This window comes from Amblyraja radiata, chromosome 6 (genome assembly GCF_010909765.2).
Source record: "Amblyraja radiata isolate CabotCenter1 chromosome 6, sAmbRad1.1.pri, whole genome shotgun sequence".
NCBI lineage: Eukaryota > Metazoa > Chordata > Chondrichthyes > Rajiformes > Rajidae > Amblyraja > Amblyraja radiata.
Window position 1 is genome coordinate 94240191 of NC_045961.1, and position 72089 is coordinate 94312279.

Below are 72089 nucleotides of genomic sequence, written 5' to 3' on the forward strand. Positions count from 1 at the left end.
TGAGCCTTGCGGTACCCCACTAGTCACAGCCTGCCATTGTGAAAAGGACCCGTTTACTCCTACTCTTTGCTTCCTGTTTGCCAGCCAGTTCTCTATCCACATCAATACTGAACCTCCAATGCCGTGTGCTTTAAGTTTGTAAACTAATCTCTTATGTGGGACCTTGTCGAAAGCCTTCTGGAAGTCCAGATACACCACATCCACTGGTTCTCCCCTATCCACGCTACTAGTTACATCCTCGAAGAATTCTATAAGATTCGTCAGACATGATTTACCTTTTGTAAATCCATGCTGACTTTGTCCAATGATTTCACCACTTACCAAATGTGCTGCCATCCCATCTTTAATAACTGACTCTAGCAGTTTCCCCACTACCGATGTTAGACTAACTGGTCTGTAATTCCCCGTTTTCTCTCTCCCTCCCTTCTTAAAAAGTGGGGTTACGTTTGCTACCCGCCAATCCTCAGGAACTACTCCAGAATCTAAAGAGTTTTGAAAGGTTATTACTAATGCATCCACTATTTCTGGAGCTACTTCCTTAAGTACTCTGGGATGCAGCCTATCTGGCCCTGGGGATTTATCGGCCTTTAATCCATTCAATTTACCCAACACCACTTCCCGGCTAACCTGGATTTCACTCAATTCCTCCAACTCCTTTGACCAGCGGTCCCCTGCTATTTCCGGCAGATTATTTATGTCTTCCTTAGTGAAGACGGAACCAAAGTAGTTATTCAATTGGTCCGCCATATCCTTGTTCCCCATGATCAACTCACCTGTTTCTGACTGCAAGGGACCTACATTTGTTTTAACTAATCTCTTTCTTTTCACATATCTATAAAAACATTTGCAGTCAGTTTTTATGTTCCCTACCAGTTTTCTTTCATAATCTATTTTTCCTTTCCTAATTAAGCCCTTTGTCCTCCTCTGCTGGTCTCTGAATTTCTCCCAGTCCTCCGGTATGCTGCTTTTTCTGGCTAATTTGTACGCATCATCCTTCGCTTTGATACTATCCCTGATTTCCCTTGTTATCCACGGATGTACTACCTTCCCTGATTTATTCTTTTGCCAAACTGGGATGAACAATTTTTGTAGTTCATCCATGCAGTCTTTAAATGTCTTCCATTGCATATCCACCGTCAACCCTTTTAGAATTAATTGCCAGTCAATCTTGGCCAATTCACGTCTCATACCCTCAAAGTTACCTTTCTTTAAGTTCAGAACCATTGTTTCTGAATTAACAATGTCACTCTCCATCCTAATGAAAAACTCAACCATATTATGGTCACTCTTGCCCAAGGGGGCACGTACAACAAGACTGCTAACTAACCCTTCCTCATTACTCAATACCCAGTCTAAAATAGCCTGCTCTCTCGTTGGTTCCTCTACATGTTGATTTAGATAACTATCCCGCATACATTCCAAGAAATCCTCTTCCTCAGCACCCCTGCCAATCTGATTCACCCAATCTATATGTAGATTGAAGTCACCCATTATAACGGTTTTGTCTTTGTCGCACGCATTTCTAATTTCCTGTTTGATACCATCTCCAACTTCACTACTACTGTTAGGTGGCCTGTACACAACACCCACCAGCGTTTTCTGCCCCTTAGTGTTTCGCAGCTCTACCTATACCGATTCCACATCCTCCAAACTAATGTCCTTCCTTTCCATTGCGTTAATCTCCTCTCTAACCAGCAACGCTACCCCACCTCCTTTTCCTTTCTCTCTATCCCTCCTGAATATTGAATATCCCTGGATGTTCAGCTCCCAGCCTTGGTCACCCTGGAGCCATGTCTCCGTGATCCCAACTATCTCATAGTCATTAATAGCTATCTGCACATTCAACTCATCCACCTTATTACGAATGCTCCTTGCATTGAGACACAAAGCCTTCAGGCTTGTTTTTACAACACTCTTACCCCTTATACAATTATGTTGAAAAGTGGCCCTTTTTGATTTTTGCCCTGGTTTTGTCTGCCTGCCACTTTTACTTTTCACCTTGCTACCTATTGCTTCTACCCTCATTTTACACCGCTCTGTCTCTACGCTCACACATTTAAGAAACCCTTTCCCTTTAACTCCATCCTCCACTAGCCCATTCGACACCCCACCCCCCTTATTCAGTTTAAAACCACCCGTGTAGCAGCGGCAAACCTGCCTGCCAGAATGCTGGTCCCCCACCTGTTAAGATGCAATCCGTCCCTTTTGTACAGTTCCCCCTTACCCCAAAACAGATCCCAGTGATCTAAGAATCTAAATCCCTGCCCCGTGCACCAGTTCCTCAGCCACACGTTCAGGTCCCGTATATTCCAGTTCCTGCTCTCGCCAGCACGAGGAACTGGAAGCAAACCGGAGATAACAACCCTGGAGGTCCTGCTTTTCAGCATTTTTCCGAGCTCTCTAAAGTCACGCTGCAGAATATTCATCCCCTTCTTTCCGACATCGTTTGTGCCGACATGCACTACCACTTCCGGATGTTCACCTTCGCCCTTGAGGATTTTCTGCACTTTGTCCGTGACATCCTGGATCCTGGCACCAGGAAGGCAGCACACCATCCTCACATCCCGTCTGTTGCCGCAGAAACCCCTGTCCGTACCTCTCACAATGGATTCTTCCACTACAATGGTGTTGCATGCCTTAGGCCTTTTTGGTTTTGGCTCAACAGCCCTATTCGCATCACAAGCCAGTCCGCCGCCCAGTGTAAACACCTCTTCTTTCCCGACAGCTTTTAAGTGGGTGAACCTGTTCACAAAAGGTACAACACCCGGGGATGTTGGCATTCCATGCTTCCCTCCCGTTCTCACTGTCTCCCACCTTCTCTCTTCCAGTACCTTAGGTGTAACAATCGTACTGTAGGACTTGTCGAGGAACGACTCAGTTTCTCGGACGAACCGGAGGTCATCCACTTGCTTCTCAAGTTCCCCAACACGGCCCTTCAGGAGCTCTACCTGGATGCACTTCTCGCATTTGTAGCAGCCAGAGGCACCAGCGGTGTCCTTGACCTCCCACATACTGCAAGCATCGCACTGAATCAGCTTGCCTGACATCTCCTTCTTTCATCTCTACCTCTCAAGCGTATTGCGTGGTCTCCTCTCCTCAGCCTCCTCGCCGAAGACTCTCGAAGACTTTTCTCACAGAGAGCCAAAGACTCACACTTTTCTCACAGGGCACTTCGCTCACTCACTGCCGCTCGCTAGGAGCCGTCTTGCTTAAATTGACTGATAAATTGCCTGATTTACCAATTTACAAACCAAATTCCTCAGTTTTCAACTGTTTTCCCGGCACTGACTCACTTCTCTCCTCCCACTTGGGCTAGAGCCAATCAGTCGTATCTCTTGCTAGCTCCTGCTGCTGTTGCTCCCAAATCTACAGCAGTTCTGAGTAAAGTCTGCCTGTCCTTGGCCTCTACTTTAACTGTTTTCACCCCTCTGACTCACTTCTCTCCTCCCACTTGGACTAGAGCCAATCAGTCGTATCTCTTGCTAAACTCCTGCTGCTGTTGCTCCCAAAGCTACAGCAGTTCTGCATAACATCTACAGCAGTTCTGCATAACATCTAAAAAAAAAGAATTAAATGTACATTGGGATGTTAATAGCATAACATTTAATAGTCCAGAAAAACTAATAACCCAACAACACCAGCTACCAGACTGTGCCATATTATAGGCATTTCATAAGGCATTTGATGGAATTAATCATGAACAATTGTTTGTAAAATTGCTAGATAGAGGTGCCCCTAAATTTTTAGTGAGAATTTTAGTGTTTTGGTATGCCCATCAAACGTTTCAGGTTAAATGGGACAATGTTGTATCTGCTCCATTCTGTGTTAGTAACGGAGTGCGGCAAGGAGGAATTTTGTCTCCTATTTTATTTAATGTTTATATGGATGAATTATCAAATCAGTTAAATAGGTTAAAAACTGGCTGTCTTGTGGGCAACACTATTGTTAATCATCTTATGTATGCCGACGACCTGGTCCTGCTCTGTCCATTTAGTGCTGGGCTGCAGCAGATGTTGAAGGTGTGCTCTCAGTATGGCCTTGATTATGACATAAAGTATAACGCTAAGAAAAGCCGCATAATGATAGTTAGAAGCGCTGAGGACAGAGAATCAACTTTTCCAACCTTTTATTTGTCAGACAGTCCTCTTGCTGTGTGTGAGGAAATTAAATACCTAGGTCATGTCATATCCGATGACTGGACGGATGACAAAGACCTCTACCGACAGCGCTGTAAAATTTATCTTCAAGCTAACATGCTTATAAGGAAGTTTTCTATGTGCTCTGACTCTGTGAAGTGTTCCCTGTTCAGAACCTACATCACACTGTTATATACTGCTCAATTGTGGTCTAACTATAAGGAAAAGAGTATGCAGAGGCTCAAGGTAGCATACAATGATGCAATGAGGTTGCTGCTTCATGTCCCTAGGTGGCATAGTGCCAGTCAATTGTTTGTGTCCACTAGAGTGCCAACCTGTGAGGCACTCTTAAGACAGCTGATGTTTAGTTTTATGTGTCGCCTGGACAAGTCAGAGAACCACATAATTGAAGCCCTAGTCAGCCCTCTGAAAAGCTGCTATAGATTCACTTCTAGGCTAAGACGGCATTGGTGCAATAGCTTGTATATCTTTTAGGCTAATATGCAATTTTTAATGTATTTTTGTATCTCCTTATACTGTATATTGTGTTATATGGACCTATGTCTGACATAAAGCTTTAATAATAATTATGGGACTTTTTAATGTATCGAAGCTAAGCACTGCCACAGATTTCAGGGACGGTGTCTTCCCAGTTGTTATCAGGCAACTGAACCATCCGATCGGGAACTAGAGAGCAATCCTGAACTACTGTCTGCCTCATTGGAGACCCTCGGACTAACTCTGATCGGACTTTACTGGCTTTATCTTGCACAAAACATTATTCAGGTTATTCCCTTTTATCCTGTATCTGTACACTCTGGATGGGTTGATTGTAATCATGTATTGTCTTCCCGCTGACTGGTTAGCACTGTACACGGTCTAAATGACAATAAACTAAACTCAAACACAAACACATCCTCCACACATGTCACTTACATGTTCTGGATAACAATGGAATTCTATTCACTGGAATTTAGAAGGATGAGAGGGTATCTTAGAGAAACATATAAAATTCTTAAGGGATTGGACAGGCTAGATGCAGGAAATATGTTTTCTTTCCCTCCCCCCATTGTTCTCCACCCCCCCCTCCCCCCCACCCCTCACGGCGTCCTCCGACACCAGGTCATCCATTGTCCTTCCCCCTCCGTCATGGTGGTCCTCCACGCTCTTATCGATTGTGGGTTGACCCGCGAGTCTGAAGACGGGTCTCGACCCGAAACGTCACCCATTCCTTCTCTCCAGAGACGCTGCCTGCCCCACTGAGTTACTCCAGACATTTTGCATCTATCTTCGGAAACTATTTCAACGTCCCTTTGTTCATGGCTGCCCGCAAATAAACTATTGCCAAGAGAAAATAGATGCACATTGGTCCAAGCATGCATTTTCTATTGACTGCTGGGTCCAGTCTATATCGTGAATGTTGCAAAATCCTTACATTCCCCATTTGTCATAAGCCTGCTTGCCGATTTATGATTGGACTTTTGCCATGTCAATGCAAGATACCTTGTTGGGGGGCCCAGATGTTTGCTTGAGTATTGGAGTTGGAACTAATTAACGGGAAAGAGCATTTAAAATAAATAAGGACAAAGCTTGCAAGCTTCAGTTGAGTGTGTGGGAAATGATGACAGAAGTTCTTAAATTATAGGAGCAGAATTAGGTCATTTGCCCCATCAAGTCTAACTCTGCCATTCAATCGTGGCTGATCTATCTTTCCCTCTCAACCCCATTCACCTGCATTCTACCCATAACCTCCGAGACCCGTACTAATCAAGAATCTGTCAATCTTCGGCCTATTCAAAATATCCATTGACTTGGCCTCCACAGCCTTCATTGGCAACGAATTCCACAGATTCACCATCCTCCGACTGAAGAAATTCCTCCTCATCTCCTTCTTGAAGCTATGTCCCCTGGTCCTAGATTCTCCCACTAGTGGAAACATCCTCTCCACATCCACTCAATTCAGGACTTTCACTACTTCGGTAAGTATCCAAGCCATTTACTATTCGGTATGTTTGGCAAGTAATATTGATGAGGCAGTACAGCAGACATTGGCTACATGGACTTTAGCTAAGCTTTTGACAAGGTACTACATGATAAGCTGGTCTGAAAGTGGTGAATCTCTGGAATGGTGAATCTCTGGAATTCTCTGCCACAGAAGGTAGTTGAGGCCAGTTCATTGGCTATATTTAAGAGGGAGTTAGATGTGGCCCTTATGGCTAAAGGGATCAGGGGGTATGGAGAGAAGGCAGGTACAGAATACCGAGTTGGATGATCAGCCATGATCATATTGAATGGCGGAGCATGCTCGAAGGGCCGAATGGCCTACTCCTGCACCTCTTTTCTATGTTTCTATGTTTCTATGAAAGGTTATAGAAACATAGAAACATAGAACATAGAAATTAGGTGCAGGAGTAGGCCATTCGGAGAGAGAGCTAGATAGAGCTCTTAAAGATAGCGGAGTCAGGGGATATGAGGAGAAGGCAGGAACGGGGTACTGATTGGAGATGATCAGTCATGATCCCATTGAATGGCGGTACTGGCTCGATGGCCGATTGGCCTACTCCTGCACCTATTCTCCATTGATCGCATGGGATCCAGGATGAGCTGGTCAATTGGTTATAAAATTGGCTTGAAGTTCGGACGGAGGGTGGTAGTAGAGGGTTGTTTTTCAGACTGGTGGCATGCAATTCTCATTTGTTGTAGAGAGTACAGAGGAGATTTACTAGAATGTTGCCTGGGTTTCAGCAACTAAGTTACAGAGAAAGGTTGAACAAGTTAGGGCTTTATTCTTTGGAGCGCAGAAGGTTAAGGGGGGACTTGATAGAGTTCTTTAAAATGATGAGAGGGATAGACAGAGTTGACGTGGATAAGCTTTTCCCACTGAGAGTAGGGAAGATTCAAACAAGGGGACATGACTTGAGAATAAAGGGACAGACGTTTAGGGGTAACATGAGGGGGAACTTCTTTACTCAGGGAGTGGTGGCTGTGTGGAATGAGCTTCCAGTGAAGGTGGTGGAGGCAGGTTCGTTTTTATCATTTAAAAATAAATTGGATAGTTATATGGACGGGAAAGGAATGGAGGGTTACGATCTGAGTGCAGGTATATGGGACTAGGGGAGAATACGTGTTCGGCACGGACTAGAAGGGTCGAGATGGCCTGTTTCCGTGCTGTAATTGTTATATGGTTATATGGTTAATAGTTGTGTGACATAGTGACATAGATTAGGTGAATAACCATTGACTTTTCCAGTTGGTCGGGAACTTTAAAACTAGGTTTGAGGTCAAGGGAAAGCAATTTAAAAGGGACCCGATGGGGCAACTGTTTCACAAGGTGAGAGGTGCGTATAGGGAATAGATAAATACTTTATTAATCCCCTTATTCAGGGGAAATTCTGACGTCCATGCAGCACACTAATAAAAATACAACACAGTATTCATAAAGAAATTCAACACCAAAACATCCCCCACAGTGATTCCCACTGTGGGGGAAGGCACAAAGTCCAGTCCCCATCCTCTTGTCCACCCATAGTTGGGCCTATTGAGGCCTCCACAGTCGCCGCCACGGCGCCCGATGTTCTCGCCGGGTGATGGTACACCGGCGTCGGGAGAACCCCCAGCAGCTTGGGGTGCCAGGAACGGCCGCCTTCCCACCGGAGCCTGCGGCTTCCAAGCCAACAGACCACGCCAGACGGAGCTCCGCACACTGGTGATCTCGGCGAGATGTAAGTTCAACGTCGCAGCTGGCCGCTCCGCAGTAGTACGGCTCCACGATGTTTTCCTCGGTGGTCCCAGCATACCGGCGTTCCAGCGCGGCGACCCAGGAAAGGCATCGCCCGCTCCGCAATAGCGCTCCAGCGCTGCACTGCCGCCAAAGCCGACGTTCTGCGCCGCCGCCAAAGCCAATGTTCTGGCCAGGACCCCTCAGGGAAACGTCGCTCCAGGACCCGCTGGTAGGCCGCGAGGACATGTCGAAGACGCTGCTCGGAGGAAAGCAACCCCTCCGACCAGGTAGGGACTTAGAAAAGCAGTTTCCCCCTTCCCCCCCACCACCCCCCACACATAAAAGATTTAGACCCCCTGACTATACATTTAACGAACTAAAAATAATAAAAAAGAAGGGGAAAAAACGGACAGCTGCAGGACAGGCAGCCGTTCAGGACAGCGCCTCCTCCTCAATAACTGTCATAGGGCGTGGTAGAAGTGTGTTCAGTTGTGGCATTCAAAAGACACTTAAACAGGTGCACAGATGGAGAGAGTCAAGAGTGTTTTATTGTCATTTGACCCCAGATAGAACAATGAAATTCTTACCTGCAACAACACAACAGAATATGTAAACATAGTAGTCTGTAAACAATATAATAAATGAGAAGTAAAAGAAATAAACAGTTCAGTGTGTGTATATAGATGCACACACTCACACACGCATATCTATATTACTAAAAGTCTGTTCTTGACCGGTTTTGGCCATCTGTGCTGCGATTTCCGAGAGAACGCCGCCACCTACGGCCGTCATTTTTGGCCACCTTGCACAGAGCCCCCCTCCGCCACATGTGTGCCGAGGATTTTTCCCGTCGATGAAAGATGACAGAGATATTAATGTTTTTACAAAATTCCCCATTCTCTCTGCTGCCCCCGCTGGAGGCAGGGGAAGGGACTATAAAACCAGGAAGTGGTGTGCCTCAATTAGTCTCTGCAAACTGGAGCTCAGTCAATTAGTCTCTGTCACTCTGAGCTCTGAATGACACTGAACAAATGTCTACAACACTGTGAGTACCCTTAATTTGGTTTGAAAATGAAAATATAGTTAGTTTTAAGTAAAAAAGCACTGCCTGCAAATGGTTGTTTGGGTTGAATTAAAAAGGTACTCTCTCTCTCTCTCTCTCTCTCTCTCTCTCTCTCTCTCTCTCTCTCCCCTCCTCCTCTCTCCCCACCTCTCTCTCTCTCTCTCTCCCTATCCCTCTGTCTTTCTCTCTCTCTCCTCCCTCTCCTCTCTCCCCCCTCTCCTCTCCCCCCCCCCCTCCTCTCCGCCCCTCCTCTCTCCCCCTCTCCTCTCTCCCCCCTCTCCTCTCCCCCCTCCCTCTCCCCCTCCTCCTCCTCTCCCCCCCTCCCTCTCCTCTCCCCCTCCCTCTCCTCCCCCTTCTCCTCTCCCCCTCTCCTCCTCTCCCCCCTCTCCATCCTCTCCTCCCCATCCTCCTCTCCCCCCCTCTCCTCTCCCCCCTCTCCTCTCCCCCCCTCCTCCCCCTCCTCCTCTCCTGCCCTCACCTCTCCCCCCCTCTCCTCTCCCCCTGCTCTCCCCCTCTCCTCACCCCACCCCTCCCCCCTCTCCACTCCACTCCCCCCCTCCTCGCCCCCCCCCTCTCCTCTCCCCCCTCCCCCCCTCTCTCTCTCTCCCCTCTTTTCCTCCCCTCCATCCCCTCCCCCACCATCCCTCCCCTAAATCCCCCTCCCCTCCACAACCCCTACCCCCTTCCCTCCACCCTCCCTCCCACTCCCTGCTCCCCACCTCTCCCCCTCCCCTCATCTCCCCCCCCTCTCAGCACACCCTCTCTCTCCCCCTCTCCCCCCCTCCCCCCTCTCTTATCCCCCTCTCTCCCCCCTCTCCCCCCCCTCTCTCTCTCTCCCCTCCCCCACCCTCCCCTAAACCCCCTCCCCTCCACAGCCCCTACCCTTCCCTCCACCCTCCCCCCTCCCTCCCCATCCCTGCTCCCCACCTCTCCATCTCACCTCCCTCTCAGCACCCCCTCTCTCTCCCACTCACTGTCACCCTCTCTCCTCCCCTCCTCCCCCACCTTTCCCCCATCACCCACCCTCGCTCTTATCCTCCTCTCCACCCCCCTATCCCTCTTGCCCCTCTCTCTGTGTCTGGCTCTCTCTCTCTCTCTCTCTGCCCCTTCTCTCTCTGCCCTCACTCTCTACCACCGCCCCCCCCCCTCTCTAGATGTGACTGCAAGTTGGGGGCTATGCGTCAGTAGATAGGGTGGTTATGGGGTAAAAGGAGCAAATTAATAATATTAATATAATATCAAGGGGGGTAATTAGCGTGAGTACGGGGGGGAGCGGGGGATAATTAGTGTGTGACGCTGCATGCCGCCTCCCCCCCCACAACCACACGTTGGGGGAACAGACCCAACGGGTCTGCACTTGGTCTAGCCTATCTATCTATATTACTAAAAGTCTGTTCTTGACCGGTTTTGGCAATCTGTGCTGCGATTTCCGAGAGAACGCCGCAACCTACGGCCGTCGTTTTTGGCCACCATGCTCAGAGCTCCCCTCCGCCGCATGTGTGCAGAGGATTTTTCCTGTCGATGAAAAATGACAGAGATATTAATGTTTTTACAAGATTCCCCATTCTCTCTGCTGCCCCCGCTGGCAGCAGGGGGGAGGGAGTATAAAACCAGGAAGTGGTGTGCCTCATAGTCTCTTCAAGATGGAGGAAGGCAGAGGGTCACGTTTCTCTGAGCTGTGAATAACACTGAACACATGTCTACTCAAATGTAAGTGCCCTTAGTGGTTCTAAAATGCTTGCAGAATGTGTCTATTGGTTCTAAAGCTTGCAAAAAAAATGTCTATTGGTTCTAAAGCGTGCAAAAAATGTCTATTGGTTCTAAAGCTTGCAAAAAGATGTCTCTATTGGTTCTAAAGCTTGCAAAAAGTGTCTCTATTGGTTCTAAAGCTTGCAAAAAGTGTCTCTATTGGTTCTAAAGCTTGCAAAAAGTGTCTATTGGTTCTAAAGCTTGCAAAAAATGTCTATTGGTTCTAAAGCTTGCAAAAAAAATATCTATTGGTTCTAAAGCTTGCAAAAAATGTCTCTTGGTTCTAAAGCTTGCAAAAAAATGTCTATTGGTTCTAAAGCTTGCAAAAAAAGTCTATTGGTTCTAAAGCTTGCAAAAAGTGTCTCTATTGGTTCTAAAGCTTGCAAAAAATGTCTATTGGTTCTAAAGCTTGCAAAAAAAATGTCTATTGGTTCTAAAGCTTGCAAAAAAAATGTATATTGGTTCTAAAGCTTGCAAAAAATGTCTATTGGTTCTAAAGCTTGCAAAAAAAATGTCTATTGGTTCTAAAGCTTGCTAAAAGTGTCTCTATTGGTTCTAAAGCTTGCAAAAAAAAGACTATTGGTTCTAAAGCTTGCAAAAATATGACTATTGGTTCTAAAACTTGCAAAAAAGTGTCTCTATTGGTTCTAAAGCTTGCAAAAAAATGTATTTTTGGTTCTAAAATGCTTGCAAAAAAATGTCTATTGGTTCTAAAGCTTTCAAAAAAATGACTATTTGTTCTAAAGCTTGCAAAAAAATGACTATTGGTTCTAAAGCTTGCAAAAAAATGACTATTGGTTCTAAAGCTTGCAAAAAGTGTCTCTATTGGTTCTAAAGCTTGCAAAAAAAATGTATTTTTGGTTCTAAAATGCTTGCAAAAATGTCTATTGGTTCTAAAGCTTGCAAAAAAATGTACTATTGGTTCGATAGCTTTGCAAAAAAATGTCTATTGGGTTCTAAAGCTTGCCAAAAAAATGACTATTGCTTCTAAAGGCTTGCAAAAAACGATCTATTGGTTCTAAAGCTTGCAAAAAAACAATGATCTATTGGATTCTAACAGCTGCACAAAAATGTTCTATTGGTTCTAAAGCTTGCAAAAAACTGTCGTTGGTTTCTAAAGCTTGCAAAAAATGTCTAATGGTTCTAAAGCTTGCAAAAAAGGTCTCTATTGGTTCTAAAGCTTGCAATAAAAAAGGGGACTATTGTCTAAAGGCTTGCAAAAAAGTGTTCTATTGGTTCTAAAGCTTGCAAAAAGTGTCTATTGGTCTAAAGCTTGCAAAAAAATGTCTATTTGGTCTAAAAATGGTTCAATCTAGCGCTCCAGGAAAACCACTCCCCCCCCCACTGGTGAGAATATTGGAAGTGTGCAGCGTGAATATTGCGTTGGGGGACCAGCCCTCCCATGTGAAGCTGGGATCCAACGGGTCCCACTTAGTCTAGTATACTCATAAAAAACAAACAAGGATAGTGCAAGAATAAGAAAGATTCAGAGGACTGACCAGAGTTCATAGATTGGAAATTGCTAGCTGCAGAGTTTTGATGAGTTGCCGCAGTGTATCTTGCCGATGGTACATAGAAACCTAGAAACATAGAAAATAGGTGCGGGAGTAGGTCATTCGGCCCTTCGAGCCTGCACCACCATTCAATATGATCATGGCTGATCATCCAACTCAGTATCCTGTACCTGCCTTCTCTCCATACCCCCTGATCCCCTTAGCCACAAGGGCCACATCTAACTCACTCTTAAATATAGGCAATGAACTGGCCTCAACTACCTTCTGTGGCAGAGAATTCCACAGATTCACCACTCTCTGTGTGAAAAATGTTTTTCTCATCTCGGTCCTAAAGGATTTCCCCCTTATCCTTAAACTGTGACCCCTTGTTCTGGACTTCCCCAACATCTGGAACAATCTTCCTGCATCTAGCCTGTCCAACCCCTTAAGAATTTTGTACGTTTCTATAAGATCCCCCCTCAATCTTCTAAATTCTAGCGAGTACAAGCCGAGTCTATCCAGTATTTCTTCATATGAAAGTCCTGACATCCCAGGAATTAGTCTGGTGAACCTTCTCTGTACTCTCTCTATGGCAAGAATGTCTTTGTCCTGCCTGCTACATCTCAAGAATGAGGTGGCTGTTGTAATACAGAAAACACAAGAGAGACATTGCTCACTGCGAGACAATGCGATAATGAGCAACTAATTTTATTTAGTGATTCCGTTTCTCTAGGTTTAGCTTAGAGACAGGGCATGGAAACAGGCCCTGCGGCCCACCGAGTCCTCGCCGAGCGTTCACACTAATTCTCTCCGACACACCAGGGGCCAATTTACAGAAACCAATTAAACTACAAACCTGTACATCGTTGGGATGTGGGATACCCGGTGGAAACCCACACAGTCACAGGGAGAACATAAGCTCAGACAGCACCCAAGGTCAGGATCAACCCGGCTCTCTGGCGGTGTGAGACAGCAACTCTACCGCTGCCACTGTCTCTCTCTCCTCAGGCACTAACATATCCACCGCTTGGTTTAGCAGTCAGTAATGCTGATTTAACGATGAGTGCCGGTCGGACACAGACTACAATCCAATCTAAAGATGAGTCCCGACCCAAAACGCCACCTAATCATGTTTTCCGTGGATGCTGACTGACCCGCTGAATTACTCCAGCATTTGTGTCTTTCCTTGGTAAACCAGCATCTGGAGTTCCTTCTTTTCACAGTCTATATAAAGGACATCCGGTGGCGCTGTTGCTAGCTGCCTCCGCCTTCAGTCCGGTATTTTTTGTTTTTTTTGTTATGTTTGAAGTGTGTTTTTTGTGGGGTTTTTAATGTCTTTTATGGGGGAAGAGGGTACGGTGCGGGGGATACCGTCCTTCAGTCGCTTCCTGGAGAGGACGAGACTATTATTCGATTCGCGTCCTCGCCCCCCCCCCCCAGCGGCCTACCTACTGGATTGGCGCGGCCTTTCCTGCCGGGACCGACCAGAGCTCCAGCAGCGGCGGGGCAGCACTGGAAACATCGCGGGGCGGGCGATGCCTTACCGGGCATCGCTGTTTGGAGCCCCGGATTGCTGGGTCTGCTGCACCGACATCGCGGAGCTGTGGTTCGCGGAGCTCCCAACGCGGGCGGAGCTGATCAACATCGCGGAGTCCTGCGACTCCGCCCTGCTCGGCCTGTGGACTTCGGGAGCCGTGGACTCCGGCGGGAGGTGGCTGATCTGGAGGTCTGGGCCACTGAGGATGTTCTCCGTCGAGGTTTCGACGTCGGCGTTCCATCATCCCGGCGAGAGCATCGGGCCGCCCATGGTGGAGACTGCGGGTGCTCGGGGGCCCCGCCCACGGGTGAACATCTGGGAAGAGTGGCGGGGAGGTTGGCTGGACTATGGTACCTTCCTCAACTTTGGTGCCACTGTGGGGTTGTGTTGTGTCGTGGACTTCTGTGTTTGTGCCTTTTAAAAAAAAAAATGTTTTATTTATTTATTATTTATTTTATGTTACTTGATTGTAAGGAAAATCCATTTCGTTGTCTCTTATGAGATAATGACAATAAATTGAATACAATCAATCAAACAATACAATCAATATATAGTATGGTGACAGCACAGTAGTGCTTACATTGACAGAGACCCAGGTTTGATCCTGACCACGACTGCTGTCTGTACGGATTCTGCACATTCACCCATGACTTCCATGGGTTTTCTCCAGGTGCCCCAGTTTCTACCCACACTCCAAAGGCGTACAGGTTTGTAGGTTGATAGGCATGGTAAAATTGTAAATTGGCCCTAGCGTTTAGGATAGTGTAGGTGCAGACTTGGTGAGCTGAAGGGCCTGTTTCTGCACAGTATTTCTAAACTAAACCAAAACCTCTGCTTTTCTATAATGTTGCCCTTGGGATCTTTTACAATCTCCCAAGAGGGCAAGCCTTGGTTATACAACTCAACTTAAAAGGAACACCTCCGATTGTGAAGAATTCCTTCAATACTGCAATACAGCACTGTGTAGGATAGTGTTAGTGTGCAGGGGTCGCTGGTCGGTGCGGACTTAGTGGGCCGAAGTGCCTTTTTCCACACTGTGTCTCTAAACTAAACTTATCTAAACTGCAACATCATCCGAAGTTCATGTAGCTAAGCCTCATAGTGTGTCCCTGGAGACTTTGACCTGATGTAGGTGACCATAAAGTCTCTGGAAATTGACAAATAAAAGACATTTAAACCTATCTTATTTTCTTCCTACTCATTGAAATTCGAGAAACCTTTCTGGTACCTACTCTAACTCTGGCCTCTGCTTTATTTATCATCTAATGCAGGTTTTATGAGCTTTATCAACAGCCTGGTGATGGTGTTTATAGCTCGACAACGTTAACTACTCAAAAGTTATTAATTTCATTATGCCATTATACTGACACCAACCCGGCTTTGCGGATTGAAGTCAATTATAAAACCATCTGTTCTTACTTTTAATCTTGGAGCATGTCAGGTAAGCAAAATGTCAAAAATGTAATAAGGAACCACATGAGAAATGTGCTGACACACCTATAGTACAGCAGGAGTAGAAAATAGTTGCAGGAGTAGGCCATTCGGCCCTTTGAGCCAGCAATATGTTCATGGCTGATCATGCAAAATCAGTACCCCGTTCTTGCTTTCTCTTGATTCCTTTAGCCCTAAGAGCTATATCCAACTCTCTCTTGAAAACATCCAGTGAATTGGCCTCCACTGCCTTCTTTGGCAGAGAATTCCACAGATTCAAAGCTCTCTGGGTGAAAAAGTCTTTCCTCATCTCAGTACGAAATGGCCTACTCCTTATTCTTAAATTGAGATCTTTGGTTCTAGACTCCCCAAACATCGAGAGCATTATTCCTGCATCTATCCTGTCCAATCCCTTAAGAATTTTATATGTTTCTATAAGATCCCCTCTCATCCGTCTAAATCCCTGTGAATATAAGCCGAATCGATCCATTATTTTACTTCGGAGTCACATGAGTGACTACGTGAAGAACCCCGCTAGGACGCATGCGTGTCATATCGCTTTCACGCTTGCGAAACGACAGGTGGGGTGGAGCGTTCCCCCGCAGCGGTAAGTTTGAAACCGCGACCTGCAGGTAAGAAATTTACTCTGCGGTAGTTTTGTTCCCCGCGCTGTTTTTTCACAGGGGGGAAGCTGGACAAAATAGTGTCCACTAGTGCTGCGAGTGAAGCTGGCTGGGGAGGACCGCGAAGTTGCGGGAGCCAGCAGCAGCTGAAGGCACAAGCCCCGTAAGGGATCAGCTGTGCCGACTTTTGGACCCGCGCCGGCCAGAACATCACGGCCGGGCGGGAGACTATCAGAATGGGGCCGTCGACTTTGACAAGTCGAAAACGGCAGGAGGCGGGGTGGAACGACGTTCCCCCGTAGTGACAGTTTAAACCTGGACCTGCAGGTAAGAGTACTGCGGTATTTTTTGTGTTTTCCCATGCTAATTACAGGAGCATGGAAAAGTCGAATCAAACGAGGGCTGCGACAAAGCTGGTGGGACAACAGCAGCCAGCGGCACTTGAATCACCTATAATGGGATCAGCTGTGCCCAATGTCGCCTCCGCACCGGCCAGATCCACTCCGTGGCCGGGCGGTAAGGCAACACAAAAAACCATCAAAGTCGTGGACTCAGAGGAGTCCGACTTTAAGCAGCCGCAGGCAGCCAGCGACCGTGAGCGCTGGAGCCGGATGGAGCGGTGTGCGGAGCATTTGCTCCAACGTGACAGGCTCTGGGAGATGGAGTCGAGTCACTGGGGGCTCTATGTAAAACCCACAGCAGCACCTCTTGTAGGGCTGCACAGTGCTTTTTCGTCATCCGAGGGGAGTACTGGGGGTCAGTTATGGGCTGATCCTGAAGAGGGGTTTGCAGAACAGAAATCAAGTGTGCGGGGGGTGCAGGAACGTGAAAATCTACTGGACATGGTGTCCAACTTCATACAGCCAGACCAGACTGGCCAAAGCCTGGAGGACACCTGACACAGGGTAACTGTATATCCCTGAATGTTCTTGTAGTAAATAATTGTATATGGAAACATATTGGAGTAGGAGTTAGAGGATGGATATCAAATTCATGGATTTCAATGTCGGATTCATGTCTAAATTATGTTGACACAATTCCTCTTACAGTCACTAAGGCAGTTGTGATGCATGGACTCGTTTCCACGGCATGAAATCACAGAGCTTTGAAATCTTCACGTAGTCACTCACGTGACTCCGAAGTAAAATAGTAAGATTAAACGAGAACTTGCCAATTCGAAGTTTGATCATTATTTTATGAGGAGTACGTTGAGGGAAAACGTGCCCTCCGCTCCCACCCTTGATCATATACTCAACTGGTATTTCTTCTCTAATCTCACTATGTCTAGTCATTACAGTTATCTGTGATTTCACACCGCTGCTTTGAAGAATGACACGCATGCGTCCTAGCGGGGCTCTTCACGTATTCCCTCAACGTTACTCCTCATAAAATAACGATCAAACTTCAAACTGGTAAGTTCTCATTTAATCTTACTATTTTATCATATGTCAGTCCCGCCATCCTGGAAATTATCCCGGTGAACATACGCTGCACTCCCTCAATAGAAAGAATGTGCTTCCTCAAATTAGACCAAAACTGCACACAATACTCCAAGGCGTGGTCTCACCAGGGCCCTGGACATCTGCAGTAGGACCTCTTTGCTCCTATACTCAAATCCTCTCTTTATTTTGCCTGGAGATGTGCCATTATTAATTCATCCCAAGATTTATCTCATTTACCGCCATGACTTCCTTTTCACCTCTTGCCTCCGAATTAGATTTTTCTGGGAGTGATTTTGAAGTCTGATCCATCTGAAAAATGGTTGATATTAACAGAGTGCTGGAGGATGGAAATGTGTTCACCGAGCTTTCTCCAACAGTAAATCGATCTCTGCAGTGCACAGCTTCAGGTCAGGTTTAGTATATGCATAAGTGCAGTGAGGTACAATTGCAATGGGAAAAACCTGCTTGCGGCACAGACACTTGGACAACTCATAAAACATAAGTTAAACATCAATTATGCGTAAGTTCTACCAGGCAGTGAAAATATATTGGGCCAAACACAAGAGATTAATGTAGAACTCCTTTTGAATACAAGATCGTGGTAGAGTGCGAGGATGATCCATTGTGTTCTGTTGCTGAGGTGGGATTACGATTGGTGCAGATCAGTTCGAGTACCTGCTGGTTGCGGGTTAGTAGGTGATCCTGAATCTGTCGGTGTGGGACATTCGGCTTCTATACCTCCTGCCAGGCAGAAGCAGCTTCTGAATGCCACAGAATTACAGTGCAGTGCAATATTACATTAATATAATTTTAGATATACTATTACCATGTGGCTTATAGTTTAGTTTATAGTTTAAAGATATAGCCCGGAAACAGGCCCTTCTGACCACCGAGCCTGCACTGGCCAACAATAGTACTACACACACACACACACACCTACAAACAAACAAACAAACACATATATGTCCCCAGTAGGTGTAGGATGGTATTAATGTGTGGGGATCGCTGGTCGGCACCGACCCAGTGGGCCGAAGGGCCTGTTTCCGCGCTGTATCTCTAAACTCTAAACACTAGAGATAATTTTTCAATTTTACTGACAGTGAATTTTACTGACCTGTTGGTCTGTGGCATGTTGTAAGAAATCGGAGCCCCACATGGTCATGGGGAGAAGCAGACAAGCACCCCTAATTTAACACCATGTTCGGGAGTTTGCAAAGGAATACCCTGGAAAACAGAACAAATAAACTTGTTACGGAAGATAATTAAAGAGTTAAGAGTATTTAATTGTCATATGAGCTGACATTGGAATTATGAAATTCTTACTTGAAGCAGCATAAAAGGCCTGTGAACATAATATACAAAGATAATATGCAATAAACCAAACATCAATAAATTAATAACCATGACACAAGTGCAAAAAAGCCCAAAGTCCTTACTGCGACCAAACTCAGTGCATAGTTGATATTAGTTTTGTGTAGAACTTGAACCTCTTATAGAGGTGTATAAAATCATGAGACGAATAGATGGGGTAGATGCACAGAGTCTCTTGCCCAGAGCAGGTGAATCAAGGACCAGAGGACACAGGTTTAGGGTGAATGGGAAAAGATTTAATAGGAATCTGAGGGGTAACATTTTTACACAAAGGATGGTGGGTGTATGGATCAAGCTGCCAGAGGAGGTAGGTGAGGTACTATGAGGTACATTCGGGACGACAGATGGCACAATGGGCTAAGTGTTCGGCTGGCAACCGGAAGGTAGCCGGTTCGAATCCCGCTTGGAGTGCATACTGTCGTTGTGTCCTTGGGCAAGACACTTCACCCACCTTTGCCTGTGTGTGAATGTGTGTGAGTGATTGGTGGTGGTCGGAGGGGCCGTAGGCGCAGATTGGCAGCCACGCTTCCGTCAGTCTGCCCCAGGGCAGCTGTGGCTACAGAAGTAGCTTACCACCACCGAGTGTGACTGAGGAGTGAATGAATAATGCGATGTAAAGCGCCTTGAGTATTAGAAAGGCGCTATATAAATCCCATCCATTATTATTATTATTATCCAAACATTTAAGAATTGTGACCTTAACTTTAGGTGCTGTCTGTACGGAGTTTGTACGTTCTCCCGGTGACCTGCGTAGGTTTGCTTCGAGATCCTCGGTTTCCTCGCATACTCCAAAGACGTACAGGTTTGCAGGTTAACTGGCTTGTTATAAATGTAAGTTGCCCCTATTGTGTGTAGGAGAGTGTTAATGTGCAGGTCGGTGCGGACTCTGTGGGTCGAAGGGCCTGTTTCTGTGCTGAACCAAACTAAAGAGAGAGTAGTCCAGATAAGGACTATCCCTCGATATGCTCGACATGCTCAGGGTTTATGTAATCATGTTCTGCTAATTTATCAAGAAGATCTTCACACAATTTTTGACATGAATCTCACAGGTACAATCTCACGTTGCAGTCTCATTAAAAAAACCTGGACAGATTGCAATGCAGATGGAGGTTCTAACCCATCTGACCTTCAATGTCTGCGGTACCCAGGAGGCACATTGCATCTGGACACACGCCCCTTATACCGTATGCACGTGTGCACATTAGGTCTATCATTTGGAGTCGTTCCCCATCACCAAAGCACTGACTTGTACTTCTGAAATTCCCCTCTGCGTCCACTCCTGCCTCAGCCCTGCTGCCAGGGAAACATCTACCCGTGCCTTTCATCACCTCAAGATTTAATTAGCACAATTCTCTCCTCTCCATGCGCCTTTCTGTTAGTTGGAGTCACCGAGTCACAGCAGGCAAGCCTCTTGTTCCACCAGCCTGCACCAACCATCATCAGCCTATTTACACCAATCCTTTAGCCAGAGGCTGGTGAACCTGTGGAATTTTTTTTGCCACTGAAGGCCGTGGGGAGGTTTATTTTTTACTCGTAAACCAGCATCTGCAGTTCCTTGTCGCTGCCATTTTTTTTACCCATTGTAAATTTCACTCCTGACCCTGTCTTCGATGATGCCACCATATCACTAATTTCATTCTTATGTCAGGGATCAGATATTATATTTCAAGTTTTATATTGTTAACATTCTGATTTATGGAGCACGTTCTTGTAGACCTTGCCCACCTGTTTCTCCGAGGATCTCCTGTTGTCCACCCCAGCTCTTCTGAAAGCCAGCAAATGTTGCAAAGGGTCAAATAAATGAAATAAATTGACGGACAACAGACACAAAATGCTGGAGTAACTCAGCGGGTTAGGCAGCATCTCTGGAGTGAAGGAATGGGTGATGTTTCGGGTCGTCACCCTTCCTCAGACAGTATGAAGAAGGGTCTCAACATTTCGGGTTGAGTCTGAACAAGGGTCTAGACCCGAAACGTCATCTCTCCAGAGATGTCGCCTGTCCCGCTGATTTACTCCAGCATTTTGTGTCTACCTTCGATTTAAACCAGCATCTGGAGTTCCTTCCGACTATAATAATCCCACCTCAGTGGATGTATCCTGCAGAGTTTCAAACCCATGGGAATTCCAACTCGGGGTTGGTCGAACCTTCCGCGACGTTGGAACTTCCCGACTAGCCTCTCCCGAGGTTACAAGCCCTTGATGACAAGTCCGCAGGTTGGAGCGATCCCAGGCAAGAGATCGGCTCCGATGTTAAGTCCACTTCTCATCAAAACTGCACACCTGGAGTATTGTGTGCAGTTTTGGTCTCCAAATTTGAGGAAGGGCATTCTTGCTATTGAGGGAGTGCAGCATAGGTTCACGAGGTTAATTCCTGGGATGGCGGGACTGTCATATGTTGATAGAATGGAGCGGCTGGGCTTGTATACACAGGAATTTAGAAGGATGAGCGGGTATCTTATTGAAAATTATAAAAAATAGTAAGGGATTGGACATGTTCCCAATATTGGGGGAGTCCAGAACCAGGGGCCACAGTTTAAGAATAAGGGGTAGGCCATTTAGAGCGGAGATGAGGACAAACTTTTTCACCCAGAGAGTTGTGAATCTGTAAAATTCTCTGCCTCAGAAGGCAGTGGAGGCCGATTCTCCAGATGCTTTCAAGAGAGAGTTAGATAGCGGTGTCAGGGGATATGGGGAGAAGTCAGGAACGGGGTACTGAATGTGGATGATCAGCCATGATCACAGTGCATGGCGGTGCTGGCTCGAAGGGCTGAATGGCCTACTCCTGTTGTCTATTGTCTATTGTCTATTGTCTATCTTAAAAGACATTACATCAGTGTACACCATTCCCAACTCTCCCCCTTGGAATTGAAAGAGAATTTATTGCTTAGGAATCTGTAACCATGACACCAATTACCCCATTTAGAAAGATAAACTTGGAAGCAAGACTCCATTCCAGAACCAAAACACAGTGAATCAGTGAGATTCACAAAACACACATTGCTCACCAGTGTTCATGATTTATGAATTGTGCTGGAAATATCCCCACTGTTTTATTTGCAATAAACTTCTGCCAACCGAACCTTTATGTTGTTTCTCGTCCCTGTTTTTTCCTGGAAAGAAAGCTCGTGCCTGCAAGTATACATCCGGAAATTATCCCGCGTGATGTTTCTATTCAAATACTCATTTGAAACTTTCACCCACTGCATGACAATAAACCATGCACGTGAAAATAGTGCCGATATCCTAAGCCTCTATTCCATGTTGCACACTAATATTCACGGGTATTTAATAATTACTAGACTAAGTGGGGCCAGTTGTGTTCCTGTCACTTGGGAGACCTGGTCCCCCAATGCAACCCGTTCCCCAATGTAATATTCCACCACTCACCCATTCCCCAATGCAATGTTCCACCACTCACCCATAGCCCCAAACTGCGCATGGGCGGCTCATTTCCCCTCATTCCCCAGCACCCCTCTTCAACCTCCCTCATCTTTCCTCCTTCCCTCCCTCAATCCCTCCCTCGCCTCTCCCTCCCTATCCTTTCCCCTACCCTCAGTCACACTCGCTCCTTCCATAACTCCTCTGCTTCTATCCCTCTATCCCCCACTCCTCACCTCCCCCTATCCCCCCACTATTCCTCCTGACCTCCCCCACTGCTCTCCTCTCCTTCCATTCCCCACTCCCCCCTCCTCCACTCCCCTCCCCCTCATCTCCCTCTATTCATCCTCCTACCCCACTCTACTCACCTCCCTCACTTTCCCCCTCTCCCTCCCTACCCCTTCCTTTCCCTCAATCTCCTCACCTTCCCAGGATCTTTCCCCACTCCTCATCCCCCCCCCCCTCACCCCTCCCTCCTTCTCCTTTCGCCTACCCTCAGTCACCACCTTCCTCCCACCATCCCTCCCTCCATAAAAAGCAGCATCTGCAGTTCCTTCCTCCACAGGTCATTCATTGTTAACTGTTTAGATCCCGTTGACTTGACGATTGGACCAGTTTGCATCGTGTGTGTGTGTGTGTGTGTGTGAGTTACTGAAACTCCACGCAAACTGCTCAGCTATCCTGCAACCCGAGTCTCCCTCCCTCCCTCTGCCCACTCCGGCTCAGCCACTACTCGGTCCGTCTCCGTCCAGTCTGGCCACCCGCTGCTGCCGCTCGGCCCAAACCGGCCCTGCCCACCCGCCTGCCAGCTCGCTGCCGCCGCCGGGCCACGGGAGGGGATGGAGTCAGTGTTCGTCACAGTGGGCGCCATGAGTTTCGATGAGCTGGTGGAGAAGATCTCCTCCGAGAAGGTCGTGAGGGTGAATTACCGCAATGGCAGCGGAGGAGGAGACAGACCAGGGAGAATGGGAAGATATGACCTCCATTGCCGCAGAGGGCAGGTGGGGAAGAGGGGTGAGTGATGGGGGAGAGAGAGACGGGGCCTGCACTGGGCCTCCACTGGGCCTTCACTGGGCTTTCACTGAACCCCCCCCCCCCCTCCCGCGGCCACCGGAGATGATAGACAAGTTACTGTGAGAAGGGGAGAGAGGAGTTTGCGAATGAGGCGGGACAGACCAGTGGGGCAGGAAGGGGCGTCGCCATCCCGTCCGTGGCATTGGCTGACAGGAGAAAAGACCAATCTGCGTGGCGCTGACTGAAGGAATCTGCACACGCGCGTTTTTAAGATTTTTAAACCTCAATAACTTTTACAATATGCCACCGATCAGAACAAAACTTGTTGCACTTGCTGCACAGGAGAACAGTGAGTAACCTGGCGAAAAATCGTAGTGCTATCGCATACCGTTTTTGTGCAAATAGAAAAACTCCGCAAACCGGAATCAGTGTTTTAGTTTTGTATAGATGTCGGTGGTCGGTTTAAAAAAAAATGTTAATGTTATCCTTAAGTTCATATGTTTGTAAGTGATAGGAGCAGAATTAGGCCATTCAGCCCATCGGGTCTACTCCTTCATTCAATCATGGCTGATCTATATTTTCCTTTCAACCCTATTTACCTGCCTTATCCTCATAACCCCCGACACCTGTACTAATCAACTGATTCTCAGTCTGAAGAAGGGTCTCGACCCGAAACGTCACCTATTCCTTTTCTCCAGAGATGCTGCCTGACCCACCGAGTTACTCCAGCTTTTTGCATCTACCTTCGGTATAAACCAGCATCTGCAGTTCCCTCCTACACAAGAATCTATCAATCTCGGCATTAAACATATTAATTGACTTGGCCTCCACAGCCCTCTGTGGCAATGAATTTCACCGATTCACCACCCTCCGACTAAAGAAATTCCTCCTCACCTTCCAAAAGGTATGTGTCCTTTTATTCTGAGGCTGTGGCCTCTGGTTCTAGACTCTCCCACTGGTGGAAATATCCTCTCCACATCCACGCTATCCACTGTTCACAACCTAGCCTTGGTTGTAATATACACCTGGATTTTATAAGGTAATTAGTAATGGATTGAAACATATTCTCCAAGGAGCATTTCATTAATTAACTCAACTGCTAATGGACAAAACTAACCAAAAATAAGTAAATCAATAATTATGCTACATTCATATGGGTGATACACATGAGGGGATATTGGGGTTAAAGTTTAATGTGTTGCACTATGGTCATATATGTAACATGTAGGGTGGAAATGTGGAATAATAAATAAACAAAGTACAAGTCTTCGCAGTTCATACAATGTCCCTGACAAAGTGTAAAGACCTTCAAGGGAGGCAAGTGGGTGAGTGGGAGTTGGCCAAGCAGTCAAGTAAGAAAATTATCATAATTGATTGAACCATATTATCATTAACTCAAATCTAGTGTGAGCCGAAGGACAAAAATAGTGCTAAATCAATAACAATTCAAACTTCAGGTGCACAAAAATGCTGGGGAAACTCAGCGGGTGCAGCAGCATCTATGGAGCGAAGAAGGTAGGCAACGTTGCCTATTTCCTTCACTCCATAGATGCTGCTGCACCCACTGAGTTTCTCCAGCATTTTTGTGTACCTTCGATTTTCCAGCATCTGCAATTCCTTCTTAAACAACCTTTCTTCAGACGAAAAGTCCCGTCCTGAAATGTAGCCTGTCCATGAGTTCCAGAGATGCTGCCTGAGCCGCTGAGTTACTCCAGCACTTTACGCTTTTTTTTTTTGTAAACCAGCATCTGCAGTTCCTTGCGTCTAGGTCGTATACCGAGTTTGTTGTAAATCGATTAAAGCTGACATACAGCAAAGTACAGTGATATCTTTGAGTTAGGTGTCGGTGGGAACATTGCTCATTCTAGTGATGCTTTGCACAAGCTAATTCAGTGAGTGTTTGCTGTGAAATCTCAGATGCAGGAAAACAATACCACCTCCATGCTGGTAATATTTATTTATTGATTGCCTCCAAATTCCCCTTGAAAGTGGCTCACTCTTCACGATACATGAATAAAGAAAACAGCTGTCAAAACTCAATCACGTGGATGATAACAACATTAGGATGGCTCATAAATATTTCAAACATGAACTGCCATGAAAATACACTGCCAAATTTTTACCTTGATTCAAGCATGGAATCTGCATGCAACCACAGAAGCATTTTAATGACATGCGCTGGCAACTCCTAGATGTTTACTTTGTGTGTGTGTGTGTGTGATTATTCAATTTAATTGAAAACTTGATAGCATCCTCATTGTCCCAAAGAATTGTCCCCTCCGCTTTCAAAACTGCAGCTGTCACACCAATCTTAAAGAAACCTGGTCTTGATCCCTCCTCTCTCATTAACTACCGCCCAATCTCAAACCTCCCCTTTCTTTCAAAAACCCTGGAGCGTATCGTTGCGTTGCAACTTCATTCCCACCTCCTTGCGTATAACCTACTTGAACCCTTCCAATCTGGCTTTCGCCCCCTCCATAGCACAGAAACTGCTCTCCTCAAAGTCCTCAACGACCTCCTCACCTCTGCTGACACTGGTTCCCTCAACATCCTCATCCTCCTCGACCTGAGCGCAGCCTTCGATACAGTGAACCACAACATCCAGCTCACCAGACTCAAAGACCTCGGCATTGAAGGCTCTGCACTCAGCTGGCTCCGTTCCTACCTTTCCAACAGATCCCACTTCATCTCTCTCCACAACCACACCTCTGCTACAGCCACAGTCACTCAAGGCGTTCCCCAAGGCTCCGTACTCGGCCCCCTCCTCTTCATCATCTGCATCCTCCCCCTTGGTCAGATACTCCGCCACGTCAACCTGGACTTCCACTGTTACGCCGATGACACCCAGATCTACCTCGGCACCAAATCCCCCCACAACCCCCCCCCTCTCCCATATCAACTCCTGTTTGTCAGCTATAAAAACCTGGATGCAACATAACTTCCTCAAACTCAACAGCGATAAGACAGAATTCCTCCTCATAGGCTCCAAATCCACACTCAGCAAAATCAATAACCCCACTCTCACCATCGACGGCCCCACTGTCTCCCCATCTCCCTAAGGCCCGCAACCTTGGCGTGATCTTTGATTCCACCCTCTCCCTTGAGCCTCACATCCGCCATGTCATTAAAACCTCCTTCTTTCATCTCCGCAACATCGCCAAACTCAGACCCTCTCTCACACCTCCCGCTGCTGAAAGACTCATCCATGCCTTCATCTCCTCCCGACTGGACTATTGCAACTCACTTCTCCTTGGCATCAGCTCCACCTACATCAACCGACTCCAACTGGTCCAGAACGCAAGCCGCCCGACTCATCACCCACACCAAATCCTGGCATCACATCACTCCAGTCCTCAAACAACTTCACTGGCTTCCCATCTCCCACCGGATCACCTACAAAATCCTGATCCTCACCTACAAAGCTCTCCACCATCTGGCCCCCCCCCCCCCATATCTCACTGACCTCCTCTCCCCCTACCAACCCTCACGGTCCCTCAGATCCACATCAGCCGGTCTCCTCTCCATCCACAAGTCCAACCTCCGCAGTTTTGGGGACAGAGCCTTCTCCAGGGCAGCTCCCAGGCTCTGGAACTCCCTCCCCCAACTGATCCGCAATTCCGTGTCCCTCACCATCTTCCAGTCCCGCCTCAAGACCCATCTCTTCACCTCTGCCTATCCTTAGCCCCACGTCCCCCTCCCTTTTCATCTGCGCATTAATTGCCTCATATTGTGTTTTGAATTGTATTCTGTCTTTACTTTGTGTACTAGTCATGTCTCTACTATTTATTTCATTCCGCTTACATGTTTTTCCTCTACCTGCTAAATTTTTGTAAGGTGTCCTCGAGACTCTTGAAAGGCGCCCATAAATAAAATTTATTATTATTATTATTATCTGCCAATTGGAAAGGAAAGTTGATTCACCTTCCATGAAAAGTAACGATAACAATCTCTGCTATAAGGGAAGAGCTAGGGAGTCATTACATAGAAACATAGAAACATAGAAATTAGGTGCAGGAGTAGGCCATTCGGCCCTTCAAGTCTGCACCGCCATTCAATATGATCATGGCTGATCATCCAACTCAGTATCCTGTACCTGCCTTCTCTCCATACCCCCTGATCCCTTTAGCCACAAGGGCCACATCTAACTCCCTCTTAAATATAGCCAATGAACTGGCCTCAACTACCTTCTGTGGCGGAGAATTCCAGAGATTCACCACTCTCTGTGTGAAAAAAGTTTTTCTCATCTCGGTCCTAAAAGATTTCCCCCTTATCCTTAAACTGTGACCCCTTGTTCTGGACTTCCCCAACATCGGGAACAATCTTCCTGCATCTAGCCTGTCCAACCCCTTAAGAATTTTGTAAGTTTCTATAAGATCCCCCCTCAATCTTCTAAATTCTAGCGAGTACAAGCCGAGTCTATCCAGTCTTTTTTCATATGAAAGTCCTGACATCCCAGGAATCAGTCTGGTGAACCTTCTCTGTACTTCCTCTATGGCAAGAATGTATTTTCTCAGATTAGGAGACCAAAACTGTATGCAATACAATGAATAGGAGTAGAATTAGGCCATTCGGCCCATCAACTCAACCCTGCCATTTAATCATGGCTGATCTATCTCTCCCTCCTAACCCCATTCTCCTGCCTTCTCCCCATAACCTCTAACACCACGCCACACAGTAGGCCCTTTGGCCCATCGAGTCCGCACCTATCATCAAGCAACCACTAAAACTAATCAGCGTAGACAAAAAGATGCAGATAAGCATATAAATTAAAGATTAACCTTGATTTATCAACACTTTTTAACCACCAGAGGAGAACTCCTTCCCCTTCAATATCTCCAGACTTCCTCCCCCTGACTCTCCAAGCATTTCTAGCTGCTCTCAGTCTGAAGAAGGGTCTTGACCCAAAATGTCACCCATTCCTTCTCTCCAGAGATGCTGCCTGTCCCGCTGGGTTCCTCGAACATTTTGTGTCTATCTTCCGTGTCGACCAGCATCTGCTGTTCCTTCCGACACATATTGGCTGCTTCACTGGGTAAGCCTACTTTGAAGAAGCTCTCCTCCTCTCTCCGATGAGAATTCTGCAACACCCTCTCTCACTGCTCGCCCTCTGTGATTCCTCCTGTTCTCCAGCTACAATGAACCATTCTACATTTCCCTAACACCATCTTCTTTGATCTGCTGTTTTCGCACCTTATGCCCCTTTCCCACTTAGGAAACCTGAACGGAAACCTCTGGAGACTTTGCGCCCCACCCAAGGTTTCCGTGCGGTTCCCGGAGGTTGCAGGTGGTTGCCGGAGGTTGCAGGTAGTAGAAGCAGGTAGGGAGACTGACAAAAACCTCCGGGAAAACCTTCCATATCTCGAGACATCGTCTCCTCTGACTCTCAGTCTGAAGAAGGGTCTCGACCCAAAACATCACCCATTCCTTCTCTCCAGAGACGCTGCCTGTCCCACTCAGTTACTCCAGCATTTTGTGGCAATCTTAGGAACAAGAACAGGCTATTGTGCTTCTCAGGCCCATTTCACTCGACAGTTTAAACATGGCTGGCTTGAACTCAGGTCTGTGATGAGGAAGGGAAGACACAAAATGCTGGAGTAACTCAGCGGGTCAGGCAGCATCCCTGGAGAACATGGATAGGTGACGTTTCTGAGTCAGGACCCTTGACGCACTGAGTTACTCCAGCATTTTGTATCTTTCCTTGGTAAACCAGCACCTGCAGTTCCTTGTTTGTACTCTGTGATGAGTAAATTGGGCTCGGCATACCCCGCTGCTTGTAGGACATGGGCGTCAATTTTCCGGGTGAAGTACACACACATTTTGCCATGCAATTTGTACTATCCGCTATATTGGAAGGAGCAGTTGTTGATTTGAGTTTTGTTTTACTTCGGAGTCACGTGAGTGACTACGTGAAGAACCCCGCCAGGACGCATGCGTGCCATATCGCTACACGCATTGCAACGAGTCACAGCAGGGGGAATGACGTTCCCCTTAACGGCAGAATTTGAAAGCCGGGAACAGCAGGTAAGGAGACTCTGCGTTCCTTCCACTTACCTTACAGGTGGAGACATGGACCAGATCCACGAAGGCTGCGAAAAAGCTGGCGGGGGAGAACCGCGGCGTTGCGGGCAGCCGGCAGCAGCAGCCAACGGCACGCCAATCTCCCGTAATGGGAACAGCTGTGCCCGACTTCGCTCCTGCACCGGCCACGGCCGGGCGGTAGAGTGAAGCAAAAAACTAACAGACTCTGAATAGCCGCGAGCGGCCAGTGCCCGTGAGCATTGGGGCCGGTTGGAGCGACTTCAGGAGCAGCCGTGACAGCCAGTGCCCGTGAACATTGGAGCCGGTTGGAGCGGCTGCAGGAACTGGAGCAGGAGCGACTTCAGGAGCAGCCGCGACGGCCAGTGCCCGTGAGCATTGGAGCCGGTTGGAGCGGCTGCAGGAACTGGAGCACGAGCGACTTCAGGAGCAGCCGCGATGGCCAGTGCCCATGAGCATTGGAGCCGGTTGGAGCGGCTGCAGGAACTGGAGCAGCCACGAGTGGCCAGTGCCCGAGAGCATTGGAGCCAGTTGGAGCGGCAGTTGGAGCAAATACTCCAAAGTGACAGGCTCCGGGAGATGGAGACTAGTCACAGTGGGCAGCTAGTAAGTCCTACAGCAGTACCTCTTGTAGGGCTGCACAGTGTTTTTCCCTCATCAGAGGGGAGTACAGGGGGTCAATTCTGGGCTGACCCTGAAGAGGGGTGCAGAACATACCCCTAGTGCACATGGGGTGCAAGAAAACCTATTGGTGTCCCAGTTTATTCAACCCAACCAAACTGGCCAAAACCTGGAACGTAAAATAGCTGCAAGTATCAACTACTTGTCATTCAACCAGCTATAAGGACAGGCATTATTGGACACCACAGCAAGACACTTACCACCAGGGAACTGCAAAACACTGAATGTTCCCAGTGTCAACCAGTGTATTTGAAAACATGTCGGAGCCTCAATCAGAGCCAGGGACTTGAAACTACAGAAAGTTCTAAAAGTCCTAATGCGGGAATTACGGTTTCGCCCGCACAATAAACAAAAAAGACATGACACAAGATCACCAGGATGCACTGGCTTTATTTTGCAATTACCAATACGAGTAAACAGCATTAGGAAAACTATTTCGGCCAGAAAAAGCACCCCTACGCACCACCAGTCAGCCAAGACAAACTGGTGAAAGCTCAAAGGCCAGGAACACTCAACATCGGTCTTTTTAGGCCATGGCCCAGACGGGCCTTCCTGGGGAATGCGCTAACCGTCAACACTGACCCAACTACAGATCCAGACACCGGCGCCTCAACGTCCACGGAGGATGCCGAAAAAGTAACAAACCTACCAATAGTAACCATGGAGGTAGGTTGGTCTGGTTCCTTACGAGGTTGGTGGGAGTTTACAATTCTATCTGGATGCATGGAATAAATTAACTACCGACACTTATATTTTCAGAAGTATAGGGTTATACCATAGAATTTATACAAAAACATAATCCTCCAGTTCAGCATGTACCGAACCGAATGTTCGTGCTTACAGGCAAAGGAAAATCAAAAGCGCATGCTGAACTACAGTGGCCATATAAAAAAGGAGTAATGGAGGAAACCCAACACGTATCACAGGAATTCGTGTCCAAAATCTTTATCGTAAACAAGATGGTGGTTGCCGCATCATCAGAGATTTGACTACTTTGAATACTTTCGTACTATATATTCATTACTAGATGGAAACCTTTGTTACTGCTAAGCAATTGATTTCCTAGGTTACTACATGGCAAGCATCGTTTTAAAAGATGCTTACTATACAATACCCATTAGAGGTGACCACAGATGTTATTTAACACAATGGATCATCTGGGGTTCACCCTTAACTCAGTTCACATGTCAGTGACTTTGCCGAAAGAAAAGGTTACAGCCTTAATGGAGGCTTGCAGCAAAATCATTGACATCACAAAACCATCCATCAGTCTGGTAGCAAGAATAATTGGCATAATAGTGGCTGCGTTTCCAGCCACACAAATCGGACCTTTACATTATCAAAAATTACAGAGGGCTAAAATACGAGCACTCAAAAATTATGGTGGTCATTTTGACAGACCAATGAAGCTACCAACAGAGGCCATAATGGAACTAAAATGGTGGAAAGATAACATTAGGCATTGTTCCTATCCAAACATTATCAGCTACCCGTCTATGGAACTACAAACTGATGCCGGTGCACTTGGATGGGGTGCTACCATTTCCATCTCCAGCTGTGGGGGAGATGGAATGCACAGGAGGCATCATTATTACAAACACTGGGCATAAACTACCTGGGAATGTTAAGTGCATTCCATGGCCTTAAGTCATATTGTTCTGGGTTATATCACCAGCATGTTAGACTACAAATTGACAACACCACCGTGGTAGCATATATCAACCATATGGGTGGAAACAAATCGACATTATGTGACAATCTGGCCAACACAATTTGGCAATAGTGTATCCAGAGAGATATTTGGATATAGCCACCTACTTACCAGGTAAACTAAATTTAGTGGCAGACAACAGGTCACGCAAATTCAATGAAAACACTGAATGGATGTTGGTTAAAAATGTATATGCTGAAATTACAGCACGGTATGGAACACCAGATATCGACCTATTCGCATCCATGCTCTCACCAGCTATCGAATTATGTTCATGGGAACCAGAACCTGGGGCAGTGGCAACAGATGCATTTTTGCTGCATTGGGGGATTGTTTATTTATGCATTCCCTCCTTTCTGCCTCATCAGTCGGGTATTTAGGAATATACAGCAAGACTCCACGTCTGGTATTTTGATAGTACCCGATTGGCCTACTCAACCATGGGTCCCGGTGATACTCGACATGGTATTAGAACCATGCATCACCATCCATCATAGACCTAATTTACTGGTTCTTCCCGCAACAAGGGGAAGTTACCCATGTCATAATTATATAAACCTATTAATTTGTAGAGTTTGAAAGCACCTCTACTACACCTGGGACTGACGGACCGAACAGTGGATATTATTTCAGTGGGCCACAGACAGTCCACCAAAAAACAGTACTTGGTGTCATCAAGAAATGGGAAGTACTGTCACAACAATAAACATCACCCACAGATCTATGAACATCCCGTCTGTTCTGGAATTCCTGGCAAGCCTCCATTACGATGAGAGGCTCAGTCATAGTGCCATCAACTGCGCCAGAAGTGCTATGTCAACATACCTGTGGCAAGGAACAGAGCGGCATTCTGTTGGGACACACCCTGCTAACCAAACTCATGAGGGGCATTTTAATGTTAATCCCCCAAGAACCAGGTACTCCCAAATATGGGATGTGAGCATTGTACTGACCATGTTAAGAAACTGGTCTCCAGCTACAGCTCTGTCCCTACAGAAACTGACTATGAAAACAGTCATGCTGATGGCCTTGGTCACGGCACAAAGGGTCCAGTCACTACAGAAACTAAGGCTGGACAACATGACTATTTCATCTGGAAATTTAACTTTTCACATCAATGAATTAGTCAAACAGAACAGACAGGGGTCAGCAGGCCTAAAAACAGAATTCAGGGCATACCCGACAGATGATCGTCTCTGTATTGTAACACACTTACTATTATATATGGAGTATACTAAGATCATCAGAAGGGAAGAAATGTCACTTTTAATCAGCTACAAACAGCCACTCAAAACAGTGACAGTCCAGACCATCTCTAGATGGCTAAAACAGGTCCTAATAAGGCTGGAGTAGACACTAGCATTTTAAATCTCACTCCACCAGGGTTGCAGCTACATCGGCAGCTATAGTTGGATGTTCCTATGGACCAAATCCTCAAGACAGCAGGATGGTCAACGGAGAAAACTTTCCAACGATTTTATAACAAACCAGTCATTGAACCTGGAACATTTGCAGAAACAATTTTAAGTTCTGTAATATAATTTACCCCATAAATAGGGGCTATAATTTGGTGTTAATATATTTATCGTTGGGTTTTCAATATCGTATTGATGTCTAATGATGTTAACACTATTCTCCCCATAATCAAGGCAGATGTGATGCATGGACTCGTTTCCACGGCATGAAATCACAGAGCTTTAAAATCTTCACGTAGTCACTCACGTGACTCCGAAGTAAAATAGTAAGATTAAACGAGAACTTACCAGTTTGAAGTTTGATCATTATTTTATGAGGAGTAACATTGAGGGATTACGTGCCCTCCGCTCCCACCCTTGATCATATACTCAACTGGTATCTCTTCTCTAATCTTACTATGTTTAGTCATTACAGTTATCTGTGATTTCACACCGCTGCTTTGAAGAATGACACGCATGCGTCCTGGCGGGGTTCTTCACGTAATCCCTCAACGTTACTCATAAAATAATGATCAAACTTCAAACTGGTAAGTTCTCGTTTAATCTTACCATTTATTGTCACATGTACCGAGGTTCAAGTTCAAGTTCAAGTGAGTTTATTGTCATGTGTCCCTGTATAGGACAATGAAATTCTTGCTTTGCTTAAGCACACAGAAAATAGTAGGCATTTACTACAAAACAGATAAATGTGTCCATATACCATGATATAAATATATACACACATGAATAAATAAACTGATAGTGCAAATAACAGAAAGTGGTTGCTAATAATCAGAGTTTTGTCCGAGCCAGGTTTAATAGCCTGATGGCTGAGGGGAAGTAGCTATTCCTGAACCTGGTTGTTGCAGACTTCAGGCTCCTGTACCTTCTACCTGAAGGTAGCAGGGAGTTGAGTGTGTGGCCAGGATGGTGTGGGTCTTTGATGATACTGCCAGCCTTTTTGAGGCAGCGACTGCGATAAATCCCCTCGATGGAAGGAAGGTCAGAGCCGATGATGGACTGGGCAGTGTTTACTACTTTTTGTAGTCTTTTCCTCTCCAGGGCGCTCAAATTGCCAAACCAAGCCACGATGCAACCGGTCAGCATGCTCTCGACTGTGCACCTGTAGAAGTTAGAGAGAGTCTTCCTAGACAATCCGACTCTCCGTAATCTTCTCAGGAAGTAGAGGCGCTGATGTGCTTTTTTGATGATTGCATTAGTGTTCTCGGACCAGGAAAGATCTTCAGAGATGTGCACGCCCAGGAATTTGAAGCTCTTGACCCTTTCAACCATCGACCCGTTGATATAAATGGGGCTGTGGGTCCCCCCCTACTCCTTCCAAAGTCCACAATCAGTTCCTTGGTTTTGCTGGTGTTGAGGGCCAGGTTATTGCGCTGGCACCATATGGACAATGCTCAATCTCTCTTCTGTACTCTGACTCATCCCCATCAGTGATACGCCCCACAATAGTGGTGTCGTCAGCGAACTTGATGATGGAGTTCGCACTGTGGTTCGCTACGCAGTCATGGGTATAGAGTGAGTACAGCAGGGGGCTGAGCACGCAGCCTTGAGGTGCTCCCGTGCTGATTGTTATTGAGGCTGACACATTTCCACCAATACGAACAGACTGTGGTCTGTGGATGAGGAAGTCAAGGATCCAGTTGCAGAGGGATGCGCAGAGACCCAGTTCTGCGAGTTTGGTAACCAGTTTGGAGGGGATGATTGTGTTAAATGCCGAGCTGTAATCAATGAATAACAGCCTGACATATGAGTTTTTGTTGTCCAAGTGGTCCAGTGTGGAGTGGAGGGCCAGCGAGATCGCATCCACCGTTGATCTGTTGTGGCGGTACGCGAACTGCAGTGGGTCCAGGTTTTTGTCGATGTAGGAGTTGATTTGCTCCATGACCAACCTCTCAAAGCACTTCATCACCACCGGCGTTAGTGCCACTGGTCGATAGTCATTGAGGCATGTCACCTTACTCTTCTTGGGCACCGGTATAATTGATGCCCTTTTAAAGCAGGTGGGGACCTCAGACCTCAGAAGTGAGAGGTTGAAAATGTCCGTAAAAACTCCCGCCAGTTGGTCCGCACAGGTTTTTAGAACACGACCGGGTATACCATCAGGACCAGGTGCTTTTCGGGGGTTCACCCCTCTGAAGGATTTCCTGACATCGGCCTCTGTGACTGAGACTGAAATGCCATCGCAGTGAATGGGGGATTGGGAAGGCACATCAGTATTCTCCCTGTCAAAGCGTGCGTAAAACGCATTGAGCTCGTCAGGGAGTGATGTTACACCGGCATTCGAGCTGCTTCCTGGTTTTGCCTTGTAGGAGGTGATTGCATTCAGACCCTGCCACAGCTGCCGAACATCTGTCTCGTCCACCAGTTTGGAGCAGAAGTCCCTTTTGGCCTTTTTGATGGCCTTACCAAGGTCGTATCTGGTCTTCATGTAGGCCACTGTATCATCGGAGGTGAATGCCCTGTGTCTGGACTTCAGGAGAGTGCGGATCTCAAAGTTCATCCAAGGTTTCTGATTGGGAAACACTCGGAATGTTTTTGTAGGGATGCAGTCCTCCACACATTTCTTTATGAAGTCTGTAACGACTGTGGTATATTCGTTCAAGTCCGTTGCCGAGTCCTTGAACATTGCCCAGTCTACAGACTCCAAACAGTCCTGGAGTTGTTCTTCTGCCCCCCCCCCCCCCCCGCCCCCCACCCCCCCGACCAGCTCTGTGCTGTCCTCACTTCTGGGGGTGTGCTCTTTAATTGCTGCTTGTAGGCAGGAAGAAGCAGCACCGCGGTATGGTCGGACTTACCGAAGTGAGGGCGAGGGATAGAACGATAGGCATTCTTGATGGTGGTGTAGCAGTGGTCGAGGGTGTTAGGTCCTCTGGTGCAGCAGGAGACATGTTGGTGGAAGTTGGGGAGTGATTTCTTGAGGTTCGCCTTATTGAAGTCCCCAGCAATGGTGGTAAATGCCTCGGGGTAAGACGTCTGGTGTTTGTTGACCACGGCCTGCAGCTCCTCCAGTGCCAGACGGACGTCTGCCTGGGGTGGGATGTAGACCGCGGTCAGGATTACGGAGGTGAATTCTCTCGGGAGGTAGAAGGGATGGCACTTCACCGCCAGATGTTCGAGGTGTGGAGAGCAGGAGTTGGACAGGACTGCCACGTCGGAACACCACGCAGAGTTGACCATGAGGCAGACGCCCCCTCCTCTCCCTTTCCCAGATGCCAGGGTACGGTCGATGCGGTGGATGGAGAACCCTTGAGGCTGGACCGCTGAGTCTGGGGAGCTGGGGGTGAGCCATGTCTCTGTGAAACAGAACACAGAGCATTCCCTCAGCTCCCTTTGATAAAGCAGTCTTGCCCTTAAGTCCTCCACTTTGTTTTCAAGGGACTGTACATTAGCCAGTAGGATAGTTGGGAGAGGGGGCCGAAGTCCCCTGCGCTTCATTCTGACCTGAAGTCCTGCCCGACGGCCACGTTTCCGGACACAATGGAGGCTTCCCCTTTGTTTCCAGGTACTGTACTTGCTGTACCTGCTGTTTCTGCGGACCTGCGCTGGAACGGGGATTCCCTCACAGACGGCAGCTCCAGCTCCGTAACGAACGGGGATTCCCTCAAAGTCGGCAGCTGCAGCTCCGTTGTTCCTGGAGGATCCAGCCCGTCGGCTCTGGGGGTCGTCCCGGGGTCTCCAGGTACCGTACCTGTATTCCTCAGTCGGGTCGGGAGTTCCACAGCCAGCGTGGGAAAGTTTAAAGTCCGGGGTTCCCGCAGCTGCGGGAGTTCGCGAAATTGCGAGAGCCTTGAGGTGCTCAAGCAGCTTGTCCGAAACGGCACCGATTTCTGCCGTTTTTCTGATCCAGGTAAGTTGTTGGAAGTTGTAGTTGAGCCTTTTATTTTCCGGAGCTCCGCAAAAGTCGCCGCAGGCAGGCGCCATCTTGGGATATAGTCAGTCAAAAGCTTTTGTTGCATGCTAACCAGTCAGTGGAAAGACAATATTTGATTACAGCCAAGCCGTCCCCAATGTGCAGATGCATGATAAAGGGAATAACATGAATAATGTCTCGTGCAAGATAAAGTCCAATAAAGTCCGACCAAAGATAGTCCGTGAGTAGCTCATTCAACTCTGGCACACACCTGAGTACACACAGCATGCAGTTTTTGATAAATATAATGTTAGGATATTGAAGGAGACTATTCAGCCAATCAGACCAATGTCATCCCGGGAATTAACCTTGTAAACCTACGCTGCACTCCCTCAACAGCAAGAATGTCCTAAGTCAAATTAGGGGACCAAAACTGCACACAATACTCCAGGTGTGGTCTCACTAGGGCCCTGTACAACTGCTGAAGGACCTCTTTGCTCCTATACTTAACTCCTCTTGTTATGAAGGCCAACGTGCCATTCGCTTTCTTCACTGCCTGCCGCGCCTGCATACTTACTTTAATTAACTGATGAACAAGGACCCCCAGATCCCGTTGTACTTCCCCTTTCCCAACTTGACACCATTTAGATAATAATCTGCCTTTTTGTTTTTCCTGCCAGAGTAACCTCACATTTATCCACATTAAACTGCATCTGCCATGCATCTGCCCACTCACCCAACCTGTCCAAGTCACCTTGCATTCTCATAGCATCCTCCTCACAGTTCACACTGCCACCCAGCTTTGTGTCAACTGCAAATTTGCTAATGTTACTTTGAATCCATTCATCTAAATTATTGAATTATATTGTAAATAGCTGCGGTCCCAGCACAGAGTCTTAGTCTGAAGAAAGATCTGGACCCTAAATATTACCCATTACTTCTATGCCACTGAGTTACTCCAGCATTTTGTGACTATCTTCTAAGTATTTCTTGCCAGTTTTTCCGTAATTTTATTTGCCTCAGCTGTTCCTAACACTGATTGGTGTTACTATTAATTCAGTATTTAAAACTGCTTAGTACCGCACATGCTTTTTAACCTGGCTCAGTTTCGTAGTCCAGATGACTAGTCCAATAACATAAACATCTTATTTCCATAGCATTCTGTTACAGCTCCCATAAAAACTGTTGAGCAGCTGTTTTGCGACAGAAGGCTGAGGAGAAAGTTGTAAAATTACGAGGGGCCTCTGTAGAGTAAAATGGAAAAGGAACTCAAAAATCAAGAGGGTCGATTCTAAGTGATTGTTAGAAGGATTAGAGAAAAAAATCAGGAAAATAAAATTAATCCTAGACGTTAATCAAAATCAATCCGATTTGGCTTCTGTAAATGGGTCGGCAATGTGGCACTTCATTAGAGTTGCTGCCTTCCAGCTCCAGAGACCCAGGTTCCATCCTGACTACAGGTGCTAGATGTATGGAGTGTGTACGTTCTCCTTGTGACCGCATGGGTTTTCTCCGGGTGCTCTGGTTTCCTACCACACTCCCGGTGCAAACGTGCAGGTTTGTAGGTTAATTGTAAATTGTCCCTCGTGTGTAGGATAGTGCTCGTGTACGGGGTGATCGCTGGTCAGCGCAGACTCGGTGGGCCCGCTTCCATACTGTACCTCTAAAGTAAAGAAAAACATCTAAAGGATGGGCAGGAATTCACTGCCCAAGATGGTAATAGAGTCAGAAATCACTTGGAAGATATACGCAAATCTTAAGAGCTATGATCTAAATGTGTATGAGTCTAATGCTGGGAGGTGGGCTAAGGCTGTGTAGCACACACAGCCTAGATAGAGTGGATGTGATTTTTCCACGAGTGGGAGAGTCTAGGACGAGAGGTCACAGCCTTAGAATTAAATAACCTTCCATTAAGAAGGAAATGAGGAGGAATTTCTTTTGTTAAAGGGTGGTGGATCTGTGGGGTTCATTGCCAGAGAAGGCTGTGGAGGCCAAGTTAATGGATATGTTTAAGGCAGAGATAGATAGATTCTTGATTAGTACTGGTGTTAGATGTTATGGTGATAAGGCAGTAGAATGGGGTTAGGAGGGAGAGATAGTTCAGCCACGATTGAATGGCAGAGTAGACGATGGGCTGAATGGCCTAATTCTGCTCCTATCACTTATGAACTGACAAACAGTCTGCAGACTTGATAGACTCTATTGGCTCCTGCTCTTTCACAAGTGCTTGATGACTTACCATCTCTCTCGGTAGATCATTCCTTCATGTTGATCAGCCAAGTCGCAACTTGCAAATGGTTAGCAACTCTGCACGCTTTCAACTTGGCCAAACTGAATAAAGAAGACGGCAGACTCCGTCATTCACAGTTGCCTGGAGAAGCTGTGAAAACCCAAATGTCGATGGAGGAAAGGAAATTAGAATCTTCAGCAGGCGAGATGCAACAACTGCAACCCATGACATCCTCTCAGAAAACTGTAAATTGGAATGACATCAAGAAATGTTAGAACTGATTAACTCTCCCAACTCTTTTGAAATTTCAAAACCCAGGCAAAGCAGGCGATGGAGATAGTTTTGTAGATTAAAGGTGGTTTGCTGAGGAGGTAGAGAAATATATTCCAGAAGCAATGGTTGGATTGTTCACTAAAGATACCTTTTCATAAGTGATAGGAGCAGAATTAGGCCATTCGGCCCATCAAGTCTACTCTGCCATTTAATCCTGCCTGATCTATCTTTCCCTCTCAACCCCTGCCTCAATCCTTCCTTCGCCCCATAACACCCCGTCACCTGCACTAATCAAGAATCTAACAATCTTAGAATAAAGGGGAGGCCATTTAAGACTGAGGTGAGAAAAAAAATGTTCACCCAGAGAGTTGTGAATTTGTGGAATTCCCTGCCACAGAGGGCAGTGGAGGCCAAATCACTGGATGGATTTAAGAGAGAGTTAGATAGAGCCCTAGGGGCTAGTGGAATCAAGGGATATGGGGAGAAGGCAGGCACGGGTTATTGATTAGGGATGATCAGCCATGATCACAATGAATGGCGGTGCTGGCTCGAAGGGCCGAATGGCCTCCTCCGGCACCTATTTTCTATGTTTCTAATCTCTGCCTTTTGTGGCAATGAATTCCACAGATTCACCCCCTTCTGACGCAAGAAATTCCTCCCCATCTCCTTAGGTCCTTTTATTCTGAGGCTATGGCCTCTGATCCTAGACTCTACCACTAGTGGAAACATCCTCTCCACATTCACTCAATCCAGGCCTTTCACTATTTGGTAAGTTTCCCTGAGGTCCTCCCCTCATCCCTCTTTTAATGATGGAGAAGCAAGAAACTGCAGGTGGTGCAAACTTGAACAAAAAAAAAGTGTTTGATGAACTCGGCGGGTCAGGCAGTATCTGTGGAGGGAATGGGCAAGTGATGTTTTGGAGGTACACAAAAAAGCTGGAGAAACTCAGCGGGTGCAGCAGCATCTATGGAGCAAAGGAAATAGGCAACGTTTCGGGCCGAAACCCTTCTTCAGTGATATTTTGGGTTGGGTCCGAAGAAGGGTCCTGAACCATAACATCACCTGCCCACTTCCTCCCCAGATGCTGCCTGACCCATTGAGTTCCTCCAGTATTTTCGTGTTTTACAAAAATCTGGAGTAACTCAGCGGGTCAGGCAGCATCTCTGGAGAAAAAGGATGGGTGACGTTTCGGGTTGGAACCCTTCTTCAGATTATAGACTTCAGGCTCCGACCCGAAAGGCCTGGAGTATAGAACCAGGGGCTAAGGTTTAAGAATAAGGGGTAGGCCATTTAGAACGGAGATGAGGAAAAACTTTTTCACCCCGAGAGTTGTGAATCTGTGGAATTCTCTGCCTCAGAAGGCAGTGGAGGCCAATTCTCCAGATGCTTTCAAGAGAGAGTTAGATAAAGCTCTTAAAGATAGCAGAGTCAGGGGATATGGGGAGAAGGCAGAAACGAGGTACTGATTGTGGAGGATCAGCCATGATCAAAGTGAATGGCAGTGCTGGTTCGATGGGCCGAATGGCCTACTCCTGCACCTATTGTCTATTTATTTTCTCCAGAGATGCTGCCTGACCCGCTGAGTTACTCCAGCAATTTGTGTCCATCTTCGGTGTAAACCAGCATCTGCAGTTCCTTCCTACACATCGATATTTCCAGATTATTACACATTCATCCTGCTATTGCAACGACGGACTTTTAAGTCACTTTATTTTCAGATGTTACCCAGTGGTGTGATAATTTCCGAATAAACCAGGTGAGTTAAAAAGAAGGACGAAACAAAGCTGTGGGTTTGAAAGGAAATGTGGGAATGTGGCCCTGGTGATTTAAGTTTGAAAGGAGCGTGGGAATGGTGCACTAGTGAATTCAAAGGGAGCATTGGAATGGGGCTCCGGCGAGCTTAAAAGGAATGCAGAACAGAGGCCGAGTGAGTTGAGAGGAAAGGTGCGAATGAGACCCTGGTGATTTAAAAGGGGACCTGGTGATTTAATATTGTGTTCAGTTTTCATCGCCCTGCTGGAGGAAGGATGTCGTTAAGCTGGAAAGAGTGCAGAGAAGATTCATGAGGATGTTACCAGGACTTGAGGGGCTGAGCTATTTGGAGGGGTTCGGCAGGCTAGAATTGATTTCCCGGAGTGCAGAAGGCTGAGCAGTGATTTTATAAAATCATGAGGTGAATATATAGGGTGAATGCGCAGGGTCTTTTGCCCAGAGTTGGGGAATAATGAACCAGAAGATATTGGTCTAAGGTGAGAGGGAAAAGATTTAATAGAAACCTGAGGGGCGACTTTATCACTCAGGGTGGTGGGTATATGAAAAGAGCTGTCAGAGGAGGTAGTTGAAGCAGATACCACCATTTAAAAGACGTTGGATAGGAAAGGTTTTGAGGGATATGGGCCAAATGTTGGTAGGAGGGACCAGCATACAATAGATGAAGCATGTTGGTCAGAATGGGCAAGTTGGGCCGAAGGGCCTGTTTCCATAGATAGACGCAAAATAGATAGACCCAAAATAGAAGCAAATCCATAGATAGACGCTGAATACACAACAGACAATAGGTGCAGGAGTAGGCCATTCGGCCCTTCGAGCCAGCACCGCCATTCAATGTGATCATGGCTGATCATCCCCAAGAAGAAAAAGGGTCTCGGCCCAAAATGTCACCCATTCCTTCTCACCAGAGATGCTGCCTGTCCCACTGGATTACTCCAGCTTTTTGTGTCTTTCTTCGGTTTAAATCAGCATCTGCAGTTCCTTCCTACACAAGGGCCTGTTTCCATGCTGTGTGACTCTATCACCCTATGACTATGATGGTGGGAGTAGGGTCTCGGAGAGTTTAAAGGGAATGTGGGACGAGGGGCCCATTGAGCCAGACATCATGCCGTTGGGATCTTTAAACAACATGAGTGCGGATGGCTGCCGTTTTACTGTGTTAATGAAATTATTCCCTCAGATGAGAGATTCAAGAGCAAATTTTCGTGAAGTAGATACAAGGAACTACAGGTGCTGTCTTCCAAAAGGAAAAACACAGAGTGCTGGAGTAAAGGGCCGGTCCCACGAGTATGCGACTGCATGCAGCAAGCGCGACCTAATGTGGTCGCTTGAGCCGTACGGCCTCGCGGGGCCGGTCCCACTTCGATCGCCGGAGCTGGAGTTGTGCGGAGCTGGTCCCGACATCGCGCGGGGCTCCGAAAAACTGACCGTGTTCAAATATTCCGCGCGGCAACGGCCTGCCGGCCCGCAGCCGCCTCGACGCCGTACGCACTGCCTCGACGGGCATACGCACCATCTCTATGCCGTACGCAGCGTCTTGACGGCGTACGTCACGCGTGAACTTCCCGCGGAATTCGCTCGAACTTCACGTCAAGTCTTACGGGATCACTCGACCTCCGCGTGGCCCCCGCTTCCGGTTTGGTCACGCTTGCCGCGTGCAGTCGCATGCTCGTGGGACAGGCCCTTAACTCAGCGGGTCAGGCAGCGTGTCTGGTGGACGTGGACAGGTGGGGGTGCTGCCGAGAATGAAGGGGGAACAGCGGTGGGCAGTAACTAGGAATGTTTGGTGAACCTTTGTAACTTAGTTGGTGCCAAAACGTGCCGATACCTGTGTACAGCATGGAAAATGTAATGGATGGGCAGCATGGAAGTTGCTGTTATCAGGCAACTGAACCATCCTCTCACCATCTAGAGAGTGACCCTACCTCCCATCTACCTCAAAGGAGACCTTTGAACTATTTTTAATCAGATTTTACTGGACTTTCTTGCATTAACTGCAATTACCATCAATTGCAATAATAAAACCATTATCCTGTATCTGTACACTGTGGACGGCTTAACTGTAGTATTTTCGCTGACTCGATAGCACGCCACAGAAATGCTTTTCACTGTCCCTTGGTACACTTGACAATAATAAACTAAACTAATAATAAATCAAACTAAAATGGACCCTTCGGCCCACCAAGTTCATTCCGACCAGTGCTTCCTCAAAGGTCTATATCCGATGCAAGCTCCTGAGAACTTAAGGGCATAAGGTCATAAGTAATAGGAGCAGAATTAGGCCATTCAGCCCATAAAGTCTATTCCGACATTCAATCATGGCTGATCTATCTCTCCCCCCTAACCCCATTCTCCTGCCTTCTCCTCATAACCCCTGACACCCATACAAGTTCACAAGTTATAGGAGTAGAATTAGGCCATTCGTCCCATCGAGACTACTCCGCCATTGTTCCAGATGTTGGGGAAGTCCAGAACAAGGGGTCACAGTTTAAGGATAAGGGGGAAGTCTTTTAGGACCGAGATGAGAAAAAAAATTTCACACAGAGAGTGGTGAATCTGTGGAATTCTCTGCCACAGAAGGTAGTTGAGGACAGTTCATTGGCTATATTTAAGACGGAGTTAGATGTGGCCCTTGTGGCTAAAGGGATCAGGGGGTATGGAGAGAAGGCAGGTACAGGATACTGAGTTGGGTGATCAGCCATGATCTATTGAATAGCGGTGCAGGCTCGAAGGGCTGAATGGCCTACTCCTGCACCTATTTTACTTCAGAGACACGTGAGTGACTACGTGAAGAACCCCGCCAGGACGCATGCGTGTCATATCGCTACACGCATTGCAACGAGTCACAGCAGGGGGAACGACGTTCCCTTAGCAGCAAAATTTGAAAGCCGGGAACAGCGGGTAAGAAGACTCTGTGTTCCTTCCACTTACCTTTTAGGTGGAGACATGGACCGGATCCACGAAGGCTGCGGGAAAGCTGGCGGGGGAGTACCGCGGAGTTGCGGGCAGCCGGCAGCGGTAGCCAAAGGCACGCTAATCTCCCGTAATGGGAACAGCTGTGCCCGACTTCGCTCCCGACTTCGCTCCTGCACCGGCAAGCAAAAACTAACAGGGTCGTTGACTCCGAGGAGTCCGACTCTGAATAGCCGCGACGGCCAGTGCCCGAGAGCATTGGAGCCGGTTGGAGCGGCTGCAGGAGGGACCATCTTCAAGCAGCCGCGACGGCCAGTGCCCGAGAGCATTGGAGCCGGTTGGAGCGGCTGCAGGATTAACAGCAGCCGGGAGTGGCCTATGCCCGAGAGCATAAGAGCCAGTTGGAACGGCTGCTGGAGGAAATACCCCAAAGTGGCAGGCACCGGGAGATGGAGGCTAGCCACAGTGGGCAGTTAGTAAGCCCCACAGCAGTACCTCGTGTAGGGCTGCACAGTGTTTCTCCCTCATCAGAGGGGAACACCAAGGGTCAATCCTGGGCTGACTGCAGGAGCTGGAGAAGGAGCGGCCTCAGGAGCAGCCGTGACGGCCAGTGCCCGTGAGCATTGGAGCCGGGTGGAGTGGCTGCAGGAACTGGAGCAGGATCTGCCTCAGGAGTAGCGGCTTCAGGAACAGCCGCGACGGCCAGTGACCATGTGCATTGGAGCCGGTTGGGTGCCCGAGAGCATCGGAGCCAGCTGGAGCGGCTGTTGGAGCAGGTAAGTGGCAGGCTCCGGGAGATGGAGACTAGTCACAGGGGGCAGCTAGTAAGTCCTACAGCAGTACCTCTTGTAGGGCTGCACAGTGTTCTCCCTCATCAGAGGGGAGTATAGGGGGTCAATTCTGGGCTGAACCTGAACAGGGGAGCAGAACATACCCCTAGTGCACATGGGGTGCAGAAAACCTATTGGAAGACACTTATCATCAGGGAACTGCAAAACACTGAATGTTCCCAGTATCAACCAGTGTATTTGAAAACATGGCAGGGCAGGGAATTGAAACAAAAGAGAGTCCTAACAGCGGGACGGGTTCGCCCGCACAATAAACAAAAAGACATGACACTAGATCACCAGGATGCACTGGCCTTATTTTGCAAACCTGGAACCTCCTAACCTCCAATATTACAATTTGGAGGCATCTTATCTTAACAGGTAAAGAACTTGACATAGAGGGAAACTCTATTAAGCAACGTCTAAAAACTACTTCCTGGGGAATGCGCTAACCCTCATCACAGACACCGGCACCTCAACGACCACGGTGGATGCCGAAATAGTAACAAACCTACTAATAGTAACCATGGAGGAAGGTGGGTTTGGCTCCTTACGAGGTTGGTGGGAGATTACAGTTCTATCTGGATGCATAGAATATATTACTACCGACACTTATATTTCAGAAGTATAGGGGAATACCATAGAATTATTCAAAACATAATCCTCCAATTTAGCATGTACCGAACTGAATGTTCATGCTTACAGGGAAAGAAATAATCAAAAGCGCTTGCTGAACTTCAGTGCCCAAATAAAATAGGAGTAATGGAGGACATCCAACACGAATCACAGGAATTCGTGTCCAAAAATCTTTATCATAATATAGATGGTGGTTGCCACATCATCATAGATTTGACTAATTTGAATACTTTCGTACTTTATATTCATTACTAGATGGGAACCTTTGTTACTGCAAAGGTATTGATCCTAGAGTACTACATGGCAAGCATCGTATTAAAATATGCTTGCTATACAGTACTCATTGGAGGTGCCCACAGATGTATTTAACACAATAGATCATCTGCGGTTCACCCTTAACACAGTTCACATGTCAGTGACTTTGCCGTAAGAAAGGGTACAGCCTTAATGGAGGCTTGCAGTAAACTAAACCATCCATCAGACTGGTAGTAGAATAATTGGCATTTAGTGGCTGTGTTCCAGCCACATAAATCGGACCTTTACATTATCAAATTACTGAGCGCAATCATGCGTCACTCAAAAATTTATGGGGGTCATTCTGACAGACCTATGAAGCTACCAACAGAGGCCACTATGGTACTAAAATGGTGGAAACATAACATTAGGCATTGTTCCAATCCAAACATTAACAGCTACCCGTCTATGGAACTTCATACTGATGGGCACTTGGATTGGGATGCTACTTATTCCATCTCCAGCTGTGGGGGAGATGGAATGCACAGGAGGCATCATTACAAACGCTGGGCATAAATACCTGGGAAAGTGAGTGCATGCCATGGCTTTAAGTCATATTGTTCTGGGTTATATCACCAGTATGTTAGACTACAAATTGACTACACCACCGTGGTAGCATATGTCAACCATATGGGTGGAAACTTATCAACATCATGTGACTATCTGGCCAACACTATTTGGCAATAGTGTATCCAGATAGATATTTCGATATCAGCTACCAACTTACCAGGTAAACTGAATTTAGTGGCAGACAACAGGTCACGCTAAGTCTAGAAACACTGTATGGATGTTGGATAAAATATGTATTGCTGGAACAGCACGGTATGGAACACCAGATAACGACCTATTCACATCCATGCTCTTACCAGTTATCGAATTATGTTCTTGGGAACCAGAACCTGGGGCAGTGGTTCAGATACATCTTCGCTGCTTTGGGGGATCATTTATGCATTCCCCCCTTCTGCCTCATCAGTCGGGTATTTAGGAATAAACAGTAGACTCCGTGTCTGGTATTTTGATAGTACCCGATTGGCCTACTCAACCATGGGTCCCGGTGATATCGACATGGTTTTAGAACCATGCATCACCATCCATCATAGACCTAATTTACTGGTTCTTCCCGCTACAAGGGGAGTTACCCATGTCATAATTATATATAACCTATTAATTTATAGAGTTGAAAGCACCTCTTCTACACCTGGGACTGACGGACCGAACAGTGGAATTATTTCAGTGGGCCACAGACAGTCCACCAAAAAATCAGTACTTGGTGTCATCAAGAAATGGGAAGTACTGTCACAACAATAAACATCACCCACAGATCTAAGAACATCCCGTCTGTTCTGGAATTCCTGGCAAGCCTCCATTACGATGAGAGGCTCAGTCATAGTGCCATCAACTGCGCCAGAAGTGCTCTGTCAACATACCTGTCACAAGGAACAGAGCGGCATTCTGTTGGGACACACCCTGGTAACCAAATTTATGAGGGGCATTTTAATATTAATCCCCCAAGAACCAGGTACTCCCAAATATGGGATGTGAGCATTGTACTGACCATGTTAAGAAACTGGTCTCCAGCTACAGCTCTGTCCCTACAGAAACTGACTATGAAAACAGTCATGCTGATGGCCTTGGTCACGGCACAAAGGGTCCAGTCACTACAGAAACATAGGTTGGACAACATGATTATTCATCTGGAAATTTAACTTTTCACATCTATGAAATAGTCAAACAGAACAGACAGGGGTCAGCAGGCCTAAAAACAGAATTCAGGGCCTACCCGACAGATGGTCGTCTCTGTATTGTAACACACTTACTATTATATATGGAGTATACTAAGATCATCAGAGGGAAGATATGTCACTTTAATCAGCTACAAACAGCCACTCAAAACAGTGACAGTCCAGACCATCTCTAGATGGCTTAAACAGATCCTAATAAAGGCTGGAGTAGACACTAGCATTTTTTAACTCTCACTCCACCAGGGCTGCAGCTACATCGGCAGCTATGAAGGTGGACGTTCCTATGGACCAAATCCTCAAGACAGCAGGATGGTCAACGGAGGAATCTTTCCAACGACTTTATAACAAACCAGTCATTGAACCTTGAACATTTGCGGAAACAAATTTAAGTTCTGTAATATCATTTACCCCATAAATAGGGGCAATAATTGGTGTTAATATTTTTATCGTTGGGTTCTCAATATCGTATTGATGTCTAATGATGTTAACTCTATTCTCCCCATAATCAAGGCAGATGTGATGCATGGACTCGTTTCCACGGCATGAAATCACAGAGCTTTAAAATCTTCACGTAGTCACTCACGTGACTCCGAAGTAAAATAGTAAGATTAAACGAGAACTTACCAGTTTGAAGTTTGATCGTTATTTTATGAGGAGTAACGTTGAGGGAATACGTGCCCTCCGCTCCCACCCTTGATCATATACTCAACTGGTATCTCTTCTCTAATCTTACTATGTTTAGTCATTACAGTTATCTGTGATTTCACACCGCTGCTTTGAAGAATGACACGCATGCGTCCTGGCGGGGTTCTTCACGTATTCCCTCTCGTTACTCCTCATAAAATAACGATCAAACTTCAAACTGGTAAGTTCTCGTTTAATCTTACTATTTTCTATGTTTCTATGTTTTTATTCAATCATGGCTGATCTCTGCCTCCTAATCCCATTTTCCTGCCTTTTCCCCATAATCCTTGCCACCCGTTCTGCTGTAAGGGGTCAGCGATAAGATTTTACCGGGTTGTATGCAGAACAAAGCATTTAACTGTACCTGGTACATGTGACAATAAATTGTTGAATCATTGAATCATTGAAACATCGAGTTGAATAGATGATTTAGGTTGGGACCCTCCTTCAGATAAATTATAAACAGGCTGGTTGTAGAAAGGAACCATGGCGGTATTTTCTCACAAAACTACATTGAATTCTCCTCTTCAGAAGGTCTGTGCACATTGGGATAATTGAGATTATATCACTGGACAAGGATAAGGTGAGTGAGCTACAATGCTGAGAATATCAGAGCAAGTTTGACAGAGCAAACGGCTGAATCTTGCCTCTGTGTTTACTTCTCTTTCTGGTTGAAGTTAGACCACCTGAACACAAAGGAAATTTAAACCGTGAAAAACATTATCTCAACATGTTCTGACAAGAGGCCACCCACACGTGTGACTCCAACACAGACAGCAAGGATGAAGCACTTAATAAAAATCGCAAAAGCCAATGTCTGAAATGGTCAAAGAAAAAAGCCAGCAATTTGTATCTGTTCCATTAGAATCTTTGAAAGAAAACTAGTTCTGATCCTGACACTTCATCTGAATTTAATTTTGCATATAATATTGAAGCAATGGGCAAGAGAGCACGCCAACACCTCCGCTTCATTAGGTTTGGGAAGTTTGGCATGTCCCCAACAACTCTCACCAACTTCTACGATACAATTTATTGTCATTTGGACCCCTTGAGGTCCAAACAAAATGACGTTTCTGCAGCCATACATTACAAACAAATAGACCCAAGACACAACATAATTTACATAAACATCCATCACATTGCTGTGATGGAAGGCCAAAAAAACTTATCTCTCCACTGCACTCCCCCCCCCCCCGATGTCAGAGTCAAAGTCAAAGCCCCCGGCGGGCGATGGCGAATTGTCCCGCAGCCATTAAAGCCACGCCGGGTGATGCAAGGTCGCGCACCGGGTTCTTGATGTTAGAGCCCCGGCGCGCGCTCGCAGAGTCCCGCGGCCATTCCAAGCCGCGCGGGGCGATGGTGTAAGGCCCCGCTCCAGGAGCTCTTCAACCCCGCAACTCGGGCGGGAGAAGTCGCCGTTGTGGGAGCCCTGAAAAGCGGTCTCCCTCCAGGGACCCGCGGGCTCCCGGTGCCGCCGTCCGCCAGACCCGCAGTTGCAGCCTCCGAAACTCCGGAGGTCGGGCCGCAGCAGCGCTCCACCACCGCTCCACCCGCTCTGGACTCGGCCAGCTCCGCGACGGTGAGGTGAGTAGTCGGCACCAGAGCCCCCGGTCTTCCTGTTGGAGGCCGCTCCTCGTTGCAGCCCCAACGACAACGGAGACCCGACAAAGAAAAGGTCGGGTCTCCCGTGCAGGGAGAGATTTAAAAGTTACCCCCTCCCTCCCACCCCACCCCCCCACACACATACCCCAACAAAAAATAACAAAAACTACATAAAAACATAGACATAAAATAATAAAAACGCAGACGGACTGCAGAGGCCGCTGCTGACGAGAGTCGCGCCGCCCACCGAGAGTCGCGCCGCCCACCGAGAGTCGCGCCGCCCACCGAGAGTCGCGCCGCCCACCTACAGTTGTGCCGTAGAAAGCATTTTATCAGGACATTGGGTGGGACCGCGAGAAATTGCAGTGAATTGTGGACGCAGCCCAGACCATCACACAAACCAACCTCCCTTTCCATTGACTCCATTTACACCTCATGATGCCTCGGCAAGGCCAGCAGCATAATCAAGGATGAGTTGCACTCCCCTCTTCTCCCCTCTCCCATCGGGCAAAAGGTATAGATGTGTGAAGGCGCACTGAATCCTCCAGATCCAGGGACAATTTCTTCCCACCTGTAATTAAGCAACTGAAGCATCCTACCTTAATCCCACCTTCTCACCTTAAATCTATGTCCTCTGGTTCTTGAATCCCAGTAACAGGGAGAACATGGAAACTCCATACAGACAGAACTCGATGTCAGGATTGGGGCACTGGAGCTGTGAGGCAGTAGATCTACTACATGTTCGTAAGTTAATAGGTTCTAGGAACAGAATTAGGCCATCCGGCCCATCAAGCCTACTCTGCCATTCAATCGTGGCTGATCTATCTTTCTCTCTCAAACCCATTCTCCTGCCTTCTCCCTTCTTCTTCTTCTTTCGTGTGGCGTGCACAGCCTAAAGTTGTTGGACAACTTGTGCTATTTGATCTTCCGTTTGTGCACGTCGAGTTGATTGCATTCGTCGAAACATGGCGGACCACGTGAAGGTTGCAATCTTCCACCCCCTGCCTTCTCCCCATAACCCATGACACATGACACTGTGATGCCCAAACGCTACTCCACTGCAAAATCTCCTCAAGGTATGTCGACTTTGAAGAAGTTCTCCTCCTATCTGAAGAAGGGTCTCGACCCAAAACATCGCCTATTCCTTTGCTCCATAGATGCTGCCTCACCCGCTGAGTTTCTCCAGCATTTTTGTCTACTTTCAATTTTTCCAGCATCTGCAGTCCTTTCTTAAACATTCCAATATCCCAATCTTGTCTGCCTACTTAAGAGTGCAAATAGGAAAAAATACCAGTGACATCTCATGAAACATGCCACCAAGCAGAATGCCAGATATTATTTTTTCTGGCATCAAATTTTCTCCGGAATCTGTTGATGGGAATATAAATTGATAGTTTTTCATGTTTGCTGTTACGAGATTTCAAAGGTATTAATCATTGAAAGCTGAAAACACTTCCGTATCACTGAAGCACTAACGCTCCACTTTGTTGATCTGAGATCGGGCAGAGATTTCAGTCACTTCACTGCTCTCAGTGTTTGAGGGATTGTGCGATGAAGAGGTGAAGGCAGAAAGAGGAGACAACATTAGCATTCCCTGCAGAGGGAGGGAGGGAGGGAGAATCAACAGCTGAGAGACTGCAGGTAGAGCAAGGCAGAAGGGGAGTCTGTGGGATCCACCTCCCTGCCTCCTGAGAGTGTCATAATTATGAGGCATCACCATTGAGTTTAAGTTTAAGTTTTTTTTATTTGTATAGGGACAGTGCATATTAATAAACATTTACATGTAATACGCAAGATTGTAGCCAGTAGCTAATTTCCATCTTTAGTCCCTCTGGTAAACAAGGTAAACACATCACAACACAATCAATCAATAAGAAAAGAGACAAAACAAAAGACAAAAACAAAACAAAACAAACAATATGGTTTAGCCTGCAGTCATAACATAGAATAAATAACAAACACTCAACACAGTTTAAAGTCCCAAAGTCATTGTCTCTTCCCTCCTTGCTCTCCCTCTGCGCCGAGGCAATCCAAGCCTCCGATGTTGTGACCCCGCCGGGTGATGGTAGGTAAGTCCCGCGGCCGAATCCGAGCTCCGCAAGCGGGCCGGTTCAAACTCCGCGGCCCGGGGCGGTCGAAGCTGCCGGAGCTGCCGCCCTCCAGTCCAGCGGACGCAGCTGTAGTTGCGGGAGCTCCGGAAAACAGAACTCGTGCTCCCGATGATGTCGTCCACCGGCCCGCGGCCGAGCCTCCGAGGCTCCAAAGTCGGGTCGGAAGCCGTGCCGCACCGCAACCACAGCCCCGAAGTCGGCCAGGCTCGCGCCGGTAAGTCCTGGCTCTGCCTCCACAGCCTCGAGGTCGGTCGCAGTTGGAGGCCGCCAGCTCCGCGATAGGCCTCAGCGCAGACGGACACGGAGATGGGGATACGGCAGGAAAGGCCGCATCCCCCCGAAGGAAGAATCAAAAAACACGCCACACCCACCCCCCCACACATACACAACCAAATAAACCGAAACAAACTGTAAAAACAGGACAAAAGAAAACAAAAAACAGAAAAGACAAACGGACTGCAGGTGAGCCGCAGCTGCAAGGCAGCGCCGCCACTTCCACATATCAACACACTGTATTCAACAAGACTAAATGGCAGAGCTTTAAGGTGGGAGGGCAACGTTTAAAGGAGATGTGCAGGGCAAGGTTTTTACAGAGGGAAAATAGGAGTCAGTGGAGTAGGCCTTTCGGCCCTTCGTGTCAGCACCGCCATTCACTGTGATCATGGCTGATCATCCACAATCAGTACCCAGTTCCTGCCTTCTCCCCATATACCTTGACTCCAATATCTTTAGTTAGATCTACCCAACTCTCTTTTGAAAGCATCCAGAGAATCGGCCTCCACTGCCTTCTGAGACAGAGAATTCCACAGATTCACAACTCTCTGGGTGAAAATGTTTTTCCTCATCTCAGTTCTAAATGGCCTACCCCTTATTCTTAAACTGTGGGTCCTGGTTCTGGACTCCCCCAACATCGGGAACATGTTTCCTGCCCCTTGTGCGACTAATCCCTTAATGATCTTATATGTTTCAATAAGATATCCTCTCATCCTTCTAAATTCCAGTGTATACAAGCATAGGCGCTCCATTCTTTCAACATATGACAGTCCCATCATCCCGGGAATTAACCTTGTGAACCTACGCTGCAATCCCTCAATAGCAAGAATGTCCTTCCTCAAATTTGGAGACCAAAACTGCACACAATACATCCTCGTGTTATGAATGAATGAATGAATGAATGAATGAATGAATGAATTACTAAGGTTATTGGCCAAGTATTCACATACAAGGAATTTGCCTTGGTGCTCTGCCCACAAGTGACAACATGACATACAGTGACTTAGGAATGATACATTAATAATAAAACATTATTGATTAAACATGTGAATTAAATAAAATACCAGAGCAAAAGGAGGCTACAGATTTTTGGTTATTGAGTAGAGCTACTAATCTTGGAAAAAAGCTGTTTTAATGTCTGGCTGTGGCAGCTTTGACAGCTCGGAGTTGCCTTCCAGAGGGAAGTGATTCAAAGAGTTTGTGGCCAGGGTGAGAGGGGTCAGAGATGATCTTACCCGCTCGCATCTTGGCCCTTGCAGTGTACAGATTGGACGATTCGCTGCAGTGTCCAGGTGTTGTGCTTGGTGGCTGAGCCAAACCAGACCATGATGGAAGGTGAGGACAGATTCTACGATGGCTGTATAGAATTAGACCATCATTGCCTGTTGCAGATTGTGCTTCCTCAGCTGCCGTAGGAAGTACATCCTCTGAAGGTGGTGGTGCATGCCTGCTACTTACTGTCAGAGGGGTGGGGACCTCATAGGTCATAGGGTCATTAGGAATAGCAGTAGAATTAGGCCATTCAGCCCATCAAGTCTACTTTGCCATTCAATCATGGCTGATCTCTCTCTTTCCCCTAACGCCATTCTCCTGCCTTCTCCCCATAACCTCCAACACCTGTACTAATCAACAATCTATCTATATCTTGCCATAAAAATATCCACTGACTTGGCCTGCACTGAATTCCACAGATTCACCAACCTCTGACCTTGTTGAAGAGTGGACACAGAGAGGAAGTTTCCACTTATGGGAGAGTCTATGACCAGAGAGCACAGCCTCAGAATAAAAGGACGTACCTTTAGCAAGGAGATGAGGAGGAATTTCTTTAGCCTGGGGGTGGTGAATCTGTGGAATTAATTTCCACAGAAGGCTGTGGAGGCCAAGTCAATGGATATATTTAAGGTGGAGATTGACAGTTTCTTGATCAGTAAGGGTGTCAAGGGTTATGAGGAAAAGGCAGGAGAATGAGATTGAGGGGGAAAGATAGATCAGCCATGATTGAATGGCAGAGTCGGGCTAATTCTGCTCCTATGATTTATGAACTTATGAATGTATGATTGTAGAATTTGACAAGACTTTTAGATAGGGTCATGGAAATGCAGGGAATGGTCATAAGATCATAAGTGAAAGGAATAGAATTAGGCCATTCAGCCCATCTAGTCTACGCCATTCAATAATGGCTGGTCTATCTCTCCCTCCTAATCCCATTCTCCTCTCTTCTCTCCATAACCTCTGACACCTGTACTAATCAAGAATCTATCTATCTCTGCCTTAAAAATGTCCACTGACTTGTCCTCCTCAGCCTTCTGTGGCAAATAATTCCACAGATTCAGAGAATGGCGTGGTATGGATCAGGCACAGGCAGAGGAGATTAGATTATCTTGATATCATGTTCGGCACAGACATTGTGGGCCGAAGGGCCTGGTCCTGTACTGCACTGTTCTCTGTTTTATGTTCATATCTTATTGGAATTATTTTTCTGACATTGAGTAAGGGGAGCTGCTGCCAATGTCCGGACATTCCCATTGGAAGTAAATCCTGGAGCCAGGTGCACTTGCTTTGCCATTGGATTCCACGTGGAATCCAGAAGGGAAACCCTTTACTTGCTAGGGTTCCCCAGTGTAAAGTTGGGGAACCAACACTGTGGCAGGTCAGATGTGTCAGAGACAGAGATTCCTTTCACTTCATTGCCGATTCTGTCGCTTGGGACCTTTAGAGAGAGAGAGAGAGAGAGAGGGAGAGTCACAGAGAGAGAGACAGAGATAGCGGACTCTGGAGGCCTTCCGTGGGCGCTGGTCACCGCGTGGGGTTGAGAGTATTGTGAGCAATGATTGCAATGTTGTATTATAATGATATTTGATATAGTGTTATTTTTGTTCATGATTTGATGTGTTGTATCATTTGCTGTCGAATAATGTCTTGGAAATGAAATACATTTTTTTTTAAAAGAGACAAAGAGAGAGAATCCTTGGCGAAGGAAATACGGCACATCTTGGTGCACAATACGTAACAGCATGCCATAGCCTGAGAGACGGAGAATGACCAACATGCACATATATACGCACACACTAATCGACATTAACTAACACTAAGAAATTAATATTGAATTGCTAAACTTGCTATTGTATTCTACTGCTTACAGCTGCAAGAACGTGTAGCAATCAATAAAGGGCTATAGGCCTATTGCGAGTTTATGTACAGGGACATACCTATCCATACACTGTATACTTGTATTTATACTTATGCATTTCAAATATGCATGTCATGTTCTATACTTTGGCAATATAACAATGTTTTTTTATCATGCCAATAAAGTTTTTTTAATTTAAATTGAAATAGAGAGACAGAGAGAGAGAGAGAGAGATGGAGAGATAGACAGACACAGAGACAGAGACAGAGAGACAGAGAATGAGAGAGATAGAGAGACAGAGAGAGATAGAGAGATAGAGAGACAGATAGAAACAGAGGGGGAGAGACAGAGGGGGAGAGATAGAGAGACACAGAGAGACAGAGAGAGACAGAAGCAGAGAGAGAGAGAAAATAGATCATTTTTTGTTTAGTTTACAGCGCGGAAACAGGCCCTTTGGTCCACTGAATCCGCACCAACCAGCGATCCCCACACATTAACACTATCCTACGCACACTAGGGACAATTTACAAATTTTCTAAGCCAATTAGCAGGCAAACCTGTACGTCTTCGGAGTGTGGGAGGAAACCGGAGATCCCGGAGAAAACCCACACAGGTCACGATGAGAACTTGCAAACTGCACAGTCAGGATCAAACCTGGAGCTGTGGCGCTCCCAAAATGGACCTAATGGATAAGTTATTTTCTTTGAAACATTTTACTTGAAAAAGCTTTAAATAAAAGTTTTAATTGTTTCTAAAATAGTTTAAATTTTTTCTAAGTGTTGTAATGTATTTTTAACTATCCTTTTTATGTTTTTTTGAAAAGTTAATACATTTTGCTTTTTGATTTATTAATTTATCAATTTATTAAATGTTTTAACATCTCTGAATATCAGTCCTTTAAAACTGTACGAATGAATTACAGGCTTTGATCCAAGGCACAGTGGGGCAGATGGTAGAATCTATGGGGAGAATGAAAGTTGGGATTGGTGTAAATGGGTGTCCGTTGGTGAGCATGAAATCGATGGGCCGAAGGGCTTGTTGCTATGCTGTATGACTGTGACTCACCCAGAGAGTTGTGAATGTGGAATTCTCTGCCTCAGAAGGCACTGGAGGCCATATTCTCTGGATGCTTTCAAGAGAGAGTTAGATAGAGCTCTTAAAGATAGCGTAGTCAATGGATATGGGGAGAAGGCTGGAACGGGGTACTGATTGTGGATGATCAGCCATGATCACAGTGAATGGCGGTGCTGGCTCGAAGGGCCTAATAGTCTACTCCTGCACCTATTGTCTAATGTCTATTGTTGATTAAATGATTACTTCATCCAATTTCCTATCTGAGCTGAACGCACAAGTGCACAGAACAACAAGTATTCTTTACAAGAGGAAGGAATTAAATGGCAGCCTCTCATCTTTTACTTAAGTTTAGAAATACAGAACAGAAACAGGCCATTTGGCCCACCAAGTCCACGCCGACCAGCGATCCCGCACACTAACGTTATCCTACACACTCTCGGGACAATTTACAACTATAGCAAGCCAATTAGCCTACGCACCTGTATATCTTTGGAATGTGGGAGGAAACCGAAGATCCCGGAGAAAACCCACGAAGGGTCACAGGGAGAACGTACAAACTCTGTACGGACAGCAGCCAGAGTCAGGATCGAACCCGGGTCTCTGGTGCAGTAAGGCAGCATCTCTACCCTGCGCCACAATGCCTCCCGCATCTGTCAGTGAATAATGATAATTCAGGTGGGAGAATCGCTCCATCTAGTTCACCTAATGGAATTTAAGGCCACCAGGGTCTGTGAGGAGCAACAAAATGAGTAAGAGATCATTTTAAATTAATTTCCAGGTGAGAATTTTATGGGAAATACACAAGATACTGGTTTACAAAAGAAACACAAAATGCTAGAGTAACTCAATGAGCCGGGCAGCATCTCTGGAGGTAGCATTTCGGGTTGGGAAACTTCTTCATACTGATTGCATTGGTGGGCAGGGAGTGGGGGGGGGGGGGGGGGGGGGTGTGGTTGAGCTGGAAAAAGGGTGGAGGTCGGACAAAGCCTAGCAGGTGATGGGTGGGTACATGTGAGGGAGTTTGATTGGCAAATGGGTGGACAAAATGGGACGAAAAGGAGACAAAGAGTGGAGGAAGGAACTGCAGACGCCAGTTAAACTGAAGATAGACAAAAAGTGCTGGAGTAACTGAGCTGGACAGGCAACATCTCTGGAGAGAAGGAATGAGTGACGTTTCGGCTGGTTAGGGATAAGGGAAACGAGAGATATAGACGATGGTGTAGGCGTAAAGTATCAGAGAAGGAGAGAAGAGCAGTGAAATGCAAAGCCAGAGGGAGGGATATCGGGTGAAGGTGGAAGGGACATAGGACACAAAGGGCGGGAGTAACTCAGCAGGTTGGGCAGCATCTCTGGAAAAGATGGGGGAAAGACTCTGTGGGGGAGGGCGACAGTCTGGGGCCCTTCTTGCTGCTGCACATTGGGGGGCTGGATGTGGTGAAGACGCTCCTCTAAGTAAGGAACGGAATTTCACGCCAGGGGGCCAGATGAATGGCAAGGGCGTGGGGTAAAACTGTGCGATTTGTGTAAACACTATTGAATGTATGTACAGCCTCCGAGAATGTCGGAAGAATTTTTTTGCATATTGTACACATTTTTTACTTGAATAAAGACAACTTAGATTTTTTTTAAATCTCTGGAAAACATGGATAGGTGACGTTTCGGGTTGAGACCTGCCCGGATTAACCACTGTCCCACACACCATTGCAACAGTGCTATGCATTTGTCCCGCTCTAGTACCACTTTGTTGCACACTATCCTCCCCCTCTGATTACATCTCCTGAGATATCAGCATCAGTTAACAACCGTCACTATTCACTCGCAGCAAGCACCAGCACCATCTGAAGAAGGGTCTCGACCCAAAACGTCGCCCATTCCTTCGATCCAGAGATGCTGCCTGTCCCGTTGAGTGACTCCGCCATTTTGTGTCCATCTTGGTGGTAAACAAAGTTCTGTAGTTCCTTCCTACACCAATTGTGTCATCTGGTCTCTTTAGATTTCCATTTTAACACAAACATTACTTTTGTTTCCTCCATCACTCTCTCCTCTCTGCAATTTATAACGTGTCCAAAGGGGCTGTCCCACTATGCGAGTTTACCCAAGAGCTCTCCCGAGTTTAAAAAAAAAATCAAACTCGTGGTAAGCACGTAGAATGTACGTAGTGGGTACTTCGGAGCTCGGGGCGTCTCTTAGCGGCTCGTAACGCTAACGGCAGGTACTCGGGAAAGGCGGTAAGTTCGTGAAGTTTTTTCAACGTGTTGAAAAATGTCCACGAGAGCCTTGAGTACCTACGAGCTACCATTACCGTAATTCCCCGAATTCGAATCTAGATGCTAGATGCAGGAAAAATGTTCCCAATGTTGGACGAGTCCAGAACCAGGGGCCACACTCAGAATAAAGGGGAGGTCATTTAAGACTGAGGTGAGAAAAAACCTTTTCACCCAGAGAGTTGTGAATTTATGGAATTCCCTGCCACTGAGGGCAGTGGAGGCCAAATCACTGGATGGATTTAAGAGAGAGTTAGATAGAGCTCCAGGGGCTAGTGGAGTCAAGGGATATGGGGAGGAGACAGGCACGGGTTATTGATTGGGGACGATCAGCCATGACCACAATGAATGGCGGTGCTGGCTCGAAGGGCCGATTGGCCTCCTTCTGCACCTGTTTTCTATGTTTCTATGAATCAGGGGAAACACGGGAGAACTCTTGAATTACCTCGTACAGTGGACAGACCCTTTATGCTTAACCTTTCCCGGTTCTGCTGAAAGATTCTCACCAACTCTGCTTCCTTCTACAAAGGTGCTTGCCTGATGTGAGGAGCACTTTATGTTATTTATTTCAGATTTCCAGCATGTGATGTTTTTTTGCTTACTGCTATCTTTCATTGTGCTTAGGAAACTCTGGAACAAATTAATAAGAGCCCACACAATTAACCTTTCTCTTTTCTATGTTATTAGTTTAGCTTAGAGATGCAGCATTGAAGATGTTATTATCAAGCAACTGAACCATCCTCTCACCAACCAGAGAGCGGTCCTGACCTCCCATCTACCTCATCGGAGACCTTTGAACTATCTTTAATTGGATATTACTGGACTTTATCTTGCATTAAATGTTATACCCATTTTCCTGTATCTGTATACAAAGGTGAAAGGATATTTAATGTCACGTACACCAAATGGTGCATTTAAATTTGAATTACCATGCACCACACAAATAAGATAAACACAACACTTTAAAATGTTACATAAAACATAGAAAACATACACTGTGGACTGCTTGATTGTAATCATGTGTAGTCTTTTCGCTGACTGTAGGGCACGCAACAGAAAAGCTTTACACTGTACCTCTGTCCACGTGAGAATAACAAACTAAACTAATAACAAACTAAACTAAAACGGGCCCTTCTGCCCACAAAGTTCATGCTGACTATTGTTTCCTCAAAGGTCTATATCCCTTGCAAGCTCTGTGAGAACTTAAGGACATAAGGTCATGAGTGATAGGATTAGATTTAGGCCATTCGGCCCCAAGTCTACTCCGCCATTCAATCATGGCTGATCTATCTCTCCCCCCTAACCCCATTCTCATGCCTTCCCCCCATAACCCGACACCCATAATAATCAAGAATCTATCTATCTCTGCCTTTAAAAAATATCCATTAACTTGGCCTCCACAGCCTTCTGTGACAAAGAATTCCACAGTTTAACCGCTAAACTTGGCAGTTTAAGGATTCTAATCAGCTGTAGGAGTGACGGCTGGTATCTAATCAGCTAACATCACACGATGACACAATCGCAAACCTCTGGGGAGCTTCCCACATCTTGTACAGATAGCTAGAATCACTAGGATTGTTAGAACATTCACTCACATGTTTATGCCATGTGGTCCAGCGGTCAACCCAGTGGGATGAATATTGATTTCTTCAACATCAAGTAACCCTTGCTTTCCCTCTCTCCCTGTCCCACCCCCAGCCTAGTTCTCCTATTAGTTGCACCGTCCTCCTGATTAATGTTACTGTTTGCAAGTCTCATTTCACCTTCCCCTCAACCCACTATGTACCATTGTATATTTCCTTGAGCTTTGTCTGCTTAGATCTGTCCTTTTCACGCCTTTACCTTCTCTTTGTACCTCTCCATATGTCTAGTTTCCCTCTCCCCTGACTCAGTCTGAAGAAGAGTTTAGAACCCAAAACGTCAACCCATTCCATCTCTCCAGAGATGCTACCCGTCCCGCTGAGTTACTCCAGCGTTTTGTGTCTATCTTTTGTGTAAACCAGCATCTGCAGTTCCTTCCTACCCATTCCCACCTTTCCTGTGCCTGGCCCACATCTGTCCATTCCTATCCATGTCCGACCATAAGATATAGGAGCACAATAAAGCTATTCGGCCCATCAAGTCTGCCCCACCATTCGATCATGACTGATCTATTTTTTCCCCTCAACCCCATTCTTCTGCCTGCTCCTCGTAACCTTTGATGACTTTACAAATCAAGAACCAATCAATCTCTGCTCTATAAATACCCAATGGCTTTGCCTACACCGTTACCTGCGGCAATGAATTCCACAGATTCACCACCCTCTAGCTAAAGAAATTTCTCCTCATCTCCATTCTAAAAGTACGACTTTTTATTCTGAGGCTGTGCCTTCTGGTCCGAGACTCTCCCACTACTTGAAACATCCTTCCCACATCCACTCTAACTCGGCCTTAGTGATATGTACCCTCCCATGTACTCTTTGGTGTAAACCAGCATGTGCAGTCCCTTCCAACATATCTACATCTCAATGATGAGCGTTTGTCGGCACTGGGCCTGTACTCGCTGGAGTTTAGAAGAATGAGGGGGGACCTCATTGAAACGTTCAGAATAGTGAAAGGCTTGGATAGAGTGGATGTGGAGAGGATGTTTCCACTAGTGGGGGAGTCTGGAACTAGAGGTTATAGCCTCAGAATTAAAGGACGTTCTTTTAGGAAGATGAGGGGAAATTTCTTTAGTCAGAAGAATGAATGAATAAGTTTATTGGCCAAGTATTCACATACAAGGAATTTGCCTTGGTGCTCCGCCCGCAAGTGACAACATGACATACAGTGACAGTTAAGAATGAAACATAAAACATTAAACATCAATAATAAAACATTATTGATTAAACATGTGAATTAAATAAAATACCAGAGCAAAAGGAGGCTACAGATTTTTGGTTATTGAGTAGAGCTACTACTCGTGGGAACAAATGCAGGTTTTATGTCTGGCTGTGGCAGCTTTGACAGTGTGGAGTGTGGTGAATCTGTGGAATTCTTTGCAACAGAAGGCTGTGGAGGCCAAGTCAGTGAATATATTTAAGGCAGGGATAGATGGATTAGTGCGGGTGTCACGGGTTGTGGGGAGTGGGCAGGAGAATGGGGTTAGGAGGGAGAGATAGATCAGCCATGATGGAACGGCGGATTAGACTCGATGGGCTGAATGGCCTAATTCTGCTCCTATCACTTATGAGCTTATGGCATCCAGACAGGCGTTACCGTTATATCTCTGTGGAATCACTCAAAGCGTCAGGCATGCTGGTTAATTACTAACAGACTAGACCTACCTGGCTCAGGTGTGTGGCGAGCTTGGAATATTTCCTCAATACAAACACCTGCCACGAGACACATCATCTTAAAATCTATTGACCCCAATTATCTCCCCCACAGTGGGCCCTCATCAGCTGCTGGAGTTAAGTGATGAAGAGGACAGCTGCCATACAGTTAACTACAGTGCGCTATTCATAGCATGCTGACAACACATTCCCTGCTTCCTTGTAAAGATACTAGTCCGTGGGTAGGCCAAAAATGCTGTGCAGACACCTGTTATTTGCAGTTATTGACAAGCAGAACATAAAAAACATTATACTTTGCCACATATAGAAACATAGGTGCAGGAGTAGACCATTCGGCCCTTCGAGCCAGCACCGCCATTCAATATGATCATGGCTGATCATCCAAAATCAGTACCCCGTTCCGGCTTTTTCATCATATCCTTTGATTCCCTAATGCCCCTGTCCCACTTAGGAAACCTGAACGGAAACCTCTGGAGACTTTGCGCCCCACCCAAGGTTTCCGTGTGGTTCCCGGAGGTTCCCGGAGGTTTTTGTCAATCTCCCTACCTGCTTCCACTACCTGCAACCTCCGGCAACCACCTGCAACCTCCGGGAACCACACGGAAACCTTGGGTGGGGTGCAAAGTCTCCAGAGGTTTCCGTTCAGGTTTCCTAAGTGGGACAGGGGCATTTAACTCTCTCTTGAAAACATCCAGTGAATTGGCCTCCACTGCCTTCTGTGGCAGAGAATACCACAGATTCACAACTCTCCGGGTGAAAAAGTGTTTCCTCATCTCAGTCCTAAATGTATATGTAATTGTAATTGTAATTAATTTATTAGCCAAGTATGTAAAAACATTCAAGGAATTTGATTTGCCATCCAGTCATACCAAATAAGCAACAAGACACACAACTACATAAAAATTAACATAAACATCCACCACAGTGCACGGTGATGGAAGACAATAGCGTATTAACTTCTTCCCTCTTTCTCTCCCGCGGTCGAGGCAGTCAAACCAACCACAGTCGGAGTGATCGAAGCTCCTGCAGCTGGCGATCGAAGCTCGCGCGTCGGGACTATCGAAGCTACCGCGATCGGGGCAGTCGACGCTCCAGCGGTTGGAGCTGCCAAAGTCGATCCCTAACCAAGGAACCGCGAGCTTCACGCCATTAAGTCCGCAGGTTCCCGCGGTTGGAGCTCCCGCAGTCGATCCCCAGCAAAGGGGCCGCCAGCTCCTCGATGTTAGGCCGCAGTGCGGACGGAGATACGATACGGAAAAAGTGGCATCGCCGTCGAGGAAAGAGATTTTAAAACGTTTACCCCAACCCCCACCCCGCACATAATACAAAACTAAAGATACACAAAAACAAACATTTTACAACAGACTAAAAACAACAAAAGAATGAAAAGGACGAGACGGACTGTTGGCATCATATGGTGTAGACATATGGTGTAGACAGGCTGCCTTCGTATGGCGCCACCCAGTGGATGGCCTACCTCTTATTCTTAAACTGTGACCCCTGGTTCTGGACCCCTCCAACATCGGGAACATTTTTCCTGCATCAACCCTGTCCAATCCGCTAAGAATTTTATATGTTTCTATAAGGTCCCCTCTCTTAAATTCCAGCGAATACAAGCCCAGACGACCCATTCTTTCATCATATGTCAGTTCCGCCATCCCGGGAATTAACCTGGTGAACCTGCGCTGCACTCCCTCAATAGCAAGAATGTCCTTCCTCAAATTAGAAGACCAAAATTGCACACAATACTCCAGGTGCGGTCTCACCAGTGCCCTGTACAACTGCAGTAGGACCTCCTTGCTCCTAAACTCAATTCTTCTCTCAATGAAGGCCAACATGTTATGTATGCACTCAAAGTGCAAAAGCAGGATCAAACTAGTGCTTTGAAATAGTGTTCTGTTGAGTTTAGTTTAGTTTATTGTCACGTGTACCGAGGTACAGTGGGTGGGATTTCTCCGGCTGCTCCAGTTTACCCACCACACTCCAAAGACGACCAGGTTTATAGGTTAATTGGCTTGGTATAAATGTAAAAACCTGTCCCTAGTGTGTGTAGGATAGTGTTAGTATGTGGGGATCGCTGGTCGGTGCGGACTCGCTGGGCCGAAGGGCCTGTTTCCACGCTGTATCTCTAAATTAAGCTAGACTAAACCAGGAGCTACACACAAAATGCTGGAGTAACTCAGCGGGACAGGCAGCATCTCTCCAGCGATGCTATCCCATTTTTGCATCCACTCCTTATACACTAGGGGTAATTTACAGAGGCCAATTAATCCACGAACCCCCATGTCTTTGGGATGTGGGAGGAAATTGGAGCACCCCTCGTGGACACAGACTTGCCCATATCTTTCTAGGCTCAATACGGCACAATGTGGCTGACTCATAACTGAACACTGTTCATGGTCATTTGGGAATGGATATTGAAATGTTAATCTTGCTGGAGGAGACACACTCGTCCGGTGAATGAATAAAAACCACTGCAGATTCTTGCAGTCAGGTTGAAGTCACACAGAGCAGTACGATAAATCATTTATGTGCAGCTTTTTGCTCTGCTCGTTTAACAGGTCATTTCTTAACATACGGAATGGGTGAATTTTCCGTCCAATTTTCTATCTTTAACTGAATGAAACATCTTTAATACTTTTATCAAAATTGATGACCAGCATTCCCCTCCTGCTGATACAGTTCTGTGGGGAGGGGGGCGTCCAGTTTGCTGGGGGTGTCCAGTTTGCTGGGGGTGTCCAGTTTGCTGGCCATGGTTCCGTTTGCTTACGGCTCAAAGTGTGAGGAATGAATCTGCAACTCCATAGAATGAAACTCAGAGAGAATGCAACCAGTGGAGGGTATACACACACACACACATCTGGAGCTAGTGCCACCCCTGGAGTTAGGGGCGGCACGGTGGCACAGTGGTAGAGTTGCTGCCATGCAGCGCCAGAGATCCGGGTTCGATCCTGACTGCTGGTGCCATCTGTATGGCGTTTGTATGCTCACCTTGGGCACCCGCATGGGTTTTCTCCCGGTGCTCCGGCTTCCTCCCACACTCCAAAGACGTGCAGATTTGCCGGTCAATTGGCTTCTGCTAATTGTAAATTGTACCTAGTATGTAGGATAGTCTTTTCACTGACTAGATTCACTGACTAAATGTCACTGTATCTCAAACACATGACAATAATAAATGGTAGACAAAAGTGCTGGAGAAACTCAGCGAGTGAGGCAGCATCTATGGAGTGAAGGAAATAGGCAACGTTTCGGGCCGAAACCATTCTTCTTCTTCTTCGATTTTCCAGCATCTGCAGTTCCTTCTTAAACACAATAATAAACGGAGCTGGTGGACAGGGTGATCGCTGGTCGGCGTGGACTCGGTGGGCCGAAGGATCTGTTTCCAGGCTGTATCTCTAAAGTCTAGTGACCAATGAAAAATTTCTCTCCTCGGATTCAGGAAGCCATCTAACCAATTATTTGGATCACACTAAAGGGCGACAGGTCAGGTCAGGTCGGGGTGAATTCCCCTCACCACGGGTACCATGTAATCCCATGCTACCTGTTCCATGGTCGGATAGTTGGCGACTAAACCGTCTCCGTCTAGTTTGCCAGGTGAGGAGGGGGCTGTGGACCCCCCAAGGACCAAAAGCAAGGAGTGCCAAAGGGCGGATGAGCTTCCGGCAAGCTAACGATCATCCACACTTCAGTAGAAGTTGCAATCACTGTCGTACATAGCATTGTAAGGAATGATGATAAAACACACACACCAAAATCCTATACTTCCAGCGGCGGAAGTCCGCAGGAACTGGAGGACAGAGATGTGTGGTGCGTCCGTCACCGTTCCCGTTGGAAAACCAGCGCCACTGCGATGATGAATGAAAGATCGACAGAGGAGGAGTGAGGGCAAGTAGACTGGTTGGCACAAAGGAGAGTAACGGCATCGAACAGTGATTGTACAAAGGAAGAATCGATCTCTGCAGCATTCCAAAGAATGTCATTGTTTGAGGCGAACAAGGCTTATTTACAAATCATCGTGCTAACATCTGATATGAGTTGGGAGACAATGAAGTGGAGATTTCTGCCTTGGGAGGAATTTAGGCCGATAATGTTAATGATAATTCAGAGGAAGGAATTTCGTTTAGGTTTAGTCTAGTTTATTATTGTCACGTTTACCGAGGTAACAGTGGAAAGCTTTTTGTTGCATGCTATTTGGTCAGCAAAAAGACTATACACGATTACCATCAAGCCGTCCACAGTCCACACCTATCACTTCCCGGATTTTGTCCTACTCTCATCTCTCTTCCAGCTTTCTCCCACCCTACTACAATCAGTCAGATGGATGTCAAATATTGCAGCAGGATCTTGATCAGATGGCCAGGTGGGCTGAGGAATGGTTTAGGTTTTTATTTTTTTTATTTTAGATATACAGTGTGGAAACGGGAACCTTTGGCCCACCGAGTCCGCACCGACCAGCGATCCCGCATATTAATACTATCCTACTCACACGAGGGATAATTATACATTTATATCAAGCCAATTAACCCACAAACCTGCAATTTTTTGGAGTGTGGAAGGAAACCGAAGATCTGGGAGAAAACCCACACGGTCAAAGGGAGAATGTACAACCTCCACACAGGCAGCACCCATAGTCAGGATCGACCCTGGGTATCAGGTGCTTTAAGCACTGTAAGGCAGCGACTTTACTGCTGCGCCATCAATTCCACCCAAAACGGTATTTAATACAGAGAAATGTGAGGTTTGGAATTTTTTTTAAAGTCTAACATAGACAGGACCTAGACAGTGAATAGTAGAGCCCTAGGGGGCGTTATAGCCCAGAGGGATCTAGGAGTGCATATTGCCTTGAAGGTGGCATCGCAGGTAGGTAGAGTGGTCGGAAAGCGTTTTAGCACATTGGCCTTCATCAATCAAAGTATCGAGTATGGGAGGTCTTGTATAAGATGTTGTTGAGGCCGCATTTACAATGTTATGTTCAGTTCTGGGCGCCATGTTACAGGAAAGACGTTTGTTTAAGAAGGAACTGCAGATGCTGGAAAATCGAAGGTAGACAAAAGCGCTGGAGAAACTCAGCGGGTGCAGCAGCATCTATGGAGCGAAGGAAAGAGGCAGCGTTTCGGGCCGAAACCCTTCTTCAGTCCACAGGAAAGACGTTGTCAAGTTGGAAAGGGTACAGGGAAGATTTGCGAGGATGTTCCCAGGACTCTAGGGTCTGAGCTACAGGGAGAGGTTGAGCGGGCTGGGACTCTATTCCTTGGAGCGCAGGAGGATGAGGGATAAACTTGTAGAGGTGTATGAAATCATGAGAGGAATAGATCGGGTAGACACACGGAGCCTCTTGCCCACAGTAGGGAAATCGAAGACCAGAGGACATTGGTTTAAGGTGAAGGGGAAACGGTTTAATAGGAATCTGAGCGCTAACTTTTACACACAAAGGGTGGTTGGTGTATGGAACGAGCTGCCAGAGGAAGTAGTTGAGGCTGGAACTATTGCAACATTTAAGAAACAATTAGACAGGTACATGGATAGGACAGGGGTGGAGCGATATGGTCCAAATGCAGGCGGGTGGGACAAGTGCAGCTGTGACAAGTTGGTCGGTGTGGGCAGGTTGGGCCGAAGGGCATGTTTCTACACTGTATCACTCTATCTATGACTCCATAACAACTTTCACTACTCGCTAGAATTTAGGAGATTGAGGGGGGATCTTGTAGAAACTTACAAAATTCTTAAGGGGTTGGATAGGCAGGAAGATTGTTCCCGATGTTGGGGAAGTCCAGGACAAGGGGTCACAGCTTAAGGATAAGGGGGAAATCCTTTAGGACCGTGATGAGAAAAACATTTTTCACACAGAGAGTGGTGAATCTCTGGAACTCTCTGCCACAGACGGTAGTTGAGGCCAGTTCATTGGCTTTATTTAAGAGGGAGTTAGATGTGGCCCTTATGGCTAAAGGGATCAGGGGGTATGGAGAGAAGGCAGGTACGGGATACTGAGTTGGATGATCAGCCATGATCATATTGAATGGCGGTGCAGGCTCGAAGGGCCGAATGGCCTACTCCTGCACCTATTTTCTATGTTTCTGTGTTTCTATGTTTCTTCCTGTAAGTGAAAATAGGGGGGAAAAAAGACTCTTAAAACCAAAAACGATGTTTGTGTACTTTTGCTCTGATGGGCTAGATGTGGCAGGGAGCATTGCCTAAAGATTCACTTCACTGGGGAAAATAAAGTGTGAACCCTTTACATCACACATGTCAATTGCAGAACCTGTCTACTCACCTATGAAGATTGTAATTATTATAACGCTTCTCAGTAAAGCGAGCACTTTTCACACCCCGACATCAGTGAAAAATAACAGACGGCAAAGATGACTCGCAACTTCTGTGTCTATCGACCATGTACACAACAAACATTTGACATGAACCCTAATATTGCATGCTCTGTAAAGAGGGTACAGGAGGATGGCTATGTATTTTGTACTACTTGTGAATATGACAATGACTGTCTAACCCCCAATTTTCACACTGCCTGCAAATGGATGAATGATGGAGGAGGTTGCAACGGAAAAGCCATTGGTGATGGCTTAATCCACTAACGGCGGCATGGTGGCACAGCTGTAGAGTTAAATTATTATGGGCAACAAGGAAATGGCAGAAGAGTTGAATAGGTACTTCGGATCTGTCTTTACTAAGGAAGACACAAACAATCTGCCAGATGTACTGGAGGACAGAAGATCTAAGGGGGTAGAGGGACTGAAAGAAATGTTCATTAAGCGAGAAATAGTATTGGGTAGGCTAATGGGACTGAAGGATGATAAGTCCCATGGGCCTGATGGCCTGCATCCCAGGGTCCTCAGGGAGGTGGCTCTAGAAATAGTGGACGCATTGGTGATCATTTTCCAATGTTCTATAGATTCAGGATCAGTTCCTGTGGATTGGAGGATAGCTAATGTTATCCCACTTTTCAAGAAAGGAGCGGGAGAGAAAACGGGGAATTACAGACCAGTTAGCCTGACCGGTGGTGGGAAAGATGCTGGAGTCAATTATTAAAGAGGTAATAATGGGGCATTTGGATAGCAGTAAAATGATTAGTCCGTCAACATGGATTTATGAAAGGGAAATCATGCTTGATTAATCTTCTGGAATTTTTTGAAGATGTGACAAGTAAAATGGATGAAGGGGAGCCAGTGGATGTGGTGTATCTAGACTTTCAGAAAGCCTTTGATAAGGTCCCGCACGGGAGACTGGTGACTAAAATTAGAGCTCATGGTATTGGGGGTAGGGTGTTGACATGGATAGAAAATTGGTTGGCAGACCAAGAGTGGGAGTGAACGGGTCCTTTTCAGAAAGGCAGGCAGTGGCGAGTGGAGTGCCGCAAGGCTCGGTGTTGGGGCCGCAACTGTTTACCATATATATTAATGATTTGGAAGAGGGAATTAGGAGCAACACTAGCAAGTTTGTGGATGATACAAAGCTGGGTGGCAGTGTGAACTGTGAAGAGGATGTTAGGAAGTTGCAGTGTGACCTGGACAGGTTAGTGAGTGGGCAGATGCGTGGCAGATGCAGTATAATATAGATAAATGTGAGGTTATCCACTTTGGCGGCAAAAACAAGAGGACAGATTATTATCTCAATGGGGTTAGGTTAGGTAAGGGGGAGGTACAGCGAGACCTGGGCGTCCTTGTACACCGGTCACTGAAAGTTGGCTTACAGGTACATCAGGCAGCGAAGAAAGCTAAAGAGGTTCTTCTGCAGTTGTATCGGGCTCCGGTGAGACCACATCTGGAATATTGTGCACAGTTTTGGTCTCCTAATTTGAGGAAGGACATCCTTGTGATTGAGGCAGTGCAGCGTAGGTTCACTAGATTGATCCCTGGGATGGAGGGACTGTCATATGAAAGATTGAAAAGACTAGGCTTGGATTCACTGGCGTTCAGAAGGATGAGGCGGGATCTTATAGAAACATATAAAATCATAAAAGGACTGGACAAGCTAGATGCAGGAAAAATGTTCCCAATGTTGGGCGAGTCCAGAACCAGGGGGCCACAGTCTTAGAATAAAGGGGAGGTCATTTAAGACTGAGGTGAGAAAAACTGTGTCAAGGGAGAAGGCAGGCACAGGTTATTGATAGGGGATGATCAGCCACGATCACAATGAATGGCGGTGCTGGCTCGAAGGGCCAAATGGCCTCCTTCTGCACCTATTTTCTATGTTTCTATGTTTCATCAGAGCCATCCGATTCAGGAACAGTTTCATCCCTGCTGTCCTCAGACTTCTGAAACGGTTCTCCCATAAAGCCAGGTCCCAATCTCCCAACCTATCTTCACGCGGACCTTGCACTTTTTTGTAACCTGTTCTTTCTCTCCAACTGAAGCACTGTAACACTGCAACACTGTATTCGGCACTCTGGTATTTTTCTATTTCCACTCCCTTTAGTACTTGCATATGGTTTGATTATACTCATGTACAGTAATGACGACTGGATAGCAGGCAAACTGCTTTCACTGTACCTCGGTACACGTGACAATTGTAAACCAATGCAAATGCCAATATTAATAACTTGTTTATTTTCTCTTTCTTTATTTTTTTTGTCTTGTTAAATGTATGTTTTGAGCTTAGTTTTTATTATTTTTTAGCTGTGTATGTGGGGGGTGGAGGGGGGGATGTGGGGGAAACCGTTTAATCTCTTCCCTGTACGGGGACCCGGCTTTTTCCCTGTCGGGTCTCCGGTGTCGTTGGGCCTAACATCGAGGAGCTGGCAGCGGCCTCCGGCCGGGACCAACCTGAGGGCTCCAGTCAAGGAGCCTTCGGACCTGACATCGCGGAGCTGGCCGTCTTCAGAGCGGGGAGAGCTGTGGTGGCGCGCGGCTGCGACCCGACTTTGGAGCTTCGGAAGCTCCGGCTGCAGGCCCGGTGGACAGGAACATCGGGAGCTCCAGGTTGAAAGGACACGGAGTGAGGCCTAACATCGCCCGGTGCGGGTTAGTGGCCACGGGGACTTACCATCGTCACCGGGGGCTCCAACATCGGAGCCCCAGTTCGCCCAGACGCTGCAGTTGGACTGCTGGACAGCTGGTTGGTCTGCTTGATCCGTGGGGTTTAAAGGACATGGAGCTGGGGCCTAACATCACCCAGCGTGGCTAAATGGCCACAGGACTTACCATCCTACAAAGCGGGGGGCTTTAACATCGGAGCTCCAGTTCGCCTCGATGCTGCAGTTGGACCGCGGGAGAAGAACAAAGGGAAGAGATAAGACTTTGCCTTCCATCGCAGTGAGGAAGTGTTGGAGACTCACTGTGATGGATGTTTATGTAAACTGTGTTAAGTGTGGGTCTTGGGTTTTTTTGTAATGAAAAAAAACTGTAGTAAATGTAATTTCTTTCAAACCTAGGTTTGAATGACAATAAATGGCATTCCATTGTAACTGCACTTAATTTTAAAAAATAATAATTTTGCTTTAGATCGAGATGAACAAAGAAAAACTTGAAGAAGTATTTTCTCTAATAACAGCCACGGTCATGAGAGGATTGGACTGAGTTGCATATCGAGTTCTCACTGACACTCCTAACATGCAAAGAAAAAAAAATTACCTCTCCACAAAACTATCCACGTTGAAGCAGGCATCACCTGGAAAAGCCTTATGATTTGGTGTCAATTATTTCCAACTGTTATGTAAAGGCTCTCGAAGATACCGACATTAATGAGGCATAGGACTTCAGGTGCACCAAGTCCTACATTTTAATCATGCAACTTCCAATCCAATCTTAACAAGGGTCCCTAGACGGGACGAGGAACATTACATATTTATGTCTCACTAATGAGCTATTCCTGACTTAGGCCTCTACGGTAGCTGTCTTATCGCTGGTAATGAATGCCCTGTTTTAAATAAACATCCTTGGGGTTAGAATTAGTTGTATTTCCCGAGCTGTCTCCCAGCTTTCTATTGAATGGCTGATCGCATGTCATATGGCGATACTTAATGGGAGTCTATTTACGAGGAGGGAATTTAAACAATTCATCGAGCCTGTTCCGCACAGTCCCGACTTGGTCGTGGATCACAATCCCCCTGTCACAGATGATGGAATCTCATCCATGAAACAGCTCGGGCAGCATCGCATCAGTGCAAAAATACTGCAGCAAACCAAACCAACGGCCTATCAGCATTCAGCTGGGGCAGAACACCAAATGACACCGTCTGACTCTTTACTGAGCACAAAAATACAAAGATGTGGGCAGAAAAAATCGCAAGC